The 60,948-nt window shown below is 37.7% G+C and overlaps 1 pseudogene; it reads right to left on the reverse strand.

Annotated features, from left to right (window-relative positions):
- Positions 1–48,905: 48,905 nt before the first annotated feature.
- Positions 48,906–51,480, reverse strand: LOC130682026 (cAMP-responsive element-binding protein-like 2; annotated as a pseudogene).
- Between the last annotated feature and the right edge of the window lie 9,468 nt (positions 51,481–60,948).

Raw genomic sequence — 60,948 nt, forward strand, 5'->3', positions numbered from 1 at the left:
TGAATCTAAAGAGCTAATTGGGAGAACTGACATCTTACCAATACTGAATCTTCCAAACTATGAGCATGGTATATATCTTTATTTATTTAGATCTTTGATTTCTTTCAGTGGTGTTTTGTAGTTGTCAGTATACAAACACTGTATATGTATTATATATATATATATATATATTAGATTTATACCTAAATATTTCATTTTTGTGCTATTGTAAGTGGTATTTTAAAAGAATTTGAAACACATTGTTCATTGCTTGTCAATAGAAATATAGTTGATTTTTGTACACTGACCTTGCTAAATTCATATATTATATCAAGGATCTTTTTGTGTAGATTGGTATTTTCTTCATAAATAAATTATGTAATCTTCAAGTATAGTTAATTTTATTTCTTCTCTTTCAATCTCTGTACCTTTTATTTCTAATTCTCTATTACTGCCTTGATTGGGACTTCCAGTACTTTTCTAAGGAGTCATTGTGAGAGAGGATTTCTTTGCTTTGTTATTCATCTCTCAGGGAAAGTAGTAAATCTTTAACCATTAAGTATGATGTTAACTGTCAGGTTTTTTTGATCCCATTTATTATGTTGAGGATTTTTCCTTCTATTCCTAGTTTTCTGGGAGATTTAAAAAGTCATGTATAGATGCTTACATGGTACATATATACAATAGAATTCCATTTAGCCATAAAAAAGAAATCCTGCCATTTGCAACAATATAGAAGGACCTAGAAGGTACTATGCTGAGTGAAACAAGCCAGGCAGAGAAATGGAAATACCATATGATTTCACTTATTTGTGGAATATAAAAACTAAAGAGAACAAAATGAACAAAACAGCAGTAGACTCATAGACACTGAGAAGTGATGGGTGGTTACCATGTGAGAGGGGTTGGGGCAGAGAGGGGGGGAGGGAAATCAAAGGGCACAAAAATTCTCAATTATAATTTAAGTTGGTCATGGGGATACTAGTACATAATGGAGAATATAGTCAATGATTTTGTAACATCTTCCTAAATTGACAGATCATAACTTCACTATTGGGGGTGAGGATTTAATAATATGGGTAACTGGTGAACCACTGTGATCTATACTTGAAACCAATATAAGACTGTATATCAACAATACTTCAACACAAAAATTAATGCTTTCTCTGCATTTATTTAAATGAACATATTTTTTTCCTATTTTGTCTATTAATCTGGTGAATTACTTTGATTTTCAAATGTTGAACCAGCCTTTTCTTTATTATAATAAACCATTCCCACCTTGGTCGTGATGTATTATGCATTTTATATATTTCTAGCTTTGGTTTGATAATATTTTGTGGAGTATTTTTGCATCTATACTCTTTGTTTCCAGTTTCCTTTTCTTGTAATATCTTTGATTTCATATTCTTAATGCTTAAATGAGTAAGTAAGTGTTCCTTCTATACTCTTGAGACTGTGTAGCATGGGTATTATTTCTTCCTTAATTAAGTGTATGGGAGAATGCTTCTCTGAGACCATCTGGGACTGGTGTGGTCTTTTTTGGCGCATTTAAACAATGAATACAAAATTTTAAATAGACATAAGATTGCTATGGTTATCTATTTCTTTTGGGGAGAGTTCTTGTAGGCTGTCATTCAGGGAACTAGTCTATTTCATCTAAGTTTCATTTCTGAGCAACATAAAGTTTTTCATGGTATTCCTGTATCCTCTTACCATCTCTGTGGCCTTTAGTGACATTCCCATTTTTTATTCCTGATATTGTTAATTTTCCTGTTTTTTCTTGGTCCGCCTAGTTAGAGGCTTATCAATTTTATTGACCTTTTAAGAGGCAACACTTTTATTTCACTTATTTTCTCTTTCAAATTTCATTGACTTTTATGATTTTCTTATTTCTGCTTGTGTTGGGTTTATTTTGAACCTCTTAAGTTGAAGCTTAGATTATTTATTTGAGACTATTATTCTTTTCTAATGTAAGAATTAAACAATATAAAGTTCTCTGTGAGCACTGATTTAGTTTCAGCCCACAAATTTTAATCTGTGGTGTTTTATCTTCATTCAATTCAAAAGATTTCATAATTTCTGTACAGATTTCTTCTTTGATCAATTTCAAAATATTTATAATTTTCCAGTAATCTGACTGTTATTGATTACTGGTTCAATTCCACTGTGACCTAAGAACATAGTTTATATGGGTGATAATTTTAAATTCATTGAGGTTTGTTTATGAAACAAGATGTAGTCTACAATAGTGTATGTCATCCCATGTGTACTTGAAAAGAAAATGTATTCTGCTGTTGTTAGGTGCAGTGTTTTATAAATATAAAGCAAGTCTTGTTGTTTGATAGTGTTGTTCAGGTCTTCTACATCCTTACTGATTTCATGTTTACTTGTTCTATCAGCTACTGAGAAAGAATTGTTGAGGCCTCCAACTATAATTGTGGATATATGTATTATTTTCAGTTATAGTAATTTATGATTCTGCCTATTGATTTTTTAACCTCTGATGTAGATTTTATTTATTTACATTTATTTTTATGCTGTTTTTTCATCTCCATGACTAATTTATATTATGATTAATATTTTGTGCCTTGATCAGAATAAAGATGATGGAATAGGAAGGCAAGATGGAAACCTCTTCCCAAAAATACATAAAAGTGGAAAATACCACAAATGCAACTAGACCTGAAAATGACCTGAAGACTGAAGAGCAGATGCCCTGAACCTGAGGAAGAGGAAAGGACCACACAGAGAGGAGTGAGGAGGCAAAGCAGAGATCAAGTGGGACCCAAGCCCTCCCTCCCACCAGGTTACATGTAAGGGAAAGGGGAACAGAGTGGGAAGGGGTTAGGAGCCCAAGAGCGCTGCACACCTGGCCCTGGAGATCTTCTCTGGGAGCATGAGCCCACATTACATTCGGTTCTAGTAATTATTGGGGCTGGACACCAGGGACTGGTGTAGCACTCTGGGAGGCTGAGATTCTCTTTGAAATAGAGTAATCAGCAATTTAAGATAGACTCTTATATGCTAAAGAAGTTATCCTTGAATCTTTGGTAACCACAAACCTAAAGCCTACAATAAATAGACACACAAAAAAATAAATAAATTTTAAAAAGAGAGAGAAATTCAGTTATAACACTAAGGAAAACCATCAATTACAATAGAAGAATATAAAAATATCAGAATACAATTAATAAAATGGCAATAAGTACATATCTATCAATAATCACCTTAAATGTAAATGGACTGAATGCACCAATCGAAAGACATAGAGTGGCAGAATGGATAGAGAAACAAGACCCATCTATATGCTGCCTACAAGAGACTCATTTCAGACCCAAAGACATACACAGAATAAAAGTGAAGGGATGGGCAACGATACTGATATTTTATGCAAATAATAGGGAGAAAAAAAGCAGGAGTAGCAGTACTTATGTCAGAAAAAATAGATTTCAAAACAAATAAAGTAAAAAGAGACAAAGAAGGACACTACAAAATGATAAAGGGGATAGTCCAGTGAGAGGATATAACCATTATAAATATTTATGCACCCAACACATGAGCACCAAAATATGTAAAACAAATACTAATGGAATTAAAGGAGGAAATATATTAAAACATTCATTTTAGGAGACTTTAACACACCACTCACACTAATAGACAGATCAACCAGACAGCAAAAATAAGGAAACAGACGCATTGAATAATACACTAAATCAAATGGAGTTAACAGATATCTACAGGACACTCTATACAAAAGCAGTGGATACACTTTTTTCTCAAGTGTACATGAAACATTCTCCAGAATAGATCACATACGAGGCCACAAGAAGAGCGTCAATAAATTTAAAAAGTTTGAAATTGCATCAAGCAGCTTCTCAGATGACAATGGTATGAAAATAGAAATAAATTGCACAAAAAAGACTTACAAACACATGGAGCCTAAACATGCTTCTACATAATCAATGGATCAATGAACAAATCAAAATAGAAATCAAGCAATACATGGAGACCAATGAAAACAAAAACACAACGGTCCAAAATACATGGGACGTGGCAAAGGCAGTTCTAAGAGGAAAGTACATAGCAATACAGGCTTAGCTCAAGAAACAAGAACAATCCCAAACAAACAGTCTAAAATCCAATCATAATTAAATAAACTAGTAAAAGAAGAACAAATGAAACCCAAAATCAGTAGAAGGAGGGTCATAATAAAGATCAATCAAAAATAAATAAATAGAGAAAAATAAAACAATACAAAAAAAATCAGTGGAACCAAGAGTTGGTTCTTTGAGAAGATAAACAAAATAGATAAAACCATAGCCACACTTATCAAGACAAAGAGAGTATACACACATAAAAAGAATCAGAAATTAAAAATGAATAATCACAAAGGATACTGCAGAAATATAATGAATTATTAGAGAACACTGTAAAAAATTATATGCCAATAAATTGGACAATGTAGAAGAAAAGGACAAATTCCTAGAAAAATACAACCTTCCATGTCTGACCTAGGAAGAAACAGAAAATATGAATAGACCAATAACCAGCAATGAAATCAAATTGGTAATCAAAAACTCCTCAAAACAAAATGCCAGGTACAGACAGCTTCACAGCCAAATGGTACCAAACATTTAAAGAAGACTAGTATCCATTCTTTTTAAAGAATTCCAAAAAGTTGAACAGGAGGGAATACTTCCAAACCCATTCTATGAGGCCAGCATTAGTCTAATACCAAAACCAGACACAGACAATACAAAATAAAGAAAATTAGAGACCAATATCCCTGATGAACATAAATGCAAAAATCCTAAGCAAAATATTAGCAGCCAAATCCAAAAATATACCAAAAATAATCATCCACCATGACCAAGTTGAATTTATTCCAGGGATGCAAGGATGATACAAATTCGTAAATCAATCAATATCAAACACCACATTAATAAGAAGGAGGATAAAAACCACATGATCATCTCAATCAATACTTTGAAAGCATTTGATAAAATCCAACATCTATTCATGATAAAAAAAACTCTCAACAAAAAGGGTGTAGAGGGTATGTATCTCAACATAATAAACACCATATATGACAAGCCACAGCCAACATTATACTTAATAGCAAAAAGCTGAAAGCTTTTCCTCTAAGATCAGGAAAAAGACAAGGATGCTCACTCTCACCACTTTATTCAACATAGTACTTGAAGTCCTAGCCACAGCAATGAGACAACACAAAGGGAAAAAAGGAATCCAAATTGGTAAGGAAGATGTTAAACTCTCACTATTTGCAGATGACATATTACACAAAGAAAACCCTAAATATCACCAAAAATCTATTAGAACTAATAACTGAACTCAGCAGAGTTGCAGGATATAAAATTAACATACAGAAATCTGTTAAATTCCTACATACTAACAATGAATGAGCAGATAGAGAAATCAGGTAAACAATTCCATTCAAAATTGCATTAAAAAGAAGAAAATACTTGGGTGGAGCAAAGATGGCGGTGTGAGTAGAGCAGCAGAAATCTCCTCCCAAAACCATATATATTTTTGAAAATACCAGAAATACAACTCTTCCTAAAAGAGAGACCAGAATACACAGGACAACAGTCGGACTACATCCACACGTGTGAGAACCCAGCACCTCATGAAGGGGGTAAGATACAAGCCGCAGCCCAGCAGGACCTGAGCCATCCACACCAGAGCACAGACACACAGTGTGTGGTATGCTGGTTACTAGGGAAACAGGACAGTAAGACCTGTGAGCGGGTCCTGGCAGCCAGCACCCCTGGGACAAAGAAAAGTGAGTGTTTTTTTGAAAGTCTTAAAGGGACAGGGACTCCACAGCTGGACGGAAACATCCCAGGACACTTAGCACAGCAGCTAGGAATCACAAGGAACTCCAGGCATCCTAACCCCTTGGGCGGCAGCACAGCTCATAGGACCCTCACAGACATAAACAGCCTCCTGGCCATTTCCCCTCTGATGTGGCTCTGCCATATTGGATCAGCAGCCTGAGGCAGGCCACACCCACAGCAACTTGGTAGCTAAACAACACAGAGGTCGGACAAGAATCAGAGGCCCAGTCTGAGTGCAGCTGCCCAACACAAGCCACTAGAGGTTGCTGTTCTCCCAGAAAAGGAAGGCCACAAACCAGCAAGAAGGGACATTCTCCCAGCCAACACACGCACAAGCTCTGCACAATTACCTCTATAGCCAGGAAAAGACAAAAGAATTTGATACAGACAAAAATCACATAGACAACCACTGAGAAGGAGATAGACCTAACCAATCTTCCTGAAAAAGAATTCAAAATAAAGATCATAACCATGCTGACAGAACTGCAGAGAAATATACAACAGGTAAGGGATGACGACTGGAGGGAGATTACAGAAATGAAACAATGTCAGGAAGGATTTATAAGCAGAATGGATAAGATGCAAGAGGCCATTGATGGAATAGAAATCAGAGAACAGAACTGCATAGAAGCTGATGGAGACAGAGATAAAATGATCTCAAGTAATGAAACAATATTAAGAGAACTGTGTGACCAATCCAAAAGGAACAATATCTACATTATAGGGGTACCAGAAGAAGAAGAGAGAGAAAAAGTGATAGAAAGTGTCTTTGAAGAAATTATTGCTGGAAACTTCCCCAAACTGGGAGAGGAAATAATTGATCACATGACAGAAGTACACAGAACTCCCAACAGAAGGGACCCAAGGAGGGCAACACCAAGACACATAATAATTAAAATGGCAAACATCATGGACAAGGACAGAGTTTTAAAGACAGCTAAAGAGAGGAAAAAGGTCACCTAAAAGGAAAAACCATCAGACTATCATCAGACTTCTCAAAAGAAACCTTACAGGCCAGAAGAGAATAGCATGATATATTTAATGCAATGAAAAGGAGGGCCTTGAACCAAGGATACTGTATCCAGCACAGTTATCATTTAAATATGAAGGAAGGAATAAACAATTCCCAGACAAGCAAAATTTGAGGGAATTTGCCTCCCCAAAACCACCTCTACAGGGTATTTTAGGGGGACTGCTCTAGATGGGAGCACTCCTAAGACTAAATAGATGCCACCAGAAAAAATAAAATCACACCAAAGAAATCAGACCAACCAAATACTAACTAAAGGCAAAAAATAAAATCAACTACCCACTAAAAGCAGTTAAAGGAAACACAAAGGAGCACAGAATAAAACAACCAACATATAAAGAATGGAGGAGGAGGAATAAGAAGGGAGAGGAAATAAAGAATCACGAGACAGTGTTTATAAAAGCAAAATAAGTGAATTAAGTTAGACAGTAAGATACTAAAGAAGCTAAAATTGAACCTTTGGTAACCACGAGTCTAAAGCGTGCAATGGCAATAAGTACATATCTTTCAGTACTCACCCTAAATGTAAATGGACTGAGTGCACCTTTCAAAAGACACAGAGTAATAGAATGGATAAAAAAGAAAGACCCATATATATGCTGCTTACAAGAAACTCACCTCAAACACAAAGACGTGCACAGACTAAAAGTCAAGGGATGGAAAAACATATGTCATGCAAACAACAGGGAGCAAAAAGCAGGAGCTGCAGTACTAATATCAGACAAAATAGCCTTCAAAACAAAGAAAGTAGCAAAAGACAAAGAAGAACATTACATAATGATAAAGGGCTCAGTCCAACAAGAGGATATAAACAATATAAATATATATGCACCCAACACAGGGGGACCAGCATATGTGAAACAAATACTAACAGAATTAAAGGAGGAAATAGAATGCATTGCATTCATTTTAGGAGAATTCAAAACAAAACTGACTCCAAAGGATAGATCCACTGGACAGAAAACAAGTAAGGACATGGAGGCACCGAACAACACACTAGAACAGATGGACCTAATAGACATCTATAGAACTCTACATCCAAAAGCAACAGGATATACATTCTTCTCCAGTACACAAGGAACATTCTCCAGAATAGACCACATACTAGGCCACAAAAAGAGCCTCAGTAAATTCAAAAATATTGAAATTGTACCGACCAACTCTTCAGACCACAAAGGTATAAAACTAGAAATAAATTGTACAAAGAAAACAAAAAGGCTCACAAACACATGGAGGCTTAACAACATGCTCCTAAATAATCAATGGATCTATGAACAAATTAAAATAGAGATCAAGGAATATATGGAAACAAGTGACAACAACAACACAAAGCCACAACTTCTGTGGGACACAGAGAAAGCAGTCTTCAGAGGAAAGTATATAGAAATACAGGCATACTTAAAGAAGGAAGAACAATCCCAAATGTAAAATCTAACATCACAATTATCAAAACTGGAAAAAGAAGAACAAATGAGTCCTAAAGTCAGCAGAAGGAGTGACATAATAAAGATTAGAGAAAAATAAGAAAAATTGAGAAGAATAAAACAACAGAAAAAATCAATGAAACCAAGAGGTGGTTCTCTGAGAAAATAAACATAACAGATAAGCCTCTAGCTAAACTTATTAAGAGAAAAAGAGAATCAACACACATCAACAGAATCAGAAATGAGAATGGAAAAATCATGACAGACTCCACAGAAATACAAATAATTATTAAAGACTACTATGAAAACCTATATACTAACCAGCTGGAAAACCTAGAAGAAATGGAAAACTTTTTAGAAAAATACAACCTTCCAAGACTGACCAAGGAAGAAACACAAAATTTAAACAAACCAATTACCAGCAATGAAATTGAAGCGGTAATCAAAAACTACCCAAGAACAAAACCCACGAGCCACATTGGTTTACCTTGGAATTTGATCAGACATACAGAGGAGACATAATACCCATTCTACTTAAAGTTTTCCAAAAAGTAGCAGAGGACAGAATACTAGCAAACTCATTATATGAAGCCAAAACCACCCCAATATCAAAACCAGGCAAAGACACCACAAAAAAAGAAAATTACAGACCAATATACTTGATGAACATAGATGCAAAAATACTCAACAAAATATTAGCAAACCAAATCCAAAAATTTATCAAAAGGATCACACACCACGACCAAGAGGTATTCATCCTAGGGATGCAAAGATGGTACAACATTCAAATATCCATCAACATCATTCACCACATAAACAAAAAGAAGGACAAAAACCACAGGATCATCTCCATAGATGCTGAAAAAAAATTCAACATCCATTCATGATAAAAACTCTCAGCAAAATGGGTATAGAGGGCAAGTACCTTAACATAATAAAGGCCATATATGATAAACCCACAACTAACATCATACTGAACAGCAAGAAGCTGAAAGCTTTTCCTCTGAGATTGGGAACAAGAAAAGACAGGGATGCCCAATCTCCCCACTGTTATTTAATATATTTCTGGAGGTCCAAGCCATGTCAATTAGGCAAAACAAAGAAATACAAGGAATCTAGATTGGTAAAGAAGAAGTTAAAGTGTCACTATTGGCAGATGACATGATATTGTACATAAAAAACCCTAAAGACTCCACTCGAAAACTACTAGAACTGATGGAATACAGCAAAGTTGCAGGATATAAAATTAACACAGAAATCTGTGGCTTTCCTATATACTAACAATGAACAAATAAAAAGAGAAATCAGGAAAACAATTCCATTCACAATTGCATCAAAAAGAATAAAATACCTAGGAATGAACCTAACCAAAGAAGTGAAAGAACTGTACTCTAAGAACTACAAGACACTCCTAAGAGGAATTAAAGAGGACACTAACAAATGGAAACTCATACCATGTTCTTGGCTAGGAGGAATTAATATTGTCAAAATGACCATCGTGCCCAAAGCAATATAGAGATTTGATGCAAACCCTATCAAATTACCAACAACATTCTTCAACGAACTGAAACAAATAGTTCAAAAATTCATATGGAACCACCAAAGACCCCCAATAGCCAAAGCAATCCTGAGAAAGAAGAATTAAGTGGGGGGGGATCTCACTCCCCAACTTCAAACTCTACTACAAAGCCATAGTACATACAATGGGGAAATGACAGTACCATCAACAGATGTTGCTGGCAAAACCGGACAGCTACATGTAAGAGAATGAAAGTGGATCACTGTCTAACCCCATACACAAAAGTAAATTCGAAATGGCTTAAAGACCTTAATGTAAGTGGTGAAACCATGAAACTCTTAGGAAAAATCATAGACAAAAATCACTTGGACATAAACATTAGAAAGCTCTTAATGAACATACCTCCCCAGGCAAGAAAACAAAAGCAAATTGAACAAGTGGGACTACATCAAGCTGAAAAGCTTCTGTAGAGCAAAGGACAACATCAATAGAACAAAAAGGTACCCTACAGTATGGGAGAATATATTCATAAATGACAGATCTGATAAAGGCTTGATATCCAAAATATGCAGAAAGCTCACACACCTCAACAAAAAAAACAAATAATCCTATTAGAAAATGGGCAGAGTTGCTGAACAGTTCTCCAAAGAAGAAATTCAGATGGCCAACAGACACATGAAAAGATGCTCCACATCGCTAGTTATCAGAGAAATGCAAATTAAAACCACAATGAAGTATCACCTCACACCAGTAAGGGTGGCTATTATCCAAAAGACAAACAACAACAAATGCTGGCAAGTTTGTGGAGAAAGGGGAACCCTCCTACACTGCTGGTGGGAATGTAAATTAATTTACCCATTGTGGAAAGCAGTATGGAGGTTCCTCAAAATGCTCAAAATAGACATACCATTTAACCCAGGAATTCCAGTTCTTGGAAATTACCCTAAGAATGCAGCAGCCCAGTTTGAAAAAGGCAGATGCACCCCTATGTTTATCACAGTACTATTTACAATAGCCAAGAAATGGAAGCAACCTAAGTGTCCATCAGTAGATGAATGGATAAAGAAGAGATGGTACATATACACAATAGAATATTATTCAGTTGTAAGAATAAATCAAATCCTACAATTTGCAATAACATGGATGGAGCTAGAGGGTATTATGCTCAGTGAAATAAGCCAGGCTGAGAAAAACAAGTACTAAATGATTTCACTCATATGTGGAGTATAAGAACAAAGAAAAACTGAAGGAACAAAACAGCAGCAGAATCACCAAACCCAATAATGGACTAACAGTTACCAAAGGGAAAGGGACTAGGGAGAATTGGACGGAAGTGGGGGATAAGGGCAGGGAATAAGAAAGGGGTTTTATGATTAGCATATATAATGTGGTGTGGGGGTGGCACGGGGAGGGCTGTGCAACACGGAGAAGACAAGTAGTGATTCTACAGCATCTTACCACGCTGATGGAGAATGACTGTAATGGGTTTTGTGGGGGACACTTGGTGAAGCGTGGAGCCTAGTAAACATAATATTCTTCAAAAAATATATACTGAGGGATAAACCTGACCAAGGAGGTGAAAGACCTATACCTTGGAAACTATAAGACACTCACGAAAGAAATTAAAGGGGACACCAATAAATGGTAATACAACCCATGCTCATGGATAGGAGGAATTAATATAGTCAAAATGGCCATCCTGCCTAAAGCAATCTACAGATTCAATGCAATCCTTATCAAAATACCAAAGGCATTCTTCAGTGAACTAGAACAAATAGCTCTAAAATTCATATGGAACCATAAAAGACCCCAAATAGTCAATGCAATCCTGAAAAGGAAGAACTAAGCTCAGGGTATTACACTCCCTGATTTCAAGCTCTACTACAAAGCCATAGTAATCAAGATAATTTGGTACTGGCACAAGAACAGAACCATAGACCAGTGGAACAGACTAGAGAGCCCAGATATAAACCCAAGCATATATGGTCAATTAATATATGATAAAGGAGCCATGGATATACACTGGGGAAGTGACAGCTTCTTCAACAGCTGGTGTTGGTAAAACTGGACAGCAACATGTAAGAGAATGAGACTGCATTGCTGTCTAACTCCATGCACAAAAGTAATCTTGAAATGGATCAAAGACCTGAATATAAGTCATGAAACCATAGAACTCTTAGAAGAAAACATAGGCAAAAATATCTTGAATATAAACATGAGCAACTTTTTCTGAACACATCTCCTTGGGCAAGGGAAACAAAAGCAAAAATGAACACATGGGACTACATCAAACTAAACAGCTTTTTTACAGCAAAGGACACCAGCAGCAAAGCAAAAAGACATCTTATACTATGGGAGAATATATTTGCAAATGACTCATCTGATAAAGGGTTAACACATCCAAAATATATAAAGAACTCACATGCCTCAACACCCACAAAACAAATAACTAGGTCAAAAAATGGGCTGAGTTCCTGTACAGACGCTTCTCCGCTTCTCCAAGAAGAAATAAAATGACAAACAGGCACGTGAAAAGATGCCCCACATCGCTAATCATCAGAGAAATGAAAATTAAAACCACAGTGAGATATCACCTCACACCAGTTAGGATGGCCAGTATTGAAAAGAGTAAGAACAACAAATGCTGTCAAGAATGTGGAGAAAGGGGAACCCTCCTACACTGCTGGTGGGAACATAAACTATTTCATCCATTGTGGAAAGCAATATGGAGGTTTCTCAAAAAGCTAAAAATACCATTCAACCCAGGAATTCCACTTCTAGGAATTTACCCAATGAATATAATTTCTCAGATTCAAAAAGACATATGCACCCTTATGTTTATCACAGCACTATTTATAATAGCCAAGACATGGCAGCAACCTAAGTGTCCATCAAATAGGTGAATGTACACAATAGAATATTACTTAGCCATAAGAAGCAAAACTGAAGGAACAAAACAGCAACAGACTCAGAGACTCCAAGAAGGGACTAGTGGTTACCAAAGGGAAGGGGTGGAGGATGGAGGGTGGGGAGGGAGGGAGAAGGGGATTGAGGGGTACTATGATTGGGTTCACATGTGTGGGGGGTTTTGTAGGAAAGACAATGTAACACAGAGAAGACAAGCAGTGACTCTGTGGCATCTTACTACACTGATGGGCAGTGACTGCAATGGGGTATGGGGGAGACTTGATAAAGTCGGTGGATGTAGTAACCACAATGTTTTTCATTCAAAGCCTTAATAAAAAATGCTTAGGTGACCTGTCACCATTAAGAAGGGTCGAGTGCCCTCCCTGTCTCATAGCCCAGTGGAAGACCTGCAAGGAGCAAGCAGGAAGCAAGTCCCTCTGCCCCTCACTGAGACCCCACTGACTCCACCTGGACACAGAATTGTGATTAGTGGGGCCTGGCATTCCCACGTGAAGCACCTGGGTGGTAGGGGGCAGGCTGTGCCAGGTGCCTCCTGAGAAAGACTAGTGGCAGCTGGAGGTGTCTGGCCAGGAAACCTGGGCCACCCCCTGGAGCCTCAGCCCCCAGGCCCAGGCAGCCACCCTGGTGACCTCCATAATGAGGCATGGAAGGGGCCCACACTCACTGGTGAAGAGTTGGTGGATTCGAGGGAAGCCACTGCCAGGCCCACATCAAAGGATGGTGACTATGATCTACGTGAGGCCCACGATGACAACCAGGGCCACAATGAGGAGGGGGCCTTGACGCAGAAAAGACACAGGTGATGCCACCTCAGAGGTCAGGGAGCTCCGAATGACCCTCTGGCCTGCCACGACTGGATCTTCCCATCCACTTGGGGAGAAGTGACCAGAGGACAGGAAGGTGGGAACCTCCGGCCACCCCACCAGGCCTGAGAGGGGAACTCGGGGTCCTGGAAGGTGGAAGGAGGACACTGAGTCCAAGGCTCTCCATGTGGTTCTCCCTGGAAGGTGTGGAGGCACCTTCCAGAAGTCACTGCTCAAGAGAGCCCCAGTGTGCCCCCAGGATCCTGTCTCCTAGGCTGCCGACAGATTTGTGTCCCACCCATCCTGTCCTCTTTTCCTCCTGTTGTGATGGAGGAGGGGGCCCCTACTCCCTTTGAGGACCAGTCCCTCACCTTCTGAGAGGTGGACCCTGAGCTCTCCTCCCTGCTCAGACTTCCTGTAAGAGTTCTCATTCTATCTCACCTTTTCTCGTCGACGTTCAGCGGCACCTCCTGTCATAAGACAACACGGAGGACAAAGCCCTCTATCAGAGTCACCTCCCTCCAGCCGCTGACTGCTCGCTCTTGCCCTCCTCTTCCCCACCAGTTCCTCCAAAGTCATCCATGCTGGCTCTCTCACCACCTCACCTCTCCCTTTCTCCCAACTTACTCCATTCTGGCCTTGCCCCCATCACCCCACCAAAACAGCCTGTTGCCAAGGCCTCCTGTGACCTTCTTGGTGTCCACTTTCTGGGTCATCTGTCAGCCCTGGTCTGTTCTTCCTTGACCTCTCAGTTGGCTGCCCAGGACCTCCTGCTGGAGATACATCTGTCTGCGCTGGCTTCCAGGACAGCACACTCTATCCCTGTCTGGACACTCGCCCCTCTCTGCTTAGATCAGCTTCCCACCCCTCTCCCCTCCCGTTCCCTGAAAAGCTGGGCTTTCCCAGGCTTCTTTCAGGCTCTCTTCTCATCTCCCTCTATACATTCTTCCTCGATCATCTCATCCATTCTCATTTCCAAAGTTATAATCTATTTGCTAATGACTTCTAAATGTATATCTCTAGCTTAGTTCTGTCTGCTGAGGCAGATTTATATATCGAACTTCCAATTTAATATCTCTATTTGGATATTCCACATGTGTCTCAAAATAATGTTCAAATTGAAATCACCATCAATCTGCCAAAAATAAATAAACTACAATATTTCAGTATTTTGCATATCAGCAGATGATCGTGCCATCCATCCAGTCAATCAAGTCAAAATGACTGTGTAAAATTCCCATATTCTACATCTAATCTATTACCAAGTCCCGTTGTACTTGAGTTCCTAAAAGTATCTCAATTTGACCACGTTTTTACATCTCCACACTTTCCCATTTCTAAATAAAAGCCTGTACCTTGCTCTCCTACCTTGACTGTTTGCTAAGTTCATTCTTCGACTCTGCAAACGAGAACCCCAGCATCATCTTTGGGGGATTGTCCAGGATAACTTCAGAGATGAGTATCGGCATCTGAGCCTACCTTTTCTCTCTCTGTCCTTACAGAAGGAAGTCATCTGTGGCACACAGCATCAGGTGATTGTCAGCCACTTACATGGGACTAGAATGGCTGCTGATCTCAAAGTCTCGAGTGACAGGTTCCCTTGCATCTCACTTAATGGATTCCCCCATCTCCCTTGGGAGCCGGGAATGTCAGCTGAGTGGAGGCCAGGATCCCCTTTCACAGGCATCTCCTCAGATGCGAGGGAATGAGGAAAGCCTTGGACACCTGTGAGAGTCTAGGCAGAGGCTACACTTCAGCGGCTTCTCAAAGGCCTGTGTGTCTGGAATCAGGCCCCGACAGCTTGCCTCGATATCCACGAGGAGTGTCTCTCTCTCTGTCTCTGACCTCCAACCTGCTTCTTCAGGCCACCCTGGCCTCAGTGAGGCAGGGGGCATTCCTAACTCTCTCCTAACTTATCAATTTCACGGAACCTGATGCTCACCACTGCAAAGTAGGATATCGATGCTTCACTCTTATTCCTGATTTACTTTTGTATTCTTTATCTCATAAAATGTATCTGGGCACCGTTAGCCACTTAAAAGGTGATTAGCGTCGGCTACCAGCCTTAAGTCTCCGGTGAAAGGTTTCCCAGGGTCTGCCACTCCTGATCCCCAGCCTCCAGATAGACGGGAATTTCATGGAGTGGCTGAGCCAGTTTCCTGCTTTCCTATCCTAATCTTCAGACTCTGAGGGCAGACACGACTAGTAGATAGTGGTCCTGGATCTCCACTCCGGCCAACTGATCCCATGGCGCTGAGCGAAATTCTGGCTAGGCTGCTGCTTATGAGAGAGTCTCAGGTGACCCCTGACCTCTTGTCTCACAGATCAGATTTCTTACAGTGGGTGACTAGCAGGATGATTCCCAGGCAGTGGCAGAAACTGGTGTTTAAGAGTGTAGACCGCCCAATCCCCCATAAATGTCAGTGGCAGCCTCTGAATTTTATCTCTGGCCTTGGAAAAAGTTCCCCTGATCCTCACTCAAAGCAGTCCTCTTAGGCCTGCACCACTTTCTCCTGTGTAATGTAAATGAAGTCTGTGGAGTAATCAAACTGAACCCTGAGCCCAACATGTAAATGGCTCTATTCTATTGACCTCCCTTCCTTAGAGGCAGCCATCCTGGGGCTAGGCATTTCTTTTTCTGCAGCCCCAGGGAAGCAAAACAGGCTTGTGGCTCTGACCAAGGCTCAGACAGTGAGAGGTCACACAGTCCCTGCACTGATCAGACAGGCAGGGGGCTCTAAAGGAATAACTAAAGCCCATGCAGAGAAACTAGGATCTGGATGAGGACTCCCAGAAGGCATAAAGTAGGAGCACACTGGTAAGGTCCCACTAAATCCAGAGCTCCAAGGTGACTCTTGCTTATCTGAAAGGCAAGAGGGGAATCAAGGCAAGGTACAGGCCACACTGGTGAGGAGTGCTTAAGTCCAGTAGGCCTGGCCAAGGAGTTGATTGACTGCTGCCACCCAGGCTCCAAGGTGAGGGGATGCCCTCACACAGAGAACAATCCCACCAGGTGTCACACATCTGTCCTTCTCTCTTCCAGGTGGGAGCATCCTCTTCAAAGTTAAAGCCAGACATTCCTCTGGCATGTATTCTAAAGAACTGGCAGCAATTTGATCCCCAGACCCTGAAAAGGAAGTGTCGTATCTTCTGCACATAAGCCTGGCCTCAATACAAACTCTCTAATGGAGAGGCTTGGCCCCTGAGAGAAGTATACAATATAATAAGGTTATGCAGCTAAATTTATTTTAATTCAAGGAAGGAAAATAGTCAAAAGTCCCATGGACTACTAAAATATGGGACTAGTTTTCTAAATTATTTTGGTGAAAATCTGTTCTACTTATTGGGTTCATCATTATCCTCAAAAATTGGGAAGTTTTTAAGTTAAACTCCCTGAAAGAAATTTATCTTTTACAATACACCCTGGCTTTGAGTGACTGGTGCTAGAATTGTACTTGCATTTCATTTCCAGCCACCTGGACATACACAGTCCCTATCAGTTCGGAGCCTTCACCAGCCCTGTTTGTCTGGGGCCATCTAGACCTTAACCCAGTGATGTAAACTGCTTGCCCTTTAGACTGTATTCTTGAAAAACTGAGATACTTTTAGTCAAATAAGCTAAAAGGAAAGAAGGCAATTGGATATCAGTAACTCAAATCTTTGTATCAGTTTATCTGTCTGTGTATATGTTCTTTCATGAAAAGTGTTGCTAACTGCAGTCATGACATAGTCTGTATGTTTATGTGTCTAAGTGTGTAAATGAAAAATATTTTTCTACCTCCGGATGGTATTAATAAAATTGTTTTAAAGACAAGTGCTTGTGAAAATTGGGCATTCTAAAACTTCCAGAACATTCTAATAGAAAATATTAAGCATTAATGCTAATTTAAGTCAAACTGAAACAGACATGTCCTTATGGTTATCAGCTGCCTAAATTTAAAGAAAGTCATTTAAGTTGATGTTATCTGTTAAATCTTTCAAGGAAAAATGCCTAAAGTGAACTGTGGCTTTGTCTAATGTGAATAATATAGCATAGTTGTTAGGAATGAGTAAACTAAAGTGTAGCAAGTGAACCTCATAATGTAGAATCTAGCATTAGGTGAAAACCGAAATATGGCATAAATGTAGCCATCTTAAAAGGCCTAGAAGCCATTATTTCTGAATATGTGACTTAGAGGGAAAAACTGGAATTGGGTAAGGCCTTGAAAAACAAGTTAATCATACATACCAAGCCTATCTCACTAAGCTCCCCTAATCCTTAGAAAATGATGTTATCTTGCTAAATCCCCAGGATGTGGCGCCAGCTGACCCCCAGGATGTGGCGCCAGCTGAAAATTTATGTGTTTATGGAGAAACACTGTTACGTGCTTGTGGAAAAATACTGTCCCTTTGAAAATGCTATAAAAACCTCTGCCTTTGAGTGCATGGTGTCCTCGTTGAAACCCGCTGCGTCGGGCTGACACTTGGACCCCAGCTAGCTGTTTCCTGAATAAAGTCCTCTTGGTTGTTGCATCAAGAGACGCCTTCCATGAGTGAATTGGGGTGGCGTCCTCCTTTGAGGAGATCCAACAATAATAATTGTGTGTAATAGTGTGTTACAGTGTGTATACCTACAAACAGCCTGAGAATCTTTGCGATAATCTAAAACCTTAAGTTTTGCTAAGTTAAGTAGACATACTTTGTGCTTAGTGAGAGATTGTGCTGTAAAGCTCATGGTTACAGAAATTATGAAATGTGTTCATAAATTTGTCAATCGAAAGAACACTAGTGTAACAGTTTACAATAGCCTACTTCTCAGTATTCACTGAAAATTACAGTTCCTAATGATTTTAAGCTCTAATTAAGACTACTTAAAGTAATAAAGAAAACATTTTTGCATGCTAGAGTATGTGTCTTTTGATAAAAGAAAGTAACTTTGTTCTAAAGTACAGCTGTTTATTTAAAGAGGGAGAACTGAATGTAAAAGGAAGTTGTAGAAACTTTGTGGAAGAATTGATGTGGTCATGCTATATAAAATTAAAGCAAATGAGTCTTAATATCAAGTACACAGCAAAATTAGAATTTTGTTTTCAGTTAAAAGACAAAGTTTTCTTAAACTGTTTGTCTGCTTTTAATGTTGAAATATTTCAAAAGGTTTTCTAATTGTTTTATCAAAGCAGTTTATCATGCTCTAAGTCTCAATGAGTTGTCTGAGTGTTTAAGATAAGATCTTAATATTAAAGGGACTAAAAGCTAAACTTTGCTAACAACTGAAACCTTATGTACTTGCCTTTGAGGTATTTTTTTGTCATTCTGGTTAGATGGGTAAGTATTGCTTCATGGGAACCTACAATCCTATTTAAGCAAGGGCCAAATAAACTTTCTTCTGACAACTTCCCAAAATCAAATTCAAACAGGTGCTTTTACCTCTAGTTAACTCTGATATTTTCCAGAGCACCCCTGGAAAATGTCAGAGGAATTTTTTCTCAGTGAGGAAAGTTATTTGGCTAATTTGGCATATTTACCATATATATAATTACCTGCTTAATTAACTGGAAAGCACCATCAAAGGGAATGATGTTAAACTTTGTTACTGAGTGTTTTGTGTTACAGAAATATCTGAATTTCCTTATATCAACTATCTTATAGTAAACTCTCATCAGATCTTTAACCGTTGTCATTTGTAAGTCTTTTGTCATTTATAGTCACTGTTCAATTACTCATAAACTACTAAAGAACTAGATTTCAGCAGAAAAGGTACTGGTTACATAGGATTAAGTAAACTAAGGAAGATGATTTTGTGGCATTTTGTTTCAAATGTTGCTGATAAAGTGTTTTGAGCTTTTTCTCTTAAGCTGAGAACAGTTTAGTAAATTACTATCTTTATAAACAGAATTGAAACTTTATCTTTCTCTCTACCTGATCCCTCCAGAATTTAAAAACTCTCAGTGACTATTTTTGTATTTCATGGCAGTATGTTTATTTGTGTCAGTTCAATAAGAATCTGCTTTCCTTGTAAGAGGACCAATTAAAAACACTAGTTATATTACCAAGGCTTTGACTGGAATATCATACCTGAGAGACACTTGTGTAAACTCAGATATGAACAGACAGCTTTAAGGAACTAAGGTTAACATTATAAAACCAACAAAGCCTCTTAGAAGAACTGGCCTGGTAACTTGCTTACAGGGTTCCCAGCAGCCTTACCAGGTGAGTAAGGAAGGTCACTTCCTGGAAGGTGCAGAAACCTCAGGATGTCGTGGGGACCCCAAGAAGAGAGGAATTCACCCAAATCTACAGGTACTGCAGGCAAAACCTGATGGCAAGTCTGGCTTGGCGTTCTGGCTTTGAGAGGCCTTTAAAAGTGCAATCTGAAGTTCTTTATAAAAAGTTCCAGCAAAGCGCATTTAAAAGAGCCTATGTCATCCATTGCTTTTCTTGCTGCATTTATGCAAATAATTAAGCCAAGTGTTATTTTCTTAATCTGGTTACTTTTAATAAAAATGAGGGTGATTTTAGAGAAAAGTATTGTTTCAATAATGCAGCCTTATCTATACTAAATCCTAATCATCATTGGGACCTAAACTAGATTCCAGAATTCTAGTTTCTTCAAAATATCTGGCTATGATTTTCCAGATGTTTTAGTTTTCTCCCATCATTTCAATTAAAGTTTTACTATTTCTAGTCCTTATATTCAGCCATGCATTCTTATTCTCATCAAGTTGTCCTTCCAGAATGGAAAATCCAACTCCAGATGTTGATACTTAACCTAATACAATTTGTTCTATCTTGCCTACAAGCCACAAAACTGCAAATAGTAATAGAAATGGAACCTGGAATAGAAGTGCCCATCTTCTGAGGCCCTCTCAACTGATCACTGATGGAGACCTAACTGCACCCTTTACTGCTCCCCTTCTCAGCATGAAGCAGCCAGAGAAGTTGTGGCCCCCTTTCCCTAGCAGCAGCTAGGGTTTCCATCTGTAGAGGGGGGAATGAGACAGGGACTCTGGGTGTAGTCAGAGTAGGGTGAGGGCCTCCAGGAAAAGCAGGGCAGAATATTTACAGTCAGAGCAATGTAACAATGGGCAAAGAAGTCCTTACTGAAACTGTGTTAAGCATTATGCAATGTCAAGGTCACACTAATTCTCTAGAGAAAAGATACTGGACTAGGAATATAGACATCCTCAGTGAGATCAGTTAAAGGTCAAAAGGCCAGGAGCAACTTGGCCTGGAACGTTTGAGTGTTCCTCAATGGTATCTCAGCATAACCTGTGACTTCACTGTAAACAGCCCGGGCAAACAGACAATAATCCAGCTCACCTTGAGGGCAGGGCAGGTGGTACAAGTCCACACCCTAAGTCCTCAGTTCCCAAAAGTCCTCAACTGCCTATGAATCCCTTAGACAATGCACCACCCTGGGCTCTCTTGTCCCCTCCTGACATGAGCCAGGAGCTCTTTCCTCTCATTTTATTTCTAAATAAAAGCCTGTACCTTGCTCTCCTACCTTGAGTGTTTGCTAAGTTCATTCTTTGACACCACAAACAAGAACCCTGGCATCATGAGGCTAGGGACCAATTCTGTTGTTTGCTCATAATGAAAAGTTTACTGCCTTATATGTGCCTGACACAGTAGGAGTGCAAAAATTTTTGTGAAATGAATCTATCTTATGTCAGTATAGGTTAGGGTGTGAAAAAACTCACTATACTCTGATTTCAGTTGAAAAAATATAATTTTTCAAAATTCAACTTTGCTGAGAATATAAAACACACAGTAATAAGTGAGATTACAGATGATCGGTTTCTCACCTACATTTAAATAAGATCTCACTTAGATTGACTTGCCTTGCATGGTTCACAAGGCAGTGCAATTTCCTATTTCCTTCCCTTGCTTCAACAAAGTATTAAAAAACACCATCCAAAGCCACTCTTTTCCACTCTTGAACAGTGTAGTTATTCCTCCTCTCCCTCTTTTTGTCCCTTTTTTTCTCCAAGGGAAAGGCTGAATTCGGAGCTCTGGCAAAAACACCGACTGTTAATTTGCTAAACATTTGCTAAGGGGTTTCTCCAGCCAGAAAAATAAGACATTACAATTGGATATTTTATAGATTAACATAACAGAATCACAAATAGATAGGCCAGCATCTTACTCAGCATGGCTTTTCCTGTCCCTTTTGAAGGGTACTGGAGTCATTATGTTGCAGACCTCAAAGGTTTTATTTCTTTCTCCTCATATAAGATTATAGGAACTCCCTCCTAACTTCATTTTAAGAAGTTGAGGGCAGATTGTTTTTTCTAAATTCAGAGCTCAGACAGTAAAGATAACGAGAGAAGAATTTATTTAACACAAAAGTCCCCTTTGACAACAAGCCCATTCAGTTTAGAAGTAACAGTTCATTAGAATCTGTAGGGATCCTCACATTTTAGACCAGGCCATCTCATTCAATTTGGCAGTGCTGAGATACCCCTAAAACTATGTCTGCCTTGTTCAAAAAGCCTACAAGCTTATATGCAAGGTGCCAGTATAGCCAAGCATCAGTCTAAGGTTTTTGTTTAAGATCCAGATCTTGTGTGTTATCTTTCTGGTGTGAGTCTCTCAAGGTGACTGGAGTGTCCAGTACCAAATAATCACTCAGTTGGCATTTTAGTCTATTAGTGGTAGTCTTCATGAAATCCTCAAAGTTTTGGCCAGGAAAAATTCTCTTTCTGCTCTGATAAGACATTTTATTGAATGACTCCCTGTATACACAGTGGAGCATAACTGAAGATCACAGAGCTTACATGTGCTTTCTAGGTTTGTAGGAGTTCTACTTTATTATAAAGCCTTTAGGAGGCCACAATAGAACTTCCACTTTCTTTGCCTGAGTTTGGAACCACTTGAAAGATGGTGAAGTCATGCACCTAGACATCAAAATGACAGCTTTATTACTGATAAAGTTAATATTGATTAATGTGACTTCCCTAAAATTGCACCAAATAATTAGTCAGACTTACCCATCCACTCACAGGCATCCTTATGGGAAAGCCTGTCCCTGTAAAATCTAGGAAGCAAAAAAACAGACAAGAACACATGCTTCCTGGGGGCAGCCAGCAACTCAGGAAACAGAGGAAGAGATTCAGTTACATATTCTCAGTTCATGCTCCCAAATTCTTCAGTCAGGTAGACTTACTTAGTGAGGGAAAAGAAGAGTGAAGGGAAAATCTTTCCTCATGGAAACCAAAGGAGAGTAGAAAAGTTGGTCTCTACCTTCCAGAAGATCAGGTTTTCATGGGCAACATTAAAAAAAAGTCCTAAAAGTCAATGTCTACAGGTAGAGTAATTAGAAATTTACTAGTAATTAGATATTTCCAATTAGTAATTAGACATTTCAAAACTTTGCATTATTGATGAGTATTTATTTTTAACTTGATGTTACTGGTAAATTTACAGTGCCTCTGCAAATGATTATTTTTAATTTGTTGGTGTTTCTCACTATGGACATGCTGTGAGACATGCAACTATATAATTCTGATTCACTTAACATCTATAATCACTGGTCTGAATTGGCTAAAATACAACTACACATAGATGAGATTAAGAAAACAAACAAACATAGGAAGAGTACTAAGGGGCCCAATACTTCTGTAGGGACAATGAATAAAATAAAAGTGGTAAGCATCCATGACTATAGAAGTTTCATATTCTAATATACTGTTAGCATAACAGAATCTGTAAAAGATCTTAGACATCATTTGTTCCACTTATTTAACACTAAGGTCCATAGAGAGGAAGCAACTTGCTAAAAATCACAACAACAAATGTGAGCATATGGAGGGAGATGGAATTAAAATTCAGGTCTTCTGATTCCCATTACAAGATAGATCACCAAGATTTATCCCTCGATCAGCATTCATTTTTGATGATTCATGTGGGAAAAAATTATTGGGTCATATATTATGTTAACATGTGATAAAGAAAAAGAAAGATCAGAATTACTCAACTACCCTTTTCCCCCTATCCTCTCTACCAAAGGCAATGATTTTATACTGGACATATTAAAACTTTGGGAAAAGAGATTTTAAGCTCAATATAAGTGATGAAACAGAGAAAGTTATGGATGAGATCCTTCTTGGTGATCTTTGAAGACTTAAGAAGAATAAGAGAACTCTGAAAGGTGCTCAACATCACTAATCATCAGCAAATCTAAATTACAATAAGACATCGTCTCACACTTGTCAGGATGACTACTATCAAAAACAACAAGTATTAAGCAGGATGTGGAGAAACGGGAACCTATGTGCACTGTTGGGACCATAAAATGGTGCAGCCACTATGGAAAACATATGGCGATTCTTTGAAATATTGAAAAATGAATTATCATATGATCCAACAATTCCACTCTGGGTATATCTCCAAAAGAATTGAAATCAGGATCTCAAAAATTTATCTGTACTCACATCTTCATTGCAGGATAATTCACAATAGCCAAGACATGAAAACAACCTAAAGGTCCACTGACAGATGAATGGTCAAAAAAAATGTAGTTTATATATTTATTGGAATACTATTCAGCCTTAAATAGAATGAAATACTGCCATATAAGACAACATGGGTGAAGCTAAAAGACATTATGCTAAGTGAAATAAACCAATCACAAAAGGACAAATACTGCATTCTTCCACTTACAGAGGGAGGTGTTTAAAATAGTCAAACTCATCGAAACAGAGAGTAGAGTGGTGTTTTCCAAAAGCTGGGATAAAGGGGAAATGGGGAGTTGTTTTTTAATGGGTGTAAAGCTTCAGTTATGAAAGGTGAATGAGTTTTAGAGATCTTCTGTATAACATAGTGCCTATTGTTAGAAATAATTTATTGCGCACTTAAAGATTTGTTAAGATGGTATATCTCATGTTACATGCTATTACCCCACAATTTAAAAGCATGGGCAAAAGATCTGAACAGACACCTTGCCCAAGATGATATACAGAAAATAGCTAATAAACAAATGAAAAGATGCTCCATATCATATGTCAATAGGAATCGCATATTAAAACAACAAAGAGATAGCACTACACACCTATGAGAGTGGTGAAAATCCAGAAAGGATGTAGAGCAACAGGAACTGTCATTGCTAGTGGGAAGGCAAAAATGGTGCATCCACTTTGGAAGATAGTTTGGCAATTTCTTAAAAACTAAACATGCTCTTACCATATGATCCAGCAGTCACACTCCTTAGTATTTACCCAGATGAGCTGAAAATTTATTTCTGCACAAAAGCCTATACATGGATGTTTATAGCAGCTTTATACATCATTTCTAAAATTTGGAAGCACCCAAGATGTCCTTAAATAGGTTGATGGATAAGTAAACTTTGGTACATCCAGACAATGAAATATTCATTTATGTTTATTCATTATTATTTAAATATTATTCATAAAAAGAAATGAAATATCAAGCCATGAAAAACAGAGAAAGCTTATATGCATATTAATAAGTGAAAGAAACCAAAAAGAAAAGGTTACATACTGTATAATTCCATTTATGACATTTTGGAAAAGGCAAAACTGTGGAAACAGTAAAAAGATCAGTGGTAGCCTAAGGTTGGACAGAGGGAGGGAGTAACAGGCAGAACACAGAGGATTTTTTGGGCAGTAAATGTATTTGGTATAATGGTGGGTACATGTCATCATAATTTGTCCAAACCCATACCATTTACAACACCAAGAGTGAACCCGAATGTAAACTATGGACTTTGGGTGATAATGATGTGTCAGGGTAGGTTTGTCAGTTGTAACAATTGTATCACTCTCGTGAGGGAATGTTGGTAGTGGGGGAGTAGCTTTGCATGTGTGAGACAGAGATCATACAGAAATACTCTGTACTTTCTGCTCACTTTTGCTGTGAATGTATAAAACTGCTCTAAAAATATGCAGTCTATTTAAAAATAGAGGCTGAAAAATATAGTCCTTAGTTTCCAAAGAATAAGGGCAAATTTCAGAACTTATAAAATATGATCTCAATGTTTAGTAAGAGCTTTAGAACTGATTACCAAAAAGAATTATTGAGGAGAAGAATAAAAAGTGATTGCCAGTAACTAATATGTATGACCAACAGTTTGGACAGAATATTCTAATTTCCTACTGAAAACTCCATGCTGATTTTTCATAGAACAAAAAGCCCAAATTAAATTACTACGACTATTTTATTTTGGCTTTATGGTACAGCTAGAAATATCTGTTGAACTGAGGCAAACAGCTTTCTTTATCCCTACACATAATATTTTGCATATTGTATACCCTTGGCACAATGTTAAGAAGCAGAAAACAACAATGACATTGCCAGTACCTGGCATATGTAGCTGGCCAGCCACACATTTCCCACACTGCCTATTTCAGTCTTTTGGATGTCCTGTCTCACTCATAATGACAAAAGTTGTAGAAAATATTTCTGTTTGGGAACCACCATCTTTGTTGTGTGTCTCCTAAAATCTTGTCCATCTTCTCTTGGTGGGCCTCAACTAACTACTTTACTTCTTACTTTTGGAGTTACTGACATACCTTTAACCTATGGTCTGGTCACTCTCAATTATTCTGATACATATCCCTTCTTATTCCATGACTTCCAAAACTTTCCTCTTCTTTTTCCATGCAGAGACATATTTCTGGTTTCTCTTGGAGCCTTTATCTTCACGCAAGACAAAGACTCATCTCCACAAACTCTTCTTGTGTACTTACTGGCAACCAACAGCTAAGTTTCCAATTTACAAACATGTTGCACTTCCTTTCTGGGGTTATTAGGTAAGTAGATAAGGTGAATGCTATATACATTGTGTATATGGATTGAACAATGCACACACTTGACAAAGTTTCATGAGGTATACTCATGAAAAAAAAAAAGAAAGGTGACAGCACAATTAGATAGACTCACAGCTAATTAAACGATTTCACCAGAACAGTTCTGTTTACTGGATTAACCATAAGCCCCATGAGGATAGGAACTGCAGGTAATTTTGTTCATTATAAAAAGGTGCTCAAGAAATATTAAGTGAAAGGATAAAAGTATCAAATATAGGGATGAAAAGAGATGAAATGGATCTAATATTTAAAAAATGAAATGTGATAATCAACGGAAAAAAACCCTTCAAATATACAGGATGGAGCAGACTTAGCTACAGAACTTCATATGTGAAAAAAAAGACTTAGAGGACTTAGTTGATAGTAAGCCTATGAGTCAACAGTGTGTAGTTACTAGAAAAGCTAATAAAATCTCAGTCTTCATTAACAAAAGTATAGTATACAGAGGAAAGAAAGTGTAAAAATTCTAATCAAATTTGCTCTGACCAAATCCTACCTGAAGGAATGTGCTCTATTCTGAAAGGCAAATTTTAATTTGATTACACATAGAACTGTATAAACATTAGATGTAGTGAAAAATGGAGCAGATTTCCTTCTTTGAGAGGCAATGAGTTTCCCATCACTGGGCATATTTAAACAAATATAAACTTATTTGGACAGACTTTGTACAGGAAATTCATTTAAATATGAGAGGATGGTGAAAAATAAAGGAAATTGGAAACTCCCAATTGGTATGTTGTCTTTGGCACACTGATTCTCCACAAATGGACTATAATTATGCAATAAGATATTGATTCCTTCAGCTCTCATGGTGACCAGACATGGATGTGAGTAGCTGGAACCTCCCAGCCAGCTGCCTCTGGCTGCAAGCACCCTTACCAATTTGTCCCAGTGAGATACACAAACACTATTTTCTATTTGTGTCATGATATGAAAAAGATTGGAATGACTATCTAAAATGAATTCTGGGTTTCTTTCAACTATATAACGAGTTGTCCAAGTTAGTGTTAGAATTGTCACCAGAAATTAGTCCAGGGTTCTTTCTAAATATTACAGACCCATCAAAGAGAGTAAAACATCTGTAGAGTACTGAATTGAAGCAAAATAAAGATAGATGCTATGAAATTTGATTTAGAAAAAGGTGACAAATGGGATAGGCTACAGTGCTAATGCTTTGGTGTGAGGAGAAGAAATCCCATCACAGTAACAGTTCACTAGAGGCAAATAGAGCTGCCCTCTACTTAAGTGTATCCCAAATCAGTCCTTATCTCTAAGTGTATATCTTTAATCTATGGGCTGGTCACTCTCAATTATTTTGATACCTATCTCTTCTTATTTCATGACTCCCAAAACTTTCCCCAAAAACCCTTGGAGAGGGTTAGACTCTCCAAGTCCATAGCCTCTGAAAAAGAGTATAGATACACTTTGAGCAGCAAAAGACTAAATAGAAAAACTCCAAGCATTAGCTTCGGAAGTAAAGCAGATCTGAGTGAGGTGCAAAAGGATGAGGTCTTGGAAAGCTGGGGGACAGTTTGAAGGTATTGGAAGTTTGAGAGCCAATAGTCAGGGAGGTTGGAGGGGCACCAAAAAACCTTGGCTGATTTCATACTTTGGCAGCATTTCTGACAGACTTCAGCCAGAAACCTCTCCCACTGTAACATCCCCTCTTGAGAATACCAGGCAAATTTACTAAAGCCAATGGATGCTGTTTACAGGAGCAATACTAAAATGTTTTCAAATCTACTTCATATTTAATGAGCAAAGAAGAAAAGTGTTACATACATGTAGTACATTGACAACATGTTATACTCTCGATCATGTTGTGCTCATGACATGAGGTCATTTAAGGCAAAAACTGTCTTTAGCTTTTGCATTTGCATTCTAGTGCCTAATAGAGCACAAAATAGATGATAGAGGATTGATAGATAAATAGATGATGATAGATGATGATAGGCAGATGGTAGATATAGATAATAGAGATAATTGATATACATAGATAATAGATATCGATTTAGATACATAGACTATAGATACATATAAATAGCAATAGGTAAATTATAGATAATAGGTGACAGATAGATATAGACAGATGATAGAAATACTATGGGTATCTGCTTCAAAAATATTTGAATGAAATAGTTGGATAATTGTTAAGATTTGGAATGACAACCATTAGAAAATGGAGAATGAGTTGTCCTAACCATTGGCAACCCCTTCCTGCTTCTTCACCAAACCCAAACCGAAACCTTCAAGATATCTCCATCCTCCAGACATTAGAAGAAGCAATAACCTTCCTGCAGAAGAAAACTGGCTCCTTGCCTCAGGGATCAGAATGACTCAGGGGAGACAGACAGTGATTAACAAAAATGTTATCAGGCTAAAATATTACTGTTTTAATCATGAGGAACCTAGAAGAAAACTATTTAAAATAAGTAATTATCTTCCTCTTCCCACCCCACCACTTCCCTGTCTTCTAGTTCTATATCCCCAAGCTCCAAAATTCCTCATCAACTCAAAAATAAAGTATCACAGCTGAGGAGATTGTCTCAGTACTTTTCAAAGCCTCAGAAGGTGGGAGTATAGTGGTTTAGCAGGAGATAGATGGAAGTAAACGACACAGGGTTTGCCAATCTGCCCTATTTGTAAAATAGAAAAAAAATAATGCCTACTTCTCCTAACTCACAGGTTGTTATGAGATCAGATGAGGAAGTTCTTACAAAAGAATTTTTAGAACTATAAAGAAAAATACAAAAAAAAAAGAATTTTCTACTCCAACCTCTTCATTTTACAGAACAGACAATTCTGAAACCAAGAGATATAATGGTACTTGCTCAAAAATACATAGCTAGCAATTTTCTGAACATGGCAGCATGAGTAGGGTGGTGGAAATCTCTCAACACCACATATATTTTGAAAATACAGCCAATACAACTATTCCTAAAAGAGTGACCGGAAGATACAGTACACCAGCTAGGCTACATCTACATCTGTGAGTACCCAAGACCTCATGGAAAAGGGTAAGATACAAAGCTGTGACCTGGTGGGACCTAGGCACTCCCCCAACCCAAACACAGGTCACCGGCAAGGGGACTGGAATCAGAGTTGGGAGGGAGTGGAAGCACAGGACTGCTAAATAACCAGCCCTGGTGGTCTGCCCTGGGAGCACAGACTCACATTGCATGGTGCACTGGATATTAGAGGAGCAGAAAAGCAAAATCTGAGATTAAGACTGTGAACAAGTTCCCACAGCCAGCTGCCCTGGGACAGAAGAAAAGCAGGCACTTTAAAAGTCTTAAAGGAACAAGGGTTTAAAAGGTGGACAAATTCATCCTGGCACACTCAGTCCAGCACACTGGGAACTTTAAGGGACTTCAGGCGCCCAAATACCCTGGGTGGCAGCGCAGCTCTGAACCCTCTCACTGTGATAAGCAGCCTGCCATTCCTTCCTGCTACCAACACTGCAAGCAAACCAGCTGACCTGCCATTGTTGAGGAACAGCCGGGGAGGAGCCCCACCTACAGCAACCACACAGCTTAGCACAGAGGCTTCTACCTGCACATGGCTAACCAGCCCAGACTCAGAGGCTGCTTCCTGTGTGCAGTTGGCCAGCGCAGACAGCAGAGACAGGTGCAGACACCAGAAGGCACAAAGGGGCTTTGCTCTTGTGGAAGAACACATACCGCTGACCTGTAACCTCTGCCAGTGGCCTAAGCCATCTTTAAGGCCATCCCACCATGGCAGCTTAGGGGATTAAACCAGAGACTGTTCCCTGTGTGTGGATAACTGGTACAGACAGTGGAGACAACCAAGGTGACGGGCAAGAAGGAAGGGACTTTGTTCTCCCAGCTGACAAATGTGCCACTCACCAGCGACCACTCCCATTACCATGAAAAGGCAGAAGAAACTGGTCCAGCCCAAAATCACTCAAACACCAGAGAGAGGGCTTGGTGAGACTGAAATCACCAATCTTCCTGAAAAAGAATTCAAAATAAAAGTCATAAGCATGCTGATGGAGCTGCAGAGAAATATTCAAGAGCTAAGGGATAAATTCAGGAGGGAGATAACAGAAATGAAACAGACAATGGAAGGATTTAAGAGCAGACAGAATGTGGTGGAAGAGATTGTTAATGAAATAGAATTCAGAGAACAGGAATACAGAGAAGCTGAGGCAGAGAGAGATAAAAGGATCTCTAGGAATAAAATAATTTTAAGAGAACTGTGTGACCAATCCAAATGGAACAATATTCACATTATAGGGGTACCAGAAGATGAAGAGAGAGAAAAAGGGACAGAAAGTGTCTTTGAAGAAATAATTCCAGAAAACTTCTGAAATCTGGGAAGGAAATAGTCTCTCAGAACATGCAAGTCCACATATCTCTCAACAAAAGGGACCTAAGGAGGACAACACCAAGACAAATAATAATTAAAATGGCAAAGATCAAAGACAAGGATAGATTATTAAAGGCAGCCAGAGAAAGACAAAAGATCACCTACAAAGGAAAACCCATCAGAATGTCATCAGACTTCTCAGCAGAAGCCTTACAGGCCAGAAGGGAATAGCATGATATATTCAATGCAATGAAACAGAAGGGCCTTGAACCAAGAATACTGTATCTAGCAAGATTATCATTTAAATTTGAAGGAGGGATAAACAATTCCCAGATAAGCAAAACTTTAGGGAATTTACCCCCCACAAACCATCTCTACAGTGTATTCCAAAGGGACTGCTCTAGATGTAAGTATGCTTAAGGCTAAATAACTGCCACCAGAGAAAATAAATCAGAGCAAAGAAAGCAGACCAACCAAATACTAACTAAAGGCAAAATAAAATCATTTATCCACAAAATCAGTCAAGGGACACACAAAGAGTACAAAATAAAATACCTAACATATAAAGAGTGGAGGAGGAAGAAAAAAAACAGAGAGAAACAAAGAATCATCAGACTGTGTTTATAATAGCATAATAAGTGAGTTAAGTTAGACAGTTGGATAGAAAATAAGCTGCCCTTGAACCTTTTGTAACCATGAATTGAAAGCCTGCAATGGCAATAAGTACATATCCATCAATAATCACCCTAAATGTAAATGGACTGAATGCACCAATAAGAAGAAACAGAGTAATAGAATGGATAAAAAAACAAGATCCATCTATATGCTACCTTTGAGAGACTCACTACAAACCCAATGACTGACACAAACTAAAAATAAAGGGAGGGAAAAAGATATTTTATGAAAATAATAGGGAGAATAAAGCCAGTGTTACAGTACTTTTATCAGACAAAATAGACTTCAAAAAAAGAAAGTCACAAGAAAGAAAGAAGGACATTACACAATGATAAATGGGTCAGCCCAACAAGAAGATATAACCATTATAAATATCTATGCCCTGAACAAAGGAGCACCTACATATATGAAACAAATACTAACAGAATTAAAGGAGGAAATAGAATGCAATGCATTTATTTTAGGATACTTCAACATACCACTCACTCCAAAGGACAGATTAAGCAGGCAGAAAATAAGTAAGGACACAGAAGCACTGAACAACACACTGGAACAGATGGATCTACAGAACTATACATCCAAAAGCATCAGGATACACATTCTTCTCAAGTGCACATGGAACATTTTCCAGAATAGACCACATACTAGGCCACAAAAAGAGCCTCAATAAATTAAAAAAGATTCAAATTGTACCAAACAATTTCTCAGATCACAGAGGTATAAAACTAGAAATAAATTGTACAAAGAAAACAAAAAGTCTCACAAACACATGGAGGCTTAACAACATGCTCCTAAATAATCAGTGGATCAATGACCAAAAGAAAACAGAGATGAAGCAATATATGGAGAAAATGAAAACAACAGCACAAAGCCCCAACTTCTGTGGGAAGCAGCAAAGGTAGTTCTAAGAGGAAAGTGTATAGCAATCCAGGCCTATTTAAAGAAGGAAGAACAATCCCAATTGAATAGTCTGAATTCACAATTATTGAAACTGGAAAAAGAACAAATGAGTTCCAAAATCTGTAGAAAGAGGGACATAATAAAGATCAGAGAAGAAATAAATAAAATTGAGAAAATAAAACAATAGAAAAATCAATAAAACCAAGAGCTGGTTCTTTGAGAAAATAAACAAAATAGATAAACCCGTAGCCAGACGTATTAAGAAAAAAAAGAGAATCTATGCACCTAAACAGAATCATAAATGAGAAAGGAAAAATCACTACAGAATCCACAGAAATAGAAAGAATTATTAGAGAGTACTTTTAAAACCTATATGCTAACAAACTGGATAACCTAGAAGAAATGGAAAACTTCCTAGAAAAATATAACCTTTCAAGACTGACCCAGGAAGAAACAGAAAATCTAAACTGATCAATTACCAGCATGAATTGAATTGGTAATCATAAAACTAGCTAAGAACAAAATTCCTGGACCACATGGCTTCACAGCTGAATTTTATCAAACATTTTGTGAAGACTTAATATCCATTCTCCATAAAGTTTTCCAAAGAGTACAAGAAGAGGGAATACTGCCAAACTCATATTATGAGGCCAGCATCACTCTAATACCAAAAGCAGGCAAAAACACCATAAAAAAAGAAAACTGTAGAGCAATATCCCTGATAACAGAGATGTAAAAATACTCAACAAAATATTAGCAAGCCAAATTAAAAAATACATCAAGAGGATCATACACCATGATCAAGTGGGATTCATCTCAGGGATGCAAGGATGTTACAAAATTCAAAAATGCAACAACATCATCCACCACATCAACAAAAAGGAGGACAAAAAACATATGACTATTTCCATAGATGCTGAAAAAGCATTCAAAAAAATTCAACATCCATTCATGATAAAAACTCTCAACAAAATGGGCATAGAGGGCAAGTACCTCAACTTAATAAAGGCCATATATGACAAACCCACAGCCAACATTATACTTAATGGCAAGAAGCTGTGAGCTTTTCACCTAAGATCGGGAACAAGACAAGGATGCCCACTCTCCCCACTGTTATTCAATATAGTACTGGAGGGCCTAGCCACAGCAATCAGACAAAACAAAGAAATACAAGAAATCAAGATTGGTAAGGAGGAAGTCAAACTGTCCCTGTTTGCAGATGACATGATACTATACATAAAAAAAACTAAAGACAAGAATCACGGGAAGATGGCGGCATGTGTAGTTCAGTGGAAATCTCCTCCCAAAAACATATATATTTATAATAAATACAACTATTCCTAAAAGAGACACCAGTGGATACAGTACAACAACCAGGATACATCGACATCTGCGAGAACTTAACATCACACGAAAGGGCTAAGATACAAGCCGCGGTCAGGCAGGACACAAAAGCCACTCAACACCAGAACCCAGCAGGAAGAAAGGAGTTGGAATGGGGAGGGAGTGAAAGCACAGGAGAGCTAAACAACTAGCTCTAGAAATCTGCACCCAGAGCACAGACACAAGGTGCATGGGGTGCTGGATATTAGAGAAATGGAAAAGCAAAACCTGCGATCAGGTCCCCTCAACTGGTGCCCCTGAGACAAAAGAAAAGCAAGTGCTTTTTGCAAGTCTTAAAGAGACAGGGACCCCACAGCTGGATGAAGTCGTCCGGGCAAACAAAGTCAGCAGCTGGGAATTCTAGGGAACTTTAGGCACCCTAACCCCCTGGGCGGCATGGCTCTGAAGCCCCTCACGGCACTAAGCAGTGTGCCAGTCATTCCCCCAACTGGCACGGACCCCAACACACCAGCCCAGTAGTGGGAGAGTGGCAGCGCATGCTGGAGGCAGCGGCACCAGAAGGGACTGGGAAAGGCCAGCGTGCACCAGTGGCACCAGAGGACACCGGGAGTGGCTCATGTGAACCGGCTGCAGTGGTGACTGAACAGCCTGGGAGTGGGTGGCGTGTGCCGGTGGCCGCAGTTCCAGAGGGGTCTGGGAGACATCCGCATGAGCCCTTGGCTACGGTGACCGAGTGGCCCAGAGTGGCCTGAGCGTGCCAGCGGCAGCAGCACCAGAGAGGCACAGGACAGGCCCACGCACACCTGCAGGAGTGCCATAGGGAGCAGCTGTGCTCCCAGCAGCTGACCGGAATCCCAGACCGATGCACAGCCTCCCAGGCCAGACCCAAAGGCAGCTGCTGGTTCACAGCTGCCCGGCAGGGGCGCTGCTATCATGGAGGAGTGCACCTGGCATGCCTCCCACTCCCCACAGGGCTCTGCGATGCTCTGACGGAGACCCCGCCCACAACAGCTTAGTGGATTAACCTGGTGAATGCTTCAGGAATGCTGGTAACCGACATAGGGAGTGGAGAAGAGCAAGGAATCCAGAAAGCAGGAAAGGACTTTCTTTTCCCATCTGGCACACCCGCAACCTGCCTATAGCAACCGCTATCAACATGAAGAGGCAGAAAAACTTAGTCCAGTCCAAAATAGTCCAGACAACCCCTGAGAGAGGATCTGCAGAGACAGATCCAACCAGTCTCTCTGAAAAAGAGTTCAAAATAAAAATCATAAACATGCTGATGGAGCTGCAGAAAAATATACAAGAGTTAAGGGATGACATCTGGAGGGATATTATAGAAATGAAAAAATCTATGGAAGGATTTATAAGCAGAATGGATAAGATGCAAGAGGCCATTGATGAAATAGAAACCAGAGAACAGGAATGCATAGAAGCTGATGTAGAGAGAGATAAAAGGAACTCAAGTAATGAAACAATATTAAGAGAAATGTGTGAACAATCCAAAAGGAACAATATCCGCATTATAGGGGTACCAGAAGAAGAAGAGAGAGAAAAAAAGATAGAAAGTGTCTGTGAAGAAATAATTGCTGAAAACTTCCCCAAACTGGGGGAGGAAATAATCGATCAGATGGTGGAAGAACACAGAACTCCCAACAGAAGGGACCCAAGGAGGACAACACAAAGACACATGATAATTAAAATGGCAAAGATCATGGACAAGGACAGAGTTTTAAAGGCAGCTAGAGAGAGGAAAAAGGTCACCTGAAAAGGAAAACCCATCAGGCTATCATCAGACTTCTCAACAGAAACCTTACAGGCAAGAAGAGAATGGCATGATAAATTTAATGCAATGAAACAAAAGAGCCCAGAACCAAGAATACTGTATCCAGCACCATTATCATTTAAATATGAATGAGGGATTAAAAAATTCCAAGACAAGCAAAAGCTGAGGGAATTTGCCTCCCAAAAACCACCTCTACAGGGTATTTTAGAGGGACTGCTCTAGATGGGAGAACTCCTAAGAATAAATAGATGTCCCAGAAAAAATAAAATCACAGCAAGAAAGCAGACCAACCAAAAACTAACTAAAGGCAAAAAATAAAATCAACTACCCACAAAAGCAGTTAAAGAAAACACAAAAGAGCACAGAATAAAACAACCAACATATAAAGAATGGAGGAGGAGGAATAAGAAGGGAGAGAAATAAAGAATCATGAGACAGTGTTTATAACAGCAAAATAAGCGAGTTAAGTTAGACAGTAAGATAGTAAAGAAGCTAAACTTGAACCTTTGGTAACCATGAATATAAAGTGTGCAATGGCAATAAATACATATCTTTCAATAGTCACCCTAAATTTAAATGGACTGAATGCACCAATCAAAAGACACAGAGTAATAGAATGGATAGAAAAGCAAGACCCATCTATATGCTGCTTACAAGAGACTCACCTCAAACCCAAAGACATGCACAGACTAAAGGTGAAGAGACGGAAAAAGATATTTCATGCAAACAACAGGGAGAAAAAAGCAGGTGTTGCACTACTAGTATCAGACAAGATAGACTTCAAAACAAAGAAAGTAACAAGGGATAAAGAAGGACATTACATAATAATAAAGGGCTCAGTCCAACAAGAGGATATAACCATTATAAACATATATGCTCCCAATACAGGAGCACCAATATATGTGAAACAAATACTAACAGAATTAAAGGAGGAAATAGAATGCAATGCATTCATTTTGGAAGACTTTAACACACCACTCACTCCAAAGGACAGATCCACCAGACAGAAAATAAGTAAGAACCCAGAGGCACTGAATAACACACTAGAACAGATGGACCTAATAGACATCTATAGAACTCTACATCCAAAAGCAACAGGATACACATTCTTCTCAAGTGCACATGGAACATTCTCCAAAATAGACCACATACTAGGCCACAAAAGAGCTTCAGTAAATTCAAAAAGGTTGAAATCCTACTAATCAACTTTTCAGGCCACAAAGGTATAAAACTAGAAATAAATTGTACAAAGAAAACAAAACGGCTAACAAGTACATGGAGGTTTAACAACATGCTCCTAAATAATCAATGGATCAATGACCAAATTAAAATAGAGAACCAGCAATAAATGGAAACAAATGACAACAACAATACAACGCCACAACTTCTGTGGGATGCAGCAAAAGCACTCTTAAGAGGAAAGTATATAGCAATCCAGGCACATATAAAGAAGGAAGAACAATCCCAAATGAATAGTCTAATGTCACAATTAACGAAATTGGAAAAAAAAGAACAAATGAGGCCTAAGGTGAGCAGAAGGAGGGACATAATAAAGATGACAGGAGAAATAAATGAAATTGAGAAGAATAAAGTAATAGAAAAAATCAATGAAACCAAGAGCTAGTTCTTCGAGAAAATAAACAAAATAGATGAGCCTCTAGCCAGACTTATTAAGAGAAAAAGAGGGTCAACACACATCAACAGAATCAGAAAAGAGAAAGGAAAAATCACGATGGACCCCACAGAAATACAAAGAATTATTAGAGAATACTATGAAAACCTACATGCTAACAAGCTGGAAAACCTAGGAGAAATGGACAACTTCCTAGAAAAATACAACCTTCCAAGACTGACCTAGAAAGAAACAGAAAATCTAAACAGAACAATTACCAGCAATGAAATTGAAGCAGTTATCGAAAAACTACCCAAGAACAAAACCCCCAGGCCAGATGGATTTACCTCAGAATTTTATCAGACATACAGAGAAGACATAATACCCATTCTCCTTAAAGTTTTCCAAAAAATAGAAGAGGAGGGAATACTTCCAAACTCATTCTATGAAGCCAACATCACCCTAATACCAAGACCAGGCAAATACCTGACCAAAAAAGTAAACTACAGACCAATATCCCTGATGAATGTATATGCAAAAATACTCAACAAAATATTATCAAACTGAATTCAAAAATACATGAAAAGGATCATAGACCATGACCAAGTGGGATTCATCTAAGGGATCCAAAGATGGTACAACATTCGAAAATACATCAACATCATGAACCACATCAACAAAAAGAAGGACAAAAACCACATGATCATCTCCATAGATTCTGAAAAAGCATTTGACAAAAAACAAAATGGTCATAGAGGGCAAGTACCTCAACATAATAAAGGCCATATATGATAAAACCACAGCTAACATCATACTGAACAGCGAGAGGCTGAAAGCTTTTCCTCTGAGATCAGAAACAGGACAGGGATGCCCACACTACCCACTGTTATTCAACATAGTACTGGAAGTCCTAGCCATGGCATGGCAATTAGACAAAACAAAGAAATACAAGAAATCCAGATTGGTAAAGAAGAAGTCAAACTGTCACTATTTGCAGATGACATGATATTGTACATATAAAACCCTAAAGACTCCACTCCAAAAGTACTAGAACTACATTGGAATTCAGCAAAGCTGCAGGATACAAAATTAACACACAGAAATCTGTGGCTTTCCTATGCACTAACAATGAACCAACAGAAAGAGAAATCAGGAAAACAATTTCATTCACAATAGCATCAAAAAGAATAAAATACCTAGGAATAAACCTAACCAAAGAAGTGAAAGACCTATAAACTGAAAACTGCAAGACACTCTTAAGAGAAATTAAAGAGGACACTAACAAATGGAAACTCATCCCATGCTCCTGGCTAGGAAGAATTAATACTTCCAAAATGGCCATCCTGCCTAAAGCAATCTACAGATTCAGTGGAATGCCTATCAAAATACCAACAGAATTCTTCAACGAACTGGAAAAAATAGTTTTAAAATTCATATGGAACCACAAAACCCCCGAATAGCCAAAGCAATCCTGAGAAGGGAGAAAAAGTGGGGGGGATCTCGCTCTCCAACTTCAAGCTCAACTACAAAGCCACAGTTACCAAGACAATTTGGTACTGGCACAAGAACAGACCCATAGACCAGTGGAACAGAATAGAGAGTCCAGATATAAACTCAAGCATATATGGCCAATTAATATATGATAAAGGAGCCATGGATATACAATGGGGAAATGACAGCCTGTTCAACAGCTGGTGTTGGCAAAACTGGACAACTACATGCAAGAGAATTAAACTGGATTGTCTAACCCCATACACAAAAGTAAACTCAAAATCGATTAAAGATCTGAATGTAAGTCATGAAACCATAAAATTCTTAGAAAAAGTATAGGCAAAAATCTCTTGGACATAAACATGAGCAACTTCTTCATGAACATATCTACACGGGCATGGGAAAGAAAAGCAAAGATGAACAAGTGGAACTATATTAAAGTTAAAAGCTTCTGTACAGCAAAGGTCACCATCAATAGAACGAAAAGACATCCTTCAGTATGGGAAAATATTTTCATAAATGACAGATCCAATAAGGTTTGACATCCAAAATATACAAAGAACTCATGTACCTCAACAAACAAAAAGCAAATCATCCAACTAAAAAATGGGAAGAGTATCAGAACAGACACTTCTCCAAAGAAGAAATTCAGATGGCCAACAGGCACATGAAAAGATGCTCCATATCACTAATCATCAGAGAAATGCAAATTAAAACCATATTGAGATACCACATCATATTAGTTAGGATGGCCAACATCCAAAAGACAAACAACAACAAATGTTGGCAAGGATGTGGAGAAAGGGGAACCCTCCTACACTGCTGGTGGTGGGAATATAAATTAGTTCAACCATTGTAGAAAGCAGTATTGAGGTTCCTCAAAAAACTCAAAATAGAAATACCATTTGACCTGGGAATTCCACTCCTTGGAATCTACCCAGAGAATGCAGGAGATCAGTTTGAAAAAGACATATGCACCCCTATGTTTATCACAGAACTGTTTACAATAGCCAAGAAATGGAAGCAACCTAGTAGGTTTTTATCCAATCAGTAGATGAATGGATAAAGAAGAGGTGGTACATATACACAATGGAATACTATTCAGCCATAAGAAGAAAACAAATCCTACCATTTGCAACAACATGGATGGAGCTAGAGGTTATTATGCTCAGTGTAATAAGCCAGGCAGAGAAAGACAGGTACCAAATGATTTCACTCATCTGTGGAGTATAAGAACAAAGAAAAAACTGAAGAACAAAACAGCAGCAAACTCACAGAATCCAAGAATGGACTAACAGTTACCAAAGGGAAAGAGACTGGGGAGCGTGGGTGGGAAGGGAGGCATAAGGGGGAAAAGGGGCATTACAATTAGCACACCTAATATAGGGGAGGGGCACAGGGAAGGCAGTATAACAGAGAGAAGACAAGTGGTGATTCTATGGCGTCTTAGTACTCTGATGGACAGTGACTATAATGGGGTATGTGGGGGAATTTGAAAATGGAGGAAATCTTGTAACCACAGTGTTGCTCATGTAATTGTATATTAATGATATGAAAAATAAATACATTGCTAGCTAGTAGCATAGCTAAAAGAACTCATTCTCCTTACTCCTACTCAAGTACTTTCTCTTCTACACTATTTTACCTTCTTCACTAACTTGGTATATGTGATAACTTAACTGACTGAGCATGCAAGCATGGGGTATCTAATTCATTTAGAATGGTAATCTACATATTTGCTTTCACATTGTATGGAATTTCCTAAGGAATATCTAGATACTGATACTGTCACTGTGGATTTAGGTATTTTCTGTGGATTTTAATTTAGAAAATATTTTGAATGCTAAACATGTCTAGCCACTAATTGAAATAGTATGGTAAAATGTGTTGTGATTAGCAAATAATGTGTCAGCATAGGGTTTATAGATATGCTTATAATTCACTTCCTGGAATAGGTGAGATTTTCAGTGAAGGTCAGTTTCTTAGAGATACAGGTAATCATGTAGGAGATTAATTTAAGTTTTACATATTATAAACTTTAAATATGTCAGTGTTTAGAATGTGAGGGATAAGAGGTCTAAGGATAGATTTTAAAGGTTGTTGTAGGTGTCTGAGGGATGCAATAGTGTAAGTATTTCAAATGGATAGAATTATGTGAAGGAATATGAACATAAAGATAGAAGAACGATGAGAAAAGAGGGCAAAGGAGAATTAGCTTAAAGGTAACTGTATAAAAGCCATTGATATCTATTTAGAGACACATTAGAAATTATTCAGTGAGTACTTAAGGCCCAGAAAGAATCCCTTTATTATTTTTCTGATCTAGTTTGTGTATCTACAAAATCAAATCATTGAAATGGGGCCAGTATTGCATTATGGTTACTAATGGCTCACTTGTCTATGATGGCCTACTTTTTAAATTTGAAAGACACTTAAAGAATAAATATTCCATAAGTACCCCTGAGCCCTTGGACCTTTATAACATGTACAATCTTAAAACATGGAACAGGGAAGAAGGCAAAAATAGAATATCCTAGAGCTGTTATGGCTTGGAACGTAGTGACTGGAACATTCTATAAGATTGGCTTAAGCAAAAGAAAAAGGAGAGAAATAATCAGCAATAGAATACAGAAGACACAGGGTTAATATTGACCCCCAAAAGAGGTACTTACTCTAGAAACTCCAGATAGTCTTGAATTTCATGGTTTAAAGTGGAGGCTCAAAACAAAGGAATGAGGGAGATGTAATATAAGAATTACCTCAGAATCTTAAGAAATGTTTATTAATATATAACATGCATAAAAATACATAAAAAGCAATAACAAAGTGTGTATCTAAATAAGTATATACAATTGTATAATTCCTATACAGATAAAGATATAGAACACATCTAGTACCCAAGAAAGTCCCCTCTGGTCCTTTCTAATTCTGTATTCCATTTGTCCCTTCCCAGGAGGTAACCCCAATTCTGACTTTTATTACTATAGATAGATTTGTCTTTTCCAAAATTGGTATAAATGGAATTGTACACTATGCACTTTTTATGTCTAGGTCTTTTGCTTAGCAAACTGTTTTTGACATTCATTCATATTTGTATGTATGTCAGTAGATTTTAATGGTATTCAAATGAAAGTTGTCTTCATTCCACTACTGATGGGCTTTTGGGTTGCTTCCAGTTTGGGGCTATTTACAAATGATGCTTCTCTGATCAGCCATATACATGCCTTTGGATGAACATACACATTTTTTTTTGCTAGATATACATTTAGGAGTGAAATCACTAGGTCTTAGGGTATTCATACTGTCAGCTTTAGTAGATATTGTCAAATATATTCTTTAAAGTTCTTCCAGTTTATACTCCCACGAGCAATGTATAAGATCCAATTGTTTAACTACCTCAACAACACTTGGTATTGTCTACTGTTTAATTAAACCATTCTGGTGGATAAGCAGCAGACACATTGTTGGTTTAATGTGCATTTCTTGTTAGGTAATTACATGAAGCACCTTTCATATGCTCACTGATTATTTCAATATTCTCTTTTGTGATGTGTCTGATCAGGTATTTTGCCTTTTTTTCCCTTTTCTATTTTTTTTCTTTTTTTATTGAGGTACATACAGCAAAATATTAGTGGGCAGCTCAATGAATTTTGACATGTGTATACACACATGTAACTGTCACCCAGATTTAACTGGGATATTGTCCTTTTTAATTGATTTATAAGAGTCATTCATATATTCTGAACACAAGTCCTTTGCCATATATATGTAATACAGTTATCTTCTACTCTGTGGTTTTTCTTTTCCCTGCACTAATGGTATCTTTGGATGAACAGAACTAATGCACACACACCATCATCACCACCACCATCCCTCTAGCAGCTAAATATTCTGCCTACTTTACAGGGATAATAAAAGCCACCAGATAGGAGTTCCCTCATTTTCATACCACCCATCTTATACTTACTCCTTCTGTCTCTATTCTATCTTCCTTTCATATTATAATAGAACTGTTCTTCCTCTTAGCTAAGGCCAAACTCTTCCTCTATGCTTTGAATCCTATCTAATCTTACCATTTCAGGAACCAGACATTATCAGTTGCCACCTATTTGTCCTGTATCTTCAAAGTCTACCTTGAATTAGCTTCTTCTCATCAGTATTTAAGCATTTTCATTTCTCTCTTTTGATGAAAACAACAAAATAAATAACACCTCCATTTATTATCTATCTATATTGGTACACATAGACTAGTTCATTAACTTTCCTTCAAAATAAAATTGTTTGAATAAATGAACTATGGTTTACCCATTTCTCTAACAAAGAGTTGTATGTACATTCCAAATCTTTTCCTATACAAATTGTTTGCAATGAACATCCTCCACCATATATCTTTATGCATATGTACAATTTTCTACACAGTATATGCCAAGAAGTGCACTGTACATCTTCAACATTACTAGCAATTGCAGCTATACCAATTTTAAATTAACAGCAATAAAAGACACCATTTCTCCTCATTCTCATCAACATTTTGTGCTATCAGACTAAATTTTGCCAATCCAGTGACCATGAAATAATAACTCATTATGATGCATTTCTCTGTATACTAGTGAGATTGCTTTTCTTTTAATATGTTTACTGGTCATTCAGGATTCTTCCTCTAGTAGTTGCTGGTTCATATTGTGTCTATATTTTTGGTTTGGTTGTTTGTCCTTTCTGGTTTGTAGAAATTCTTTATATATTCATAATTTTAAAACATTGCGATAATGAGGCACATATCTTCTGGCAGCCTGTAACTTGCCTTTATCTTTGTTTATACTGAGATTTTAAATTTAGTAGAGTTAAATTTGTCAGTCTTTCCATTTATGGTTTATATTTTTATGTATTTTAAGTCTTATAGTTTATTTCATCTTATTAAGTAAGTCCTCCCTTACCTATATATCATAAAGATACTCTACAGTTATTTTTCCTTACTGTTTATATATATATATTACATATTTTCCTTACAGTATAATTATATTGGTTACCTGAAACCTTTTTTTTCTATTAAATACCTTAGGAAAGCATCATGGAAATAAGATTTCCTGAGTTCTTGCATGTTCTTTATATCTTGTAGTTATACATGAAAGTTAACTTAGTTGGATGTAAAAACTTTGGCTAACATCTTCCTGTTGTTTAACCATCTCACTTATAACAAGTAGTTTCCCAATATCACAACTTTTTCAGGTTTCTCTGAGCAGGTTTGTTTTGGATCCCTTTTCTGGAAGAACTCTAAGACTAAGATATATATATATATATATCATTAACCTTTTTGTGTGTATTCAAGAATCTGGCTCTCATGAGTAAGCATACCCTTGGTAGAAGTTTAACACTAGCCTGCTGCAGTGACCAATTCAGAACTGCAGATTCCTTGAAGGACTAAGTGAAGCCACCTCCGTGCACTCTGGCTGCATTTCTTCCACTTCTTCACTTCTTGTTTTGCCACTTCCACTTCCACTTTTGGTTTGTCTTACAGGCATTTGAACCCACATCCTAATTAAGGTCCACCCATAACCCCCACAAAGACATAAAATTTTATTTGATGTATCACTATTCAGTTGGTAGATTTCTTGGCTGAACTATGCTTTCACAAGGTGTGCAGACCTTTGAGGTTCATTTCAATTCTATGCCTTGCAAGGACCCAGTGCCTTATTTCCACTCTCCTACAATTATCAACACTCAATCCCAGGACTTCCACTTCTGCTTAGGTTGGAGAAAATTATGAAAGATTGTTGTACCAATCCTAAAAGTAAGAATCAACCAGATAACCTACAAGATCATAACTTAAAAATTCATCAGACTTTTGATTTCAGCTCTGTCATGTAAAGAACTTGGAAGTTATTGTTCCCATTCTTACCACACCAAAAAAGGTGACCGAGGTGAAAAGCAATTACTTTTCTTGAACTTTTCAGACAACTGAAGTTGCAGGTCAAACTGCCACCCCAAAATCTGGAAAGACTGGAAAATCTTGGCACAGCCAAGATCTATTTACCTGGAGGAGAAACTTCATTTACTTAAATGGTAATTTTGATGAATTGCTGGAGGCTCAGTGTAGACTACCTGAAAAGGAGAAATTTCTGGGGACACACTGTTAAGGGGGAACACATGCTTTTATGGGCTTTTACCTCCATGAATCCTACCAGGTTTTTGTGATAAAGAGGCAAAATAATGACCACGTAGTTCTGGAAGGGAAGAGGAAAATTAAACATTGCATTGCCCATACCATGTTCTCCAAACAGAGTTGTCTCTATAGCAAAAACCTTCTTTCTGGTGTAAAAGACTTTATCAGAGTCTTCTCCCATCTGGGGAAGGGACATTTCTCTGACTTCAGCCCTCTCAGGCCTTCCTGTCTCACCAAGAGATGAAAGTTATCAAATGCTGTTAAGGACACCATCCAGAAGCACAGGCCCACTAAAAACACTGAGATTTAATCATAAGATTATATAATTCATCCTTTGTCTCACACCTTACCACTACACAACTGGCTGCAGTATAGTAAGATTGGATTGTAGATGAAAGCTCTTTAAGCTGCAGACCCTATCTGATGAGTAGTTCTTAGGGCATACCAAAAACAAAGGAGAAATAAAAATCAAAGACACTAGAGGAATTTGAAGCCTTTAAACACCTACAGCTACTTCAAACATTAAAAATAGCCCAACTTCTAGCCAAATTAAAATGAAACCTCATACTAGAGGCCTATTTATCTTAGTACTATTACCCAATACATTATGCCTGGCTTTCAACAAAAAATTTATAAGACAAGGTAAAAAGCAAGGAAAAGGATGGTGTGAAGATACAAAACAAGCATCAGAGCAAGACTAGGATATGATAAAAGTTTTGGAATTAACAGACATGATTACTATGTTAAGGGCTCTAATGGAAAAAGACAAGAGTCAAGAACATATGGGTAATATAAGCAGAGAGATGGAAACTCAAAAAAAGTATCAAAAGGAAATGCCAGAAATAAAAAGCACTGTAATAAAAATAAAGAACGCCCTCACTGGGTTCACTGGTAGACTGGCCATGGCCAAATAAAGAATCAGTGAATGTAAAGATAGGTCAAGAGAAACCTCCCAAGCTGAAATACTAAAAAAAAAGAATTTAAAAAAACTCAGAATAGAACACCTATGGACTATGAGGTAATTTCAAGAGATGTAACATACACTTAATTAGTTAGAAGAAGGAAAGGAACTAAAGAAATATTTGAGGTAATAATGGCTAATAATTTTCAAATATTAGTGACAAACACCAAACTGCAGATCAAGGAAGCTCAGAGAACTCACCAAAGAGGAAAAATACAAAAAAAAATAAAGCAACACAAAAGAAACATAGCTAGGCATATCATATTCAAGAAACCAGAGGGAGAAAAATCACCTTATGTTTAGAAAAACAAGAAAAAGCATTATAGAGGACTTCTCATTAGTCACCATTAAGGCAAGAGTGGAGTGAAATATTTAAAGTATTGAAAGAAAAAACCCACCACCTAGAATTCTATATCCACTGAAATTATCCCTCAAAAGTAGAGGAGAAATACAGGCTTTCTCAGACAAACAAAAACTGAGGAAATTCATTATAGCAGGTATGCCATGTAATAAATATTGAAAGAAATTCTTTGGGGAGAAGGAAAATTATATACATCAGAAGCCTAGATCTCCATTCACAAGGAAAGAGCATCAGAAAAGGAATAAGTAAAGCTAAAATAATTGTTAAGAGTTTTACTATTAATTGTTCTAAAAATAATTACTTTAGGTAATAAAAGTAATGTGTTAGGTGATAGGTATAGAAAGCTTTAATGACTGGAAGAAAAACTGTAGAATGTTAGAGAAAGGAATTGTGAATACTCTGTTATAAGTTTTATGTGCTACATGTGAAGCAGTATAATGTTATTTGGAGGTGGATTCAGATTAGTTTAAAAATGCATGTCACAAACTCTAGGGCAACCACTAAAGACAATTTTAAAAGAAGTATAATTGAAATGCTGAGAAAGGAGATAAAGTGGAATCATATAAAATGCTCAATTAAAACAGAGAAGACAGAGAAAGAGGAAAACAGAAGGAAAATAACAAATAGAATTACCAAAAATGGTAGATATTGATCTAAAAATGTGAATGGCTACTTTGAATATAAATGGCCTACGTGTATCAATTAAAAGAAAGATACTGTCACTGTGGATTTCCAAAAATCCAACTATATGATGTCTACAAGAAACCAATTTCAAATATGTAAACTCAGATAGATTAAAAGTTAAGGGGTGGAAAAAGATATTCCATGCTGAATAATAATAATAAAATACTAGAGTAGCTATACCAATTTCAGACAAACCATATTTGAGAACAATGAAAAATATTAGGGATAAAGAGGGGCATTACATGATAAAGGGCCCTTATTCTCCAAGAAGACATCAAACCAACAAAGCATCAAAATATTTGAGGCACAGACTTTAAGTCGAAACTAGTTACAAGAATCAGAGAAGGGGAATAATATCAGCAAGATGGCAGAATATGAAGCTCTGGACCTCCATTCCTCCCACAGAAACACTGATCTAACAATACACAGAACAATTCCTTTTTAGAGAAATCCAGATAGAGAGATTTGTACATTCCAGAGGAGTGCAAAACCAGACAAAATAAAGCCAGTAGGAATATTCAAGACACTCTTTAAACATAAGTTTTACCAACAGCACAGTGCCAAATGATTGGGAGGGAACCCTCAGCTCCCAGCATACCCCTGGAGGAGAAAGGAAAATAACTGGACCATATATCCAATGCTCTGATTTTTCTAGAGGCTACCTGAGTCACTGGCTTCTGTCTCAGCTGTCTTAGAGTACTGATGGTCCCCAGCATAGTCACTTGGGGGCCATTGAGAACAAAAACTGCAGTTTGGAACTAGCCAGCTAGTACACACTGTGGCACCACCCCCTGGCTCAGTGCAAAAGAATCATGTGAAAAACCCCAGCTCCCAGGTTCTCCCTGGGGGGAAAAGGAAAGGACTGGACTATATGTTCAACACTGATTTTTCTGATGGCTGCCCAAGTCACTGGTTTCTGTTTAGCCTCTCTTTGATTGCTGCTGGGACCTGGAATACACATGATACTTGGGGGCCAATGAGGACAAGAAAAGCAGTTTGCAATAGCATGGAGATTTTAGAGGTCCTCAGAATCTCTGGTCAGGCTGATTGCTGAGGGTTTTCCCATGTATGAGGCCAGTCTGTGAACACTAGGAAGGGTGAATGTTTTGTCTAGTGCACATATATCAACAGAGTCAAGAAAAAATTTTTTTCTGGTGAAGGTATTTTATTTTTCATAAAATATTATTGTACAATGCTCTTCAGAGAAAGAAAAATTCCTTCAATTCCCAAAATACCATGTGGCTGAATAATAATCTCTTTAAAAACTAAATATGTAATTAATAATATGCAACATATTTCTTGTGAAATACAGCATTTACATTTTTTAATTTTCTTTGCCTTTATTTTAACTAAAGGTAAGTTCAGTTTAAACCTATACTTCTGTAATGAGCCAAATCAAGTTTATCTTAGTTCAAAGATGATAAAATGCTAAACAGGGATGCTGATAAATACTGTCAATTAGCTGGTAAACAGTGATATGAATTTGCTGCAGTAAGATTTTTATTCTGATATAATAGAAAGACTTTAGGTAAAATAGAAAAAAATTTTTAAGAACTTCAACTATATCCTAAAACTTGACCTGGTCAAACTTACTCCATATTATATTCCATTGCTTTAATATATGGCAAATCTATGCTAAATTAATGACAGAATATCACTGGTTTAAATACACAAATTTATTTTTCCCTTTATCTTCCTTTCTTTGGGGGGTGGGGAGGAAAAAGGAAACATTATTGTGTACTCAGAAAGCAAGGAGAACAGCACTGGTCCAGGGGGACTGAGCTCACCAGTGCTCTCATCCTCCTCTGTTTTCTCTCAGCCTGTATGTTGTCATTACAGGTAACGAGAGATTCTAGGATTTTGGTAGGCTGCTCCGTAACTGAACTGGGGTAAGAATGTTCCAGCTGTTTCAGTGACATTTATTAACATGCTTCAAGTGGCCAAAGTGTGCAGCTGGCACAACCCAGAGTAATCAAAACATTCCTTTTTAAGAACAAGGAACTTTCTCCTGCTTTGATCTACACCAAATTAGCAGATGGGTTTAGGAATAAACTCAAATAAATTGCAATTTACTTTCACCCCGAATTATACATCCTCAACCTTAGGATGAAGTCGCTGCTCTTGTAAAGATCCTGTGGGGGCGGTGGTAGCTGAAATGACTATGTAAATTAGAGGTACAACCAGAGAAGAAATACTTCAAGCACAATGCAGACATTCCACTGAAGAACCACATTCATTCTGGAATATTTGTTTTGAAGACAACTCCTTTGGGCAATTCAAAGGGTACTGAACCAGGAAGTCTTGGGTCATTTTGCAGAATATAAATATACATTTGAGTAGACCAGATGACAAAAACACACCCATTAGAATCAGAACACTATATTTAAAACACTTAAATTCTGAAGACTGGAATATTAACAATCCTTAGTCTATTTATATTTGTGATCCTAAAAAGACATTAAATACTCTTAAACCCCCAGTCCTCCAAAACAGAGACCCGACAGGCTGGGCTAGTGGTTTATCAGTAGTCACACAGGACTAGACTATAGATCTGAGTTTGCAACCTAAGCACAAGAGACCTTTAGGAACTCAGGCTAAGGGGAGGCACTTTATTCAAACACATACCTAAGAGAAGGGGGGACAGTACCCTGTATTCTGAAACTATATGGTCCATCTCATGTTCCACCTCACAAATAACCTAGACTATGATGCTTCCTCTTAAACTGCCATTTTCATAACATGTTTTAATTGAAAGCCAAACATTTGTTTCATAAGACCAAAGAGCAATTATAATTTAGGAGCAACAGAGAGCATGACTCCTAATTTAACTATGGGAAAGAGAAGAGAGATAAAGTGTCTTTAAGGGGAAATTGAAAGATTCCTAGGTCTATTTGAGTGTATCATATTATGTGCTTGATTCCTCAACCATCACTCCACCTGGTAGGCAGGAAGAAAGTAAATGTAGCTGTGATGGGAACCGGAGAGAACCACTCCGGCTTCCTGCACCTCCTACCAAGCTCATGAGCTGTGGTGCTGTGCACAACTCTCGGCTCTAGGGCTTCACTCCAGAGCAGAGGCACAGCCGGGGCTGAACCAGATGTGCACCCCTGGTGTGTTTGTTTTTGGCTTAGAACACTCATAAGGAAACTCACATCAGGGAAGAAACTAAGTGTTCTGGTTATGGCTACAGCCATTAGATATACTAGCAGTTCGTCTCTCATTTTGTTCCAGATCTTTTGAGGCAGAAACTCGACCTCAGCAGCTAATTTTATCCTATTTTCTTTAGAAAAATTCTCCAAGTTAGTTAACGACACAAGGAAACGTGTGTGAACATTCACTCCAACCCTCCCCACAGACATGTATAGACATACAAGAGAAACACATACACATATACTCTAGGTTGCCAAAATGATGTATTCTGCTGAAATGCCTAAAAGGTCACCTCTCGCTTAATAAAATATGACTAATTATTCTCCAAATATGGATTAGGTCCTAGGAAAGTTCTGTAAATACAGTTTGAAAAGACAGCCACAAAAGTTTCGAATAGAGGCTGTCTTGTGGGATTTTCTGACAGATTTTGTTAACATGTACATTATTTAAAACAGGCATATCACCATGGATTATAGGAATAGAAATGTATATATATATATTTGTTAATACATATTCACAGCATATGCTAGAATGGCTCACAGGAGAAATCATGGTTTATGCAGAAAATATACATTACTCAAGTAAATATAATGAAATAAGGTTAGGTCCATAAAGACTGAGAACTTAGTAATCAGCCCATTTGGTTTCTTTTTGTAGGACAATCAAGCACATGAAACGAGGTGATACCTACACATGCATATACATACATTTACATGAATTACATGGAGAGAATATAAATTAAACAATAAAGCAATATGGAGTTAAGGTGCAAAAACACATTCTTCACCCATTTCTATTTCTGTGTTCTTAAGCATTGTAACAGTTAAATTCCATGGGTGGCAATACTAACCAGAATAGGTCTGAATTTTGCAAATTTTCTAAGTGTTGAAAGTTAAAGCAAAATCATTTGAGATCTATGATCACACATTTTGGTAGAAACTACAGATTTACAGAGATGACTATTGAGCAGTAGGTAGTTAATGGAGCCAAGAAGTATAATCTTGCCCATTCATCCTCCATAGGAATCAGAATATTGGCTTCAGTCACTGAGTCATCATTTATATGTTCTTCACCAGGAATTGCTATTAGCATCTATCTTCCCAGCTTTCATGTGCCTGCTTGAGTTCTGCTGAAATTTGCTCTGTTCTTCTCCAGTGAGTAGGGCCTTGATTTTAGAAGGAATTTTTCCTTGGTCCATCACCAAATACCACTGCTTGAAAAATTTCCAGTTCCTCTCTGAGGGCACATATGGTTCTTTCCCGACTGGATACCAACTCTTCCAAATACTGGTATCTCAGTTTTTTTCTGGCCCGGCATTCCCTTGCACTCTGCCGGCTCCTCTCAAGTTTTGCCTTCAAGTCAATTTTGGCAGGCTTCCAACCACGTTTGCAGGGCTTCTTTACTTTGCCTCCAACCACCTTACTGTAATCCATCTCGCAGACAGGCCTGCCGGCTGGGCGCTCCCTCCCGCTGCCCTGCCCCGGCTCAGCCAACCTGACCTGGCCAGGCCTACACCCCTGGGGAAGAAGGGGATATGGTTCTGACTGCTGCCTCCTCTCGCCTAACAGTTGGCTTCCCTGATGCTGCAGTCACGGGGGCCAGGGGCCAGGGACCAGTTCAGGAATGGCAGAGTGGACCCTGGAGGCAGCCCAGAATGCCTCCCTTCACCACCACCACCGCTGCTGCCTCCTGCTTCATGACAGGCTCTGGGTGTGTTTTAAGAAAAATTAAAAAAAAAAGAAAATATGCTCCAAACAACAGAACAAGAGAGATCCCCTGAAACCAACACTAATTAAATGGAGGCATGATTTAACTGACAGACAATTCAAAAACGCTATCATATAGATGTTCATCAAGGTCAAGAGAATAATGCATTAATAAAGTGAGATTTTCAACAAGCAAAAAATATTACAAAAGAATCAAAAAGAAATCATGGAGTTGAAGCATACAATAGCTGAACTGGAAAATTCATTAGAGGGGTTCAATATCAGAACAGATCAAATAGAAGGAAACATCAGTGATTTGAAGATATATTATTGGAAATTATCCAGTAAGAGGAGCAAAAAGAAAAAAGAATGAAAAAGAGTGAAAAAAGCTTAAGGGACTTACAGGACACCATCAAGAAGATCAATGTATGTATTATGTTGAGTCCCAGAAGGAGGAAAAAGGAATGGGCAAAAAACTTCTTTAAAGAAATAATGACTGAAAACTTATCAAAACTGGGGTGGGGGGCATAGATATCCAGACCCACAAAGCCCAATGGATCCAAGTAACAGAACACAAAACAAACCTATACAAAGAAATATTATAATATATTATATTAAATGCATATTATATTATTACATAGAAAAGGATATATATTATAATATGTAATAGTAATATAATAATCATTATTATAATTATAACATCAAGTTGCCAAAAGTCAGGCAAAGAGAGAATTCTGAAAGCAAGAGAAAAGTGACTTGTCACATACAAGGTAACCTCTGTAATACCATCAATGGTTTTCACAGAAGAAACATTGCAAGCACGAAGGGAGTGAGTTGATAAATTCAAAGGGCTAAAAGAACAAAACTGCCAGCCAAGAGTACTATACTCAGAAAAACTGTCCTCCAAAAATGAAGAAGCAATAAAGATTTTTTCAGACAAATAAAAGCTGAGGGAGTTCATCACTAGACCCTCCTCAGAAGAAATGCTCGAGAATTCTTCAAGTTTAAGTAAAAGGATGCTAAGCAGCAATATAAAAGTATATAAAAATATAGGGCTCACTAGTTAAGGTAAATATATAGACAAATACAGAATATTATAACACTGTACTCATGAGTATTTAATTTAGTATTAAAGTTAAAAGGCAAAAGTATTAAAAATAGCCGTAATGATAAATTATGAAAATGTTTAAGTATACACAATATGAAAGATGTAAGTTGTGGTATCAGTAGCATAAAATGGGAGAGAGGAAAAGTAAAAGTGTAGAATTTTTATATGCAATTGAAGTTATCAGCCTAAAACAGATTGTTATAAGTTGTTTTATGTAATCCCCATGGTAACCACAAAGAAAATGCCTATATTAGATACAAAAGAGAAAAAGAGGTAAGAATGAAATAATACCAAAATGAAAATCAACAAAATACAAAGGAAGACAACAAAAAGAGGAAAATAGGGGCAAAAGAACTATAAGACAAAAACATTAATAAAATGACAAGAGTAAGTCCTTCTTATCAATAATTTAAATACAAATGAATTAAAATACCCAATCATAAGAAAAAGAGTAGCTGAATGGATTTTAAAGAAGCAATATCTAACTATATTCTTTAAGCATGCATATAGGCTAAATGTGAAGGAAAGGGAAAAATATTCCATGCAAATTATAAGAAAAGAAAGCAAGGATGGCTGTATTTATATCAAAGAAATAGACTTCAAACTAAAATAACTGTTACAAAAGAAAAATAAGTATATTATGTAATGGTAAAAGGGTCCATTTATCTGGAATAAAAAATATATATATATATGCACCAAACATCAGAGCATCCAAATATCTAAAGTAAATATTGATGGAACTGAAGGGAGAAATAGATATCAATACAAAAATAGCAGGAGACCTCAATACCCTCCTTCAATAACTGATGGAACATCAAGACAGAAAATCATTAAAGAAACAGCAGGACTGACCAATGATATAGACAAAATGGACCTAACATATACAGAACTTTCCAGCCAACAGTAGCAGAATTTTTCTCAAATGCAAAGGGAACATTTTTCAGGGTAAATCACATTAGGTCACAAAATAAGTCCAAAAAATTTAAGAAGAATGAAATCATACAAAATATATTTTCCAACCAAAATGGAATAAAACTAGAAATAAATAACTAGAAGGAAAACTAGAAAACTCACAAATATGTGGAAATTAAGAAACACATTCTTGAACAACCAATTGGCCAAAGAGGAAATTAAATGGGAAATTGGAAAATATGTTGAGGCGAATCAATGTGAAAACACAATATATCAAACTTTATGAGATTCAGCACATGCAGAAGATAATAACCACATGGTGATCTCAACAGATGTAGAAATATCATTTGATAAAATTCAACACCCTTTCATGAAAAAATTCACAAATAGTAGAAGGAAGTTATGCTACATAATAAAGGCCATATATGAAAAGCCCATAACTAATATCATACTCAATGGTGAAAACCTCAAAGTGTTGTCCTCTAAGATCAAGAACAAAGCAAGGATTCATACTCTTGCCACTTCTATTTCACATAGTACTGGAAGTCCTCAGCAGAGCAATTAGACAAAGGAATAAAATTGCATCCAAATTGGAAAGGAGGAAGTAAAATTATCTTTGTTTGCAGATGTATAAAACTCTAAAGATTCCACAAAAAAAACCTTGGAATTAATAAATGAATTCCATAAATTAGGAAGACACAAATCCACATACAAAATCTGTTGTCTTTCTACATACATGCTAAAAATGAACTATCTGAAAAGGAAATTAGGAAAACAATCTCATTTATAATAGCATCAAAAATGCTAAAAATTCAGTAATAAACTTAATTAAGGAAGTGAAAGCATTATAAACTGAAAACCAAAAAACATTTCTGAAAAAGATTTTAAAACACAAATAAATGAGAAGACATCCTCTGTTCATGGATTGCAAGAATTAATATTGTTAGAATGTCCATGTTACCCAAAGTGATCTACAGATTTAATGTAATCCCTATCAAAATCCCAATAGCAATTTTTACAGAAAATCTTAAAAGTCATGTGGAACCACAAAAGCCTCCACATAGCCAAAACAATTTTGAGCAAGAAGAACAAAGCTGGAGGCATCCACTTCCAGCTTTCATATATTGCAAACCATAGTAATCAAAACATTGTGATACTGGCATATAAAAATAGACATATATGTCAATGGAATGGAGCAGAGAGCCCAGAAATAAACCCACACATATATGGTCAAATGATCCTCTACAGTATGCCAGTAATACACAATGGGGAAAGGAGAGTCTCTTCAATAAATGGTGCTGGGAAAACTGGATATTCATAAGCAAAGAATGACATTGGATACCTATCTCACACCATATATAAAAATTAATTCAAAATGGATTAAACATTTGATGTAGGACCTGAATCTGTAAAACCACTGGAAGAAAACAAAGGGGAGAAACATCAAGTTATTGGTCTTGGTTATAACCATTTTTTGGATCTGATACAAAAACACAGGCAACAGAAACAAAAATAAACAAGTGGGACTACATCACACTCAACAGTTTCTGCACACCAAAGGAAACCAACAGAGAGTGAAGAGACAACCTACAAAAATGGGAGAAAATATTTGCAAATCATATACTGATAAGGGTCTAATGTCCAGAATATAAATAGAGCAGCTACAACTCAACAACAAAGATACAAACAACCCAATTCAAAAATGAGGTAATGACTTGAGGAGTTACTTATCCAAAGGAGATATGCAAATGGCCAGCAAGCACATGAAAAGAGGCTCATGTAGGAAACCATCAATAAAACAAAAAGGCAATATATTTGCAAATGATATATCTGATAAGGGGCTAATATCCAAGATATATAAAGAACTCATGCAACTCAACAGCAAAAAATCAAATAATCTGATTAAAAAATGGACAGAGGAACTGAATAGACAGTATTCCAAAGAAGACATACAGATAGACAACAGACATGAGAAAAAATGTTCAACATCACTAATCATCAGAGAAATTAAAATCAAAACCACAGTGAGATACCACTACACCAGTCAGAATGACTACTATCAACAAGACAAAAAATAACAAATGTTGGTGAGAATGTAGAGAAAATGGAACTCTCCTACACTGTTGGTGGGAATGTAAATTGGTGCAGTCACTATGGAAAGCAGTATGGAGGTTTGTCAGAAAACTCAAAGTAGAAATACCATATGACTCAGAAAGTCCACTTCTAGGAATTTACCCAAAGAAAAAAAAATCACTAATCTGAATTGAGGCCCCACCTCCTACCATATCAAATTAGCAAACAATGAAAAACAAACAATTATAGGTAGATTGTATATCTAAAATTGAAAAACACTAAAACTTCTAGAATATAAGGGAGGACTGTCATGACCATGAGTTCTTAAACAGAACATAAAAAGAACTATTCATAAGGATAAGATTGTTAAACTAGATTACATTAACATTAACAAATTTTGCATATCCATTCAAAACTACCATTAAAAGAATGGATGCCAAGTCACAAAGTGACTATAGTAAGAAAAGTAAACAGGGTAACCCAATAAGAAATTCAGACACTCCACTAAAAGGGATCTTCAAGCAGACAATAAAAATACAAAAAGATGCTTGACCTTACAAACAATCTAGAGATTTTACATTAAAACCAAACGAGATACCTTACATCCACAAAAGAGCCTAAGATTAAAAAACTGACAATTACTCACAATTCCATTGTCAAGTTTGTGGAACAAAGGGCACTCTTTTACACTGCTGGTAAATTGCTTGTATCATTCATAGTCCAGTCAGGAGATGAAATCATACAAAATTGTTTTATCAGAAGGAAATTAATATAAAGACTTATTAATCAAGCACTGGACAAATAAAAAAGCAAAAAGAGAATAATAAGGTATCGTGGATATAATAATGGCATTAAGCAGCTACCACCCCTAGGGCAGGGAACAAAGAGAAGAGTCTGGAATTTTTAAATCCTAGAAGCTTGGAGGAGATAATCCTGTAGATATGAAACTCAGACCTCTGTGCCCTGCTGATGCTCATGTCTCTGAGTGCAGAGGAGAGTCCCTAGTGGAATACTTCTAAGGAGGGGGTACTTCTGTCTAGTGGTGGGGTATCTGAGGGGATGCAATGAAGCTGGTTCTGGAAATTAGGAAAACTGCAATCTGGATTCCACTGCTGCTGCAGGCAAGAATTGATGCTGCTCTAGCACTCCCTATTGGCAAAGACCATGAGGGAGGCAGCGGGCAAAGCATAAATATTGTTTGCATAATATGAGCCCAACATCACAAAGCAGAATAGAGTGTGGGCCTGAATTTCAGAGGCAATTTCTTAATAACCAGCATAGGCAACGCATTTGGCTAATAAGCATCCATAAGTAACCTTCTACATGTATTTTCAATTTCATACACTAACAAAATAACTCTTTGATTAAGGAGAAGTAATTATCCCTCATACAAACAAAACACTGTCACAGTCTCCCCAAAATGAGGAGTGGCAAAGACCCATTAGTCGCTGCCTACATCTCTGGACTATGTTGATTTCTGCTAAAATTTTGTTACAGCCCCATCTGAAGATTCTGTTACTTAAAGACTAAGTTTAAAGTTAACTTTCAACAACAATCTTTATATAAAATAATGAGAAATGAGAGAGAAAAAGAAATTAGTCAAATATATATGCATAATTTATATATAAAACATACATAACAAACAAGAAATTATATCTCATTTCTATATATGCAGCCTTTGTTTCTGAGGCTATTGTTAATATTTAAAGAATCCTTCTCCCACTACTCATTCATGTATCCTTTGCCCCAGCTTATGTCACCTTGTGGGCAGACCCACCAGGTTTTTCCTGAAAGGTTTGAATCATTGTCTTCCCTATTTTCTGTTTGATGTAGTTTTCCGTTAACTTTTGCTCTTGGGCACAGAACTACTATAAAGAATCTCCAGGGCGCCGGCTATAGTCTTCCCTGACTCCATTGTGTGGCAGCAATCCAATTTCCTTTGAAGGTCAGGATCAATCATTCTAGCCAGTCAAGTAACCAACCCCCTTTTCTGACTGTTAGTTCAGTGGTATAAGGACCTCCAAATATCCAACAGCAGGTGGCAACCTCAACTTCAAATTCAATGGAACCATTGAGTCCCCTGCTGAAAGCAATCCTCCCTTAGTAAATAAGAAGTCCAAGCCAGCAGAGCTCAAAATGACAAGGACAAGAAGCAAAAATTCTGTAAGTGGGTTATTGGGAAGCCACTTCCACTTCCATCCCCTGATTCCTAGGCACATAAACTTTACAGTATTGTCTCCCAACTGTTTCCACAACTGAGTCTTCAGCAGACTATCTACTACTCAATCAGTCTGGCTGTTGGTAGGTGATGTGGCATATAGTAAGATAAACTCCATGAACTGAGCTCATTTATGTGCTTCTTTTGCTGTGGAATGATTTCCTTATTCAGGATCCATATCATTAGGACCATGATGGTGAATAAAGCATTCCACAAGTGCATACACAGCTGAGCTACTGGAATAATTATAATGAATCATAACGAAGGTGAATGTCAACTCCAGTGAGGAAAAATTGCTTCCACTCACATGATAGAAGCAATCCTATATAGTCAACCTGCTACTAGGTGGATAGCTTCTATCCTCAAAAGGAATGGAGTTATGTTGTCCTTTCTTCTCTTGGCAGATTAAGCACTCAGCAATAGCAATATCCAGGTAAGCCTTTCGAGAAGTTATCTCAAAATGCTCCTGACCAGTGGACTTCCAGAAACTTTACTGAGGTGGTGTGTTCTGAATTTTTATAGGGTTTGTTTCTCATTATTTGGTTCTCATGTCTAACTAAAGCACCTAAAGTCCTTGCTACTTCCCCCTCATCAGATATAATCATTGCAATGCCATCAATGTAGGAGACCAGGATATTATTTTGTGGAACATGAAGATAGTCTACAATATAAATATATTTGTATACTGTTAGAGAGCAGGAGAGTTGATATGACCATGAGGCCAGATTGTGAAGATGTACTGGTGGCTCTGTCAGGTAAAACTAAACTGATTCTTGTGATCCTTACAAACATATAAAGACTAGGCATTTTCCAGGTCAATAGCTTTATATGAAGTGCCAGGGGATGTGTTAATTTGCTTAGTACATAGAGCACATCTGGAAAGCAACCATCTCACCATCTGATGAAGTTTACAAGAGCCCCATAGTTATTCCTAAGAACATTGTGATGAATTAGCCATCATCAACAATCCCTGAGGACCACATGGTGATTCTCACTTTGTTGTCATTTCCAATTACAGTACTTACATTCATCTTATCTCCTGAAGTTAAGTGCTCAAGTTGGCCTCTCTCCTCTGAAATTTTATCATGTTAACTGTATTCAGTATGTTCATCTCAATGTTGGACTTTCTTATTGTCATACCTGGCCTACAAAATAGTCACCACAGAGCTTTTCAAGGGCACTGATTGTGGTAGACTGCATAGATAGCTACAATTCTCTACTCCCTGTATCCATGCCCTTTTTCTGTGTGGAGACTCTCCTCCAATCAAGAGGTAGAATTTATTTCTCCATGCCTTGAATCTAGTCTGGCCTTGTAACTGTCTTTGACCAATGGAATGAGACAAAAGTAACATTGTGCTAGTTCTGAGCCCAGGCCTCAAGAGGCATTGCACACTTCCACTTGCTCTGGAACCTTATTCTAATGTCATATAAACAAACCTAGGATGATAAGAAGAAAACAAATCTTACCATTTGCAACAACATGGATGGAGCTAAAGGGTATTATGCTCAGTGAAATAAGCCAGGTGGAGAAAGACAAGTACCAAATGATTTCACTCATTTGTGGAGCATAAGAACAAAGCAAAGCAGAAGGAACAGAACAGCAGTAACTCATAGACACTGAGAAGGGACTAGTGGTAACCAAAAAGAAGGGGGTGTGGAGGGTGAGTGGGGAGGAAGGGAGAAGGGGATTAAGGAACATTATAATCAGCACACATAATGTTTGGGAGTCACGGGGAAGGCAGTATAGCACAGAGAAGACAAGTAGTGACTCTGTAACATCTTACTACACTGATGGACAGTGACTGCAATGGGTTTGGTGGGGGGCTTGATAATATGGGTGAATGTTGAAACCACAATGTTGCTCATGTCAAACTTCATAATATCAATGATACCTTAATAAAAAAAATTCTTGCTCTGAGGTTTTAAGTGTTGGACTTGGATTGAGACTTATTTGAATAGGTCCTGTTAGACCTGGCATCTTTACATTCTGAACACATCTATTCCCTATTTTTAAGCCATTTAAAATATCTCTTTGTATAGATTTATGATTAGAGGTAAGAGTTCTTAAATATCTCTATTTTCCTAGATATATAATATAATTTTTAAAAATTAAACGTAAACATTTTTAACGTTAATGAAAATGTAAATGAAAATTTTTGAACTAACACTCAATAAAATGGATTTCTCTTATTTTGGTTTACAAGTTCACAAATTTAAAAACATACAGATTTGAGTAATTAGTATGTCAATCAGAGGAGTTCCATCATACAGAAAAAAACTGCTTGCTGTTTCTTTGTGGTCATTCCTCCCTTCACACCCAAGCCTTGGCAACCACAGCTCTGTTACTATTTCACTTTTTGAGGATGTCACATAAATTGAGCCACACAGTATGTACCCTTTATAGACTGGCTTTTTTTTTTTTACTCAGTATGATGCTTTTGAGGCTCATCCAAGTTGTTGCCGGTATCAGAAGTACCGCGTTCGCCCCTTGTGGCGGTGACGACAGCGATACGTACACAGACCTGGTTCACTTCAGTTGTTTATTGTTGCTCGGAAGGCCGGGAGAAGGTGAGTGAGAAGAAGCAACAGCCGGGGGGAGCGAAGGAGAGGAAGAATGAGAGGAGAGAAAGAGAGAGACAGAGAGTGAGAATGCTTCTCTTTCCTGCTTATGCCTTATATAAAGGAAGCTGGCCTATGGTGATCAAGATCATGCGTGACCTTTAAGCTGATTGGTAGCATGCCCTCTGCACGAGCTGAGCACGAGCGCAGAAGCATGGGGCAAGCCTATAGGAGCAACTTCCTTATGCTAATGCCACCAAACCAGGAAGGGTGGTGCCCAGGAAGCGGGCGCCATCTTAGGGCGTTGGTCAGCTAGAGTGGAAGGGCGGTGTTCAGCCATAGTGGGACTCAGCCTTGGCCATAGGCCGGCCCCTACAAGAAGTTCATTTTTTTATTGATGTGTAGTAAAACATTTTATGGATGTACCACAATTTGATTAGGTTGACCTGTTGAGGAACATTTGCATGGCTTCCTGTTTTCAGGAATTTCATTTCATTAGAGCAAACATCTAGGGGTAGAACTCCTGGGTCATTAGGCACATTTATGCAGAAGGTTTTGTAAGATGTCAA

The sequence above is a fragment of the Manis pentadactyla genome, chromosome X, assembly GCF_030020395.1.
Source record: "Manis pentadactyla isolate mManPen7 chromosome X, mManPen7.hap1, whole genome shotgun sequence".
NCBI lineage: Eukaryota > Metazoa > Chordata > Mammalia > Pholidota > Manidae > Manis > Manis pentadactyla.